Consider the following 71,500-nt stretch of genomic DNA (forward strand, 5'->3'; position numbering starts at 1 on the left):
AGTTCTTCAATTACATAGAAGAAAACATTCTGGAGAGAAACCCTATGAACGTAATCAATGTGGTAAAGCCTTTGCACGATTCAGTCATCTTCAAGTACATAAAAGAACACATACTGGAGAGAAACCCTATGAATGTAATCAGTGTGGTAAAACCTTTGCGCAGCCTCGTTCTTTTCAAGTACATAAAAGAACCCATACTGGAGAGAAACCCTATGAATGTAATCAATGTGGTAAAGACTTTGCACAATTCAGTCATCTTCAAGTACATAAAAGAACACATACTGGAGAGAAACCCTATGAATGTAATCAGTGTAGTAAAGCCTTTGCTTGTCATAGTGGACTTCAAAGGCATGAAAGAACACATACAGGAGAGAAACCCTATGAATGTAAGCAATGTGGTAAAGCCTTTGCACAGCGTGGTTCTCTTCAAGTACATAAAAGAACACATACAGGAGAGAAACCCTATGAATGTAAGCAATGTGGTAAAGCCTTTGCACAGTCTGGTTCTCTTCAAGTCCATAAAAGAACACATACTGGAGAGAAATCCTATGACTGTAATTAATGTGGTAAAGCCTTTGCACGATTCAGTCATCTTCAAGTACATAAAAGAACACATACAGGAGAGAAACCCTATGAATGTAATCAATGTGGTAAAGCCTTTGCACAATTCAGTCATCTTCAAGTACATAAAAGAACACATACTGGAGAGTAACCCTATAAATGTAATCAGTGTGGTAAAGCCTTTGCTTGACAGAGTGCTCTTCAACTGCATGAAAGAACACATACGGGGAAGAAACCTTATGAATGCAAACAATGTATTTTAAATGAGTTACATAAACATAATACCTCAAACAAGAATAGAAATATATATATATATATACAGTATAAAAAATTAGCTTCAAGTTTCTACCAATAAACTAAAATTTATATCAATGTAAAAAAAAAAAAAAAAAAAAAAAAAAAAAAAATAATATATATAATCACCATGATATAATACATGAATATAATCACTAGGACCATTATTTGATATGAATATAGACACCTTTTTATGTGTGATATGAATATAATGTAGCCAATCCTTATGGTATTTAAAAATTAGTGTGTGTGTGTGTGTGTGTGTGTGTGTGTGTGTATGTGTGCGCATGCCTGAATTGGAGGTCAGAGGAAAACTTTCAAGAGTCAGTCTTCTCCTTCCACCATGGATAATCTGGAGTTCATTTCCTGATTGAATTCAGGGAGTCAAACTTGTGTAATCAGGCTTGGCAGCAGATGCCTTTACCTGCTAAGGCATCTCTCTGCCTCTTTAGGTTAGTCTTTGGAACAAAGTCTCTCCCTTTAGTATGTGCTGATTTAGAACACACCAATGTAGATCTGCTGCAGCTCCCAAGTGCTGAGAATATGTACATAAGCCACCGTATTGTACTCGTGCACTTGTGTTTGTGGGACCTACCTCCTCGTGATGAGAGACATGTTAGGTCAGTCAGAGCATGACTGTACAGTGTGGAGGGTAGCCCAAGAAACACAGGCAGTGTAAGAAGGGAGCTGTGCATCTGTTGTGCTTTCCCATACATGTTGAAGTCCCAGGCCCCAGTACCTATGACTGTAGTCCTGTTTAGAAGCGGAATCTTGCAGATAATCAAGTGCGGATATCATTAGAGTCATTTCTAATTCAATATAACTGACACCCTTAGAAAGTGTGGACTTTTTCTTGAAGGATCCATGTAGTTCACTCGAGCTGCTCTCTACCTTACTATACAGCTAAGGATGACTTTGAACTTTGGATCCTCTCACCTCTGCTTTCTATGTCGTGAGATTATGATGTGCAAAACAATGACACTCCATTTTAACAGTGGAAACTTGAAACTGGGCAAATGCCCATGATTCAAGCCCTTGGGAGCTGTATGCAGGGATATCTGGAGTTCAGGGTTATCCTTGGCTTTATAGTCTGAGGCCACTCTGAGGTATATGCAATCTCATCTCAAAACCATTTTTTAAAGTGGAAATTTATACAGAGACAAGTAAAGTGGAGAGTACCATATGTAGATTTTTTTCCATTTGTTTGTTCGAGAACTTTTAAAAATTTTAGTAAGTGATTGTGTGTGTGTGTGAGAGAGAGAGAGAGAGAGAAAGAGAGAGAGAGAGAGAGAGAGAGAGAGAGAGAGAGAGAGAGAGAGAGAGAGAGAGAGAGAGAGTCCCAGTGTGGAGGCTGGTGACACACAAGAAAGTATCGAGGAAGAAGGTAAGTGGTGCTTGCCAGGGACCATCCACCCCGACACTGAGACAGACGCAGAGTGGATTGACTGGGGCTGCTGGCCGGGCCTGTAATTCCATGCTCCAGAGCTGCAGGTGGGAGAATCAGAAATGCGTATCATCCTTGCACACTCGCCAAGCTCAAGGCTAGCCTGGGCCACAGGAGACCTTGCCTTACTACACAGAGAAGTTGTTGAATTTATCTTGGTACTGAAGGCAGCAAAAGGGGGTGGGAAAAGCAGAGGGGCGGGATTAGATGAAAGATGAAAAGAAAAAAGAAATGGCATGGTAAGTCCTGGACTCAAGAGGTGTTGGGAGATGCTCACAGGCCGGCTGCATTCCCCAGGCACCTGTCTCAGCCTGTAATAGAACTAAAGTGTTCATAGCTCTGCTGCACAGCTGTGCCTCCACCCTTTTCCATGTTGGAGTGACATTATCACAGGAACAGCTGGAATCATTTGTGTGTGTGTGTGTGTGTGAATATATATGTATATATATGTGTGTGTGAATATATATGTATATATATGTGTGTGTATGTATACAACATATACCAAAATATATAGAACTAAAATACTAAATCAAATTTTAAAGTAATGATATATAATACACATATATGATATATATGTATACATATATATCATTGTTTAAAAATGTTAGATCATTTTGATTAGAAAAATTAATGCAGAAACAATTTACTATAACCATGTGACATAAATATTCCTCCACATTGTTTTTCTTTTGATATGTGCTAAATCTATGAAACATTTAATGGCTGTATCCCCAGGATGGCTCAGGAACCAAGGGAATCAAAGAACAAAGTGGAGAAAACTGCAATTGCAGTTTCTGTTGGAACAGCAGGTTAGGTGCTCTCCAGGAAAAAACCGACAGGCTCGGTGGATAAATCACCTGCCTCTGGACCCGAGGACCTAGGTTCAATCACAGGTCCCACATAGTAGATGGAGAGAAATAACCTCTGCAAGTTATTGTCCTACTTCCACAGGATCAACGTGTACACACACACACACACACACACACACACACACACACACAAAATAAATACATGTAACAAAGCAAAATGAAGAACCTATGAATTAGGTATGGTGGTATGTGCCTAAAATCCCAACACTTGGGAGATGAAGGAAGAGGAACAGGAGCTTACAGTCACCCCCTGCTCTAAGTGATTAAAGCCACTCTGAGTTACAAATCGCCCTGCCTCAAAGAGAGAAAAAGAAAGAGAAATGCAAAGTCCTTCCTCTGAACAAGTATTGAATATTAGGAGGTTTCACTACAGTGTATAGGGGCCTGGTCCACAGTAAACATGTAACCAGTGCTAAATGCTCAAAAATGTTGGTTGACTCATTAGATGACTAACTCCTGGGCATAATTGCATAATTCTACATTTTAAAAGGTGGTAATTATGGATAAGTAACATCGGAAAACACCGTGCACTGCACTCAAGTTTCTCTTACTCATGATTGACAATGAGTTCCTTAAAAATCAGATAACTATAAGGTTTGACTATTGAGTCGTGGAAACTTTGTTTTTTGAGACACGGTCTCATGTAGCACAGGTTATCCTCAAACTTGCTGTGTAGCTGAGACTTTAAACCCTGATCCTCCTTCCTCTGCCTCCCAAGTGCTGGAATTACGAGTGTGCACTGTCAGGCCCAGCTAGTAAGGGGAATATTTCATAAGGTGTAATAATACCTTGGAACATTTTTATTTCCTTCATATTCTGCCATTCTTCAAGTCCCCAGGTCTGATTCTCAGCCAGTTGTGGGGTTGCAAGGCTGGTTGGTGGCATGATATATATTGAACAATCCTCCTTCCCCAGGATAGATGTGCCAGGTGATTAGAAAGGCCCCCTTCCTCTGGCAGAGGCATCCCACGCCAACCCAGCAGCCCGCTTTGCTCCATCAGCTCGGCATGGCTGCACAGTGTAGAAATGTACAGCCAGGTGCCGTGTTCCCGGTGCCAGAGAGACTTGTCTTTCCTAACACAGTGCTGGGCATTTGGCCACATACAAGCAGTAAAAGGAAGAAAGAGACAGTCTGCCTTTGGCAGCTGGAGAAGAGGCCTGTGTAAACAGATCACGGTGAAGGCAGGTAAAGTGCCCCAGAACGTGCACGATGGTTATGATCACAGGTGAAGGCATGACTCACTTTTCTAGGTCCTGGCTATGGCCCAGGAAAATTCAGAGAGGAAGAGGCATTGGAATAGGTAAAAGATGAATCAAATTCATGAGGTGGTAAAAGAACAAGAAGGCTTTTGGTGACCAGGACAAACTCAGGCTCTCCTGGACCCACAAACCTCAGACCCTAACTTTGGCGCTTTCATCTAAGTCTTGGGTCACATCACTTCTGTTGGAAATGTCCTGCTATGGTTTTATTTCTTCCATCTGTCCTTCCCTCCCTCCCTCTCTCCCTCCCCCTCCCTTCCTTCTTCCCTCCCTCTCTCCCTCCTTCCTTCTCCCTCCCTCTCTTTCTCCCTCCTTTTCTCCTCCCTTCCTTCCTTCTTCCCTCCCTCTCTCCCTCCTTCCTTCCTTTCTTCCCTCCCTTCTCCTTCCTCTCTTTCTCCCTTCCTCTCTCCCTCCTTTCTTTATTCCTCCCTCTCTCCCTCCCTCCCTCCCTTCATTCCCTTTGACATGATTCAGATAAACCCTTCAGCAAGGTTTATAAACAACAGAGGAATGGACAGCATTCACTGGTCAGGGCTGTCCCCTATGGAGCTCCTCTGGGAATTCGTAGTGCCCCCGGTGGCCGGTCAAAGGCTGGGGTTTGGATCTCCGAAAGGTCTCCTTGAAAACACAGCACACACGATGTTCCAGGAAGAAGGAACAGCAAAATACCACAACATTTTCTTGGCCAGATGTAACATCCTTGGTGATAAACAGGTGTAACCTCTGCTTATGAAACAGCACTGAAGATCAGCTAAAGTAGAATTTTGAAACTCCCAGACTGCTTATTGCCCAAAAAAATACTAGTTGTTTTGCCCCAGAGGCGGTTTCGGGACCACAGATTCCATCTCCAATTCCCACGATCCCTTCCTTGTCTGGGAGCAGTGTTACTGCTTGCCAGAAAAATCCAGAGAGTGCTTGTGTGTAGAACAGTCACACAAGCATCCCTCACTCTCGGAAAAACAACTCGTGAGTGTCCTTTGGCAGGAAGTCGGGGGTACTTCTGAGTCATTAAGAGAGTACGGTTATACCGCCATCAATCAGACCGATCATATTAGGGGTGGGGGATGGGAATGAGAGACAATGATCCTCACAACATTTTTACTGCCTTCATTTGTGTGTATGTGTGTGAGTGTGTGTGTGTGTGAGAGAGAGTGAGAGAGTGTGTGTGTGTGAGAGAGTGAGAGAGAGCGTGTGTGAGAGAGTGTGTGTGTGTGAGAGAGTGTGTGCTCGTGCATGTGTGTGTGTGAGAGAGTGTGTGTATTCGTGCATGTGTGTGTGTGTGTGTGTGTATGCGCGCGCGCGCGCGTGAGTTCATGCATGTATGCACAATGCCCATGTGGAGATCAGAGGACAACTATTGGAGGTTTATTCTCTGCTCCCCATCAGGGACTGTCAATCTTGCAGATAGCACCTTTTCTCTGCTGGGCCATCTCACCAGCCCAAGACAGTAATCTTCATCTCTTCCTCTCTAGTAGGCATTCTGACACTGCTTTGCTGTTCCGAAATGGCAGTGCCCTCTGAACCTGTTTATGGAGCTAACAGCAGACTAACAGCTTCAGTGGGCACTGTCCTGCTAAGTCACCAGGTCAGCAACAGCAGAGACGTCTGAAACGTCACTGGCTCTGTTTTTCCTAATTGGCTCCAAACCGGCAGTTGCGGGCATCACCCTCCCAAGCCAGGTTCTCCCCTGATGGCTCCGTGAATGAAAGGTGGATGTGAGTTAACAGGAGTCAACTTCAGTCAGTTTGCAGTGATGCCCTGCCATGCCCACGGTCCTCCAGAGCCACAGCTGTCACTTGAAGGGCCAAACTGACTAGGGACAAAAACCCAGCCCACCTTCATATCCAGGAAGCAATCGCCAGAGAACAAGAGGCAAAGTCAAGAACACTGTGTAAACACTGTGAAAGAACATTCCTACCAAGTCGGAAGGCGTGTTAGAACAGGGCAGGTTAAGGAATAAAGATCCAGGGTGGTGGCAGAGAGGCCAGGGATGTGTCCAGTTGTCTCTCATGGTCCTGCTATGGGTGATCACATGCCAATGAATACTGTCTAGAAAGTGTGTGCCAAATTGTCCCCAAGCATCCCTTAAAACTCCACATTGCTGCCATCTCAGTCAGGCCACAGTGAGCTCTTATTTGGACAACCTTGTCCCCAGCTACTGGCGTGTCCAGAGGGGATCCCCTCCACTTCTGTTTTCTACCTTAGAGGATTTCTCTGTTTATATGTGGGTGTGTGTCGGTGTGCGCGTGTCCTTCCTCAAGGGTTGGAAGGGAGAGTTACATTCCCTAGAGTTCAGGATGGTTGGGAGCCCACGTGGCTGCTGAAAAGCAAACCCAGATCCTCTGTAAGAACGAGTATGTGTGTTTTTAACCTCTGGGCCATCTCTCCAACCGTGGCTCTGCCCAGTCCTCAGAATGTAGAAGATCTAAAACTTCTACCCACAATTTTGAGAGCACAGAATTTACTTCATAAGAGATTTGGCAATGTCAGATATACTAAAGATTTGCCATTATAAGGTAGTAATCGTGGATCTAGGTGAGGATTCAACTATAAACTATGTCAATGAAATAAGGCGTTTGATTCTATGTCAGGTTCTAGAAAGAGAATTTCTGCAGTACCTGTGAGTCATGAGCTACAGAACATCTTAGTCATAGGTTTGTTGTATTGGTCTTAGACTCTTGTTCCTGACACAGAGCTCCTCAACCTTTTAAATGTCACAGATCGTAGGATATCTTCTGTTCTAATGAGATGACTCTCGCTGGCTCTCTGGGTAGCTTCTGTTTAGGGTCTGGTCAGAGGAGGCTCAGTTAGACGTTTGGAACTTCCAGTTTCGCCCTGCCCCCCAGCAGCTAGCCATTGAGTTAATGATCAACCATGCCTGCATAAACTCCATAAACTCCTCTGCTTTAAAGGTCTTCTAGAGATCTTGATTAGTAAACATATTACGGTGCTGGGGGAACAGTGTGCCGAGAGATTGCAGGGAAACTCCATGGCCTCCCCACAGACCTTACCCAGTGTAAGTCTTCATCTGGGTGTTCATCTCTGTCCTTTACTATACCCATTACCGATTCCAGAGCTATGCGAGCTGCTGCCTCTAATTACTGTGCCTGCGGAAGAGAGTCGGGATCTTTGATTTATAGCTGTGTTAAACACGTAGGTGGGGACCCACTTCTTGTTACTGTCTCTGAAATGGAGTCAGTCTTGAGAGACTAAGCCCTCTTAATCTGTGGAATCTGTGCTAACTTTCAGTAGTTTATGTTATAATAATTTCATATGAAATACTCTCAACTGGTGTTAGATGTATTGTGTGAGTATAGAAAAATGTAATTGTTTTTCCTTTTTTTTTTTTTTTTTTTTTGGTTTTCGAGACAGGGTTTCTCTGCGTAGCTTTGCGCCTTTCCTGGAACTCACTTGGTAGCCCAGGCTGGCCTTGAACTCACAGAGATCCACCTGCCTCTGCCTCTGCCTCCCGAGTGCTGGGATTAAAGGCGTGCGCCGCCGCCGCCGCCGCCGCCGCCGCCGCCGCCGCCACCACCCGGCTGTTTTTCCTTTTAATAATGAGGATTGAATTATAGAATAATTAAAGCATTACATATGCCAATGACATTAACTATGTTGTTATTAAATGTTTACAAAGTTAAATTTTTAAAAAAGATTTATTTATTTATTATGTATACAGTGTTCTGCCTGCAGGCCAGAAGAGGGCACCAGATCTCATTCTAGATGGTTGTAAGCCACCATGTGGTTGCTGGGAATTGAACTCAGGACCTCTGGAAGAACAGTCAGTGCTCTTAACCTCTCAGCCATCTCTCCAGCCCTTAAAGTTAAATATTTTATTTGTTTATTTTGAGACATTGCCTGACTATATAGCTCTGGCTAGCCTGGAACTCACAGAGATCCACCCATCTCTGCCTCCCAAGTACTAAAGATTAATGATGTGCACCACCACATCAGCCTAAGTCTCAATGTTTTAAGAAGTTGTGTTAGGTGTGAATTTAACACAATTCTAACACAAATGCCTTTAAAAATGACTGCAAAAACTGATCCTAAAAGTCAAGTAGGGATGTTCTCAGAGGTAGAGCATTCCCTAGCACGTGAGAGGCCCTGGGTTCAATGGCTGGACTGGCAAACACAAACAAAACAAGGCCAGTCACGTGGATAAATAAAGAAGAAGGACAGGAAAACTGCAGGACAAGAAAGGAACAGTGGGGCCTGGCTAGCTGGCTGTGTGTGAGGAACCACCGCAGGGCCTCAGCCACCGAGTGTGTGGGAGCAGTGTGGGGCAGTGGTCACTTTAAAAACGCTTTCTGTGTTCACAAAATTGTCACCTTTAAATAATTCTCCTTACACTGCAGTTGGCAGTTCTGGAGTCGTTTGAAGCTCAGAGACCACATCTCACAACCAGTGGCCGCTGATAATGGCATTGCAACAATAAGTACTTCTCTGTCACGCGACAGAGGTTTCTGTTTATACAGAAGGAGTCTTGAGAACCATTCAATAAGCTTGTCACGAAAAGGAGTGAGGGACAGAACATCAGCAGACAAGTGCAGTACTGTGAACACAAAATGTACATGTGAAAAGGGAAACGTCTGAGGTGAAGGAGGAGAAATAGGCTACTGAATTTGAAAGCGAGCAAGGAAAGGGGTTCATGGGAAGGTTTGGAGAGAGGAAAGAGAAGGGGGAAATAATATGATCTCAAAAAATTATTATTATTTTTTTAAAGATTTATTTATTTATTATGTACACAGTATTCTGCCTGCATATATGGCTGCAGGCCAGAAGAGGGCACCAGATCTCATTACAGATGGTTGTAAGCCACCATGTGGTTGCTGGGAATTGAACTCAGGACCTTTGGAAGAGCAGTCAGTACTCTTAACCGCTGAGCCATCTCTCCAGCCCCTCAAAAAATTATTTTAAAAGGGAACCCAGCCCAGCATGGTGGCTCACATCTGGAATCGCACCCTAAAGAGGATGAGGAAAGGCAACTGCTGTGAGTTTGAGGCCAGCCTGAGCTACAATAATGAGTCCAGGTTAGCTTTAATTACAGAATAAGTCAGTCCTTGTCTTAAGAGAAAAACAACAAAAACAAACCAAAAATCAAACAGAAACAAAACTAAATCCCTTTCTAAAGACAACACAAAGCACAAATTCTCAAACTGAAAGTTACAGCAGTAAACAGTGCCGGGCTGGGCATGGTGGTGCTCACCTTTAACCCAGCATTCAGGACACAGGCGCAGGTGGACTGCTAAGTTCCACCCCAGTCAAGGCTACATAGTGAGACCTTGTGTTAGGAAGGGGAGTGGGTGGGAGGGTTTGAAGGAGGGAGGGAGGGAGGAGAAGGGGGGAGATATTATAGAGGTAAGTGATTCTATAAATGTGTATTGTGTATAACAAGTTCCTGGATGAGAAAGATGCCATACGAAAAGACAGAAACCAAACGAAATGAAAAAAAAAATCAGTTATTTTTATCCTAGACAAGGACTGTAGCCCCTCCCAAGTCAGAGCATCTGACTTCCCACATACTACACAGACTAGATTCTGAGGGCCTGGAGGCAGTGTGCGTGCGTGCGTGCGTGCGTGCGTGCGTGCGTGCGTGCGTGCGTGCGTGTGTGTGTGTGTGTGTGTGTGTGTTCAGTGATAGGGATTGAACCAGGGCCTCATGTATGCTGGTCAAATACTACTATTGGAGGTATACCATCAGCCTTTAAATTAGTTGTTTAAAAAACATAATTTGTTTATTTATTCTGTGTGTGAGGGATGGTGGGGGTAGAGTCCATCTCTCCTTTACCATGTGGGTTCTGGAGACTGAACAAAGGCTTGTGAGTGGTACCTGCTGATCCATCTCATCAGCCCCTTTCAGTTTTCTGTTAAAGCGCTTTGGAAGTAGTTCCTATGTGCTGTCTTATATTTCTGCTTCCTTTATTAGTGGAGTGACTTCCTCAGAAGCTCACAGTAGACTTCTTTAGTTCTCGTGGAGCAGATCGGAGATACACAGACTCCAAGGCCCCAGCCACTGGTGATGAGGAACGCCATCCCTGGACTGAGGATGACCTGAATCCTTTGGAAGAAGAGGATGGCTTCTGCGTGAGAAAGCGGCTGGGATCGGTTCCTAGCTCTCCTGTGCATCAGCGAGTTCTGAAATGCACCCCCCCACACACTCCGTTTTCCTCATCTCCACATCTGCACCCACCCCAGTCATCAGTGAGTCTAGTTTGGTTCAATAAGCTTCCGACTGGTCTCCCTGCTTTTGAGCTAATCCCCCAACAAAAACCAGAGTTGTCTTTTTCCAGTCGAAGACGAATTATATCAAGCGCCTGTTTTAACTTCTCGGGCGGTTCCCTAACACACTGTATATAAAGATCCCCAAATCTCAACTTTCCCTAGAAAGCACCACCCAGCATTGGATCCCTGGTGACCTCTCTTCCCACTCGGGGTGCATCCACTCTGCTTTGTGAGTGCTGGTTACAGGGCCACCACTCTTCAGAATGGGAACTGGATCCTGAACTAAGGTCCTTTGCACACACAGCGCCCTCGTGTGGAACAGTCTTTCCACTCCGTCTTTGCCTGGAGGTAAAAATAAAGATGGAGATTGTTGAGACACTGTACAAGGTACAAGTTTATCTCCACCTTTATTACCAGATGAATAATTTGAGTAAGTTACTTAACCTTTCTACATCTCATTTTTCCTTCCTATAGAGTGTGGATGAGGTGGGCCTGGGAGGCTGAGGCAGGAAGACCCTGAGTTTGAGGCCTGTCTGGAGTCCAAGGCCAGCCTTCACAGTGAGACCTGTCTCAAAATACAACAAACAAATAAGTTAATGGAGATGGAATTAGTGGTCATTCCCTTGTCGGACGGAAAGCCCTGGCTTCAATGCCCAGGACCACAGTCAATTAAAAGAAAACAATCTAAACGCCAGGCATGGTGGTGTACAATTATAACCTCAGTGTTTCTGAGGTTGGGGCCAGAGGATTGTTTTAAGTTTGGGGCTGCCTAGCCTACTCGGGGAGCACCAAAAAGGGGCAGTGTAGCAAGACCCCACCTTAAAAGAACAATAAATAAGCAAATTTTAACCCCAGGGCGCTAGCCCCAGCTGGGGATGCATCAGTCACTCTTCTCCCCGCTGGGGACAGTCTAGAGAGGACAGGCTTGTTCCGGGTCATGGCCTCAGACAGAGGAACCCGTCATGGCGGGAAGGCCTGGCAGAGGATCATGCAGTGATAGCATCTCACATGCCATGGACCAGAAAACGGAGTGCGGGCCCAAAGTGGGAACAAAGCCCTTAGTGAGCTACTTCTCCAGCTAAGTCCCTACTGTTTAAGGATCCCAGAGTTCCCCAGAATGGAAACCAATAGCTAAGGAGCAACATACAACACAGGAACCCATTCTCTCCGCCTGCCAGCCCCGCCTATCCTTTCTCCTGTCTCGCTATTGGCCGTTCAGCTCTTTATTAGAGCAATCAGGTGTTTTAGATTCAGCTTCACAGAGTTAAACAAATGCAACATAAAAGAATACGACACATCTTTCTATCATTAAACAAATGTTCCAGAGCATAAGCCAATGTAACACATCTTCAACTAATAGTCCACATTATCTCCCCCTTTTTGTCTAAATAAAAATGAAAGAAAGTAAGGGGGGAGGGAGGGAGGAAAGGAGGGAAGGAAAGGAATATAGGTAATCTACTCAAACAGGAGAGAAAAGGAAAGTGACTAGAACAAGGTTAACTCTCCCACAGCAGGAGTTCGGGTGTGAGCAATCCAAGGCCATGACAGTCCTGTAAGAATGTAGGTGTTGACATTAGACTAGTCTAGTAACATTGCACAGGCAATATGTAAAAACCAAACAAAGTCTATGCATAAAAGAGGGAAACAGCGAAACACGTATGACATTTTTAGTATGATATTTTTATGCATTTGCCTGTGTTTTTCTTTTCTTTTTGGGGGGCGGGGCAGGGTAAGGAGAGAGGTGAGACAGGGTCTTGTGCAGCCTATGCAGGCCTCTAACTCAATGCACAGATGAGAATGACCTTGAACTCCTGACCCCTATTTCTACACCACAGTGTTGTGATTACAAATGGCAACCACTGCAGCTTCCTTAGTGAGGAAGTCTGTTTTGCTGGGCTTTTATAGATGATCTGGTATATATGAATAATAAAACATGCCAAACAAAATGAAGCTTGAGGGATGGCCCGGCGCTCGAGAGCACTTGCAGCCTTTCTAGAGGATTCCTCTATTTGCTGCACCCACACTGGGTGGTTGACCACCTGTACCTCCAGCTCCAGGAGATTTAATGCCCTCTTCTGGCCTCCATGGGCACTGATCCCCCAAGCAGATGTCATATAATCATATAATCAGGAAAAATAAAAATAAGTCTTTAAAGGGGGTAGATGTTTTCAAGATGACTCAGTATGCAAAGGCCCTTGTTATCAAGCCTAAAAATCTGAGTTCTAGTCATGTTACCCACATGGTGGAAAGACACACACACACACACACACACACACACACACACACACACACACACACTGTTTTTTGTTTTTTGCTAAAAAGAGGGTCCTCTGATGTGAAACCCAACATCAGAACACAGAAAGTTCTGGCATGCTGATCTCAGAACCATAAGAAAATAAATTTCTAGCCAGGCAGTGGTGGCGCACACCTTTAATCCCAGCTCTCGGGAGGCAGAGGCAGACGGATCTCTGTGAGTTCGAGGCCTGCTTGATCCTGAGTGCGTTCCAGGAAAGGCGCAAAGCTACACAGAGAAACCCAGTCTCAGAAAAAAAAAATTTCTGTTGACATTAAAAAACTAAACAAATACAGACTGGAGCTCTGGTGACGTTAGCTTGACTCTTGGCATGAGGAATGAGGAGCTTTTGACAAAGGCTGTGGAAAAATCAGAGGTGGAAAAATCTGGAACAAGACATAACTCTTTACAATGTAGTTATTAATCAACCAAAGAACGATGGAAATTAGGCTATATTTGGGGAGATATGCCACTATGTATTGTACACAACAAAGATCAGTTACTGCCATTACTGTAGAGTGATAACTAACTCTGCCATGCTGGACAACCAGTTTGGCATAAGGCCTAGTTAATAAACTGTGCTTCTGTGGTCATTGACATTTCTCTTGCACAAGCAATGAGCTTCTGTTTTGATTACATTCTGAATGAAAGTGTACATTTTTTGATATCAGAGAATTAGACTAAAAATGTATTTTCATATTCATGTAGTCACAATTCCTCCTTTCTTTCTCTCTTTCTTTTTTCCTTGACAGGCCTCCAAACTCACCATGTAGCCAAGGATGACTTTGAATTCTTTTTTTTTTCTTAATTAAAAAGTTCTAACTATGTGTTTGTGTGGATGTCCTCTGAAGCCAGTGGCTTTGGAGCCCTGCCTGGAGCTGGAGTTTCAGGTGGTTGTGAACCACCTGATGTGGACACTGGGTCCTGGAAAAGTAACAAGTGCACTTTTTTTTTTTAAATTGAAAATAGTTTTTTTCACACAGTATATTCTGGTTATGGTTTCCCCTTATCTACCTCCTTTCAGATCACCCCCACTTCCTCACCCACCTTCTCTGTCTCTCTTTTAGTAGAATACAAATAAGTGTTCTTACCCAGTGAGTCATCTCTCCAGCTGGACATTGAGTTATTGACCCTTTCGTCCTTACCTCTCAAATGCTGGTATTATATGTCTGTGCCACATACCTGTTGAATGTTCAATTAATAATAGTTAGTAACAACAATTATTTGTAGTATAATTTCATTTTATTGTATTTTAAACACCTTATTAGCATATATTAATTATTAGCATATATTAATTATACATTAATAACGGGTATATTATGGCATGTACATAATGCATTTCAATCATATTTGCTTCCTGTTACCCTCTTTTGTCTCCTGCTCCCCTGAACCATCTCTCCGTCTCATCAGGTGCTTATCTTATAGAGTATCCAGGGTCCAGGAGCTCAGCTAAGTCCAGCGTGGGATCTGAGGGGGGGGGGAAATCTATGTACACTATGTTCTTATGTCTGTTAACTTTATTCCTCTAGGACAAAATTCTATCAGTTCAGCTATAGCTCCACCAGGCATTCAGGGCAGGAACAACTCTAGACATACCAAGCTCTATATCCGTCTACTTTATTTCTCTGGGATGAAATCCTCTTTCCATAGCTTTAGTTCCATCCAGTTCCCTAGCTCATAGTCCTGCTAACAACTAAACTCCTATGCTTCCAGCCTCATCTTCGTCCTCTGTATCCTCTTCCTCCATCTCTGCTGCTCTCTACTCCTGGCACTCAGAATACTCTACCCGAGATCCGCTTACCCTCTACAGAACCTCTGTCATCCTCTCTTCTCTCTCACCATGCTGTTCTGTCCTTGTCTAGAGAAAATGCCTGCCCTTTCTTTCCCTAGGCACGTGGTTCCCTGCCTCCTCAGGAATGTTGTTTTATCTCTCACCTTGATATGTAAAAACCTCTTTTGTTCTCAGTCAATTGCTCAGGAGAACCACTAGGCCTTCTCAAGGAGAAGGGATGGTCTTAGCTTCATGGGCACAAGAAACAAAGCTATGGTCTCCCGCCAGCTTGTCTCCTAAGCTCAGCAGGGCAGTTAGTAACTTAGTAGGTTCAGCAGGTCTGGGGAGCTGAACTGTTTACACACAAGGATTTCATAGCAGAAGACAGCTGGAATATTAAAGGCTGGGTAACACCAAATGTTCATAATAAATGGCTTTGCCTTTTGACAGATCCTTGGCCGGTCAAAGTTCTGCTTTAATACACAGCTGAATCTCAATGATATATTCTTGCGCCCGCAAGATTATCTTGCATAGCAAGCATTCTTACCCACTGACCCATCTCTCCAGCCTCCTGTTGGAATTCTAAATTCTCCACAGGCTAAAGGGTTTGATTCCTGGCCGAGAGGCTACTTTCCTTTTTCAGGCTCACACTTTTCTCCTTCTGTCTTGCTTCAGCCTCACAGTGTAGCGTAGGATGGGTTTGAACACGCGACCCTCCTGTCGCAGCCTCCTTAGTGCTGGCATTACCGATGTGTACTTCTGGGCTTTGACCTTACCTTCCTATGAACAGAGGCAAGTCAGCTTCTACAATGGTCAAGGGACTGGCAATGGGGATGAAGCAGGAAACAAAATAATGACTCCGCTCTCTTGGGCTTTTAGAGTGTTGTGAGAGACAACCGACATCAAGTGGGCTACATACAGGCTGGTGCTTTGGTGGTTAATAATGGCGCCATACCTGTTGCGTTTTTCTCTTGGAGCTACAGGGCTCCCCAGTGGTACCCACTCAGGGCATCACTGGGAGGCCTCTGGGAATGTATGTGGGTGAATCCGTACGGCGGGCTTCTGGCAGTGCGATTACAAGCTAAGTGCCAAGCGTGCTCCTGTTGAGGACCAAAGGAGGGCGGTGTCTCTGGGATGGTGGGATGTAACGCAGCCGCTCCTGCGAGAAGCAGGCACCCACCACTTTTGGAGCTCTGGAGTCCCGTGAGGATGGATGCTAGAGAGGACAGCCCAACAGCCGATGTGTGAGACCACAGCGACACCTGGCTCTGGTCCGAGAGGCATCCATCCTTCCTCTGCAGAGAGGCAGGGACCTGCTGGGGGCGTGGCCGCCGCCGGGGGCGTGGCCGCCTCCCGGGGCGTGGCCTCGGGGTCGCAGGGCACGTGACGCGGGTGTCATGGCGACTTCCATGCTTGGCCCTGTCCGCAGCCCAAGGCCGCTGGGCTTGGCCGGCCTGTTCCGTCGCCGGCCGCCTCGGGATGTGTGGGAACGTGTGCGGCGGCTCCCGGGGCCCTCGGCAGTCCGGCGCAGCGTGGCGGCGGCCAGCGGGCCCGGCATCCCGGGGTCCGACCACTACTGCCTGGAGCTGCTGAGGTGAGCGGCGGCGCTGCCCCGGGGACGTCCCCGGGAGCCGGAGCCCCGACTGGGCTGCGTCCTCCTGGCCTGCGTTCTGTGGGGCTCCGTGCGGGTGCCTGAGAGGGAGGCAGCAGGCCTGCCTGTTCGCGTGGCCACGGAATCCCCTGCTCAATACGTCACCCTGCCTGAACCTGACTTTAAGGGACGCTGCAACTTTTGCATGCTTAGTATTTTTTATTCATAGACAGCCAGCGATTTTAACACTGTTAAAGGTTCTGTGTGCTCTGCACGGTTAAAAGTATCCATCTATCTTACAGAGGCTGCGGATTTAGCTCGGTGGGTAGAGTACTTGCCTAGCATGCACGAGGGTTAGCTAGATCAACAGCTTCTCCCAAAACCTGGCACACGCTCCTGTGACTCATCTTAGGAGAGAGAAAACGGAGGTTGAAGGTTAGTTTTGGCCACACATCAGCCTCGTGAGACTGTATTAAAAATTATTTACAAAAATAAAGTCCAAAGCAGCTTATTTAACGGTCCTTACGAATTGCTATTCCCATCAAGGGTTGTAAGAATTAGTATTTAGGAGCTGGAAAGATGGGTCAGTGTTTAAGAGCACAGGCTGATCCGGAGGACCTAGGTTCGATTCCCACCACCCACATGGCAGTTCACAACTGCTTGTAAGTCCAGTTCCAGGAGAGCCAATCCCCTCTGGCGTTCCTGGGCACTAGGTAGGCACATGGTGTATTGACGTGTAGGCAAAACACTCATATACATAAAAATAAACACGAATTTAAAAATAAAGTTTACCAGAGCATTTTATATCATTGCCTGGCACATAGTCAGGTTATTATCTATTTAATAGATGATCTCACTTCACGTCAGATCAAGGGAACAAGGAATTTCCCTGAGATTTACTAGAACAGTCTCAGGACTTGTGCTTTGTTCACACGGTACCGGAAAGACATCTGGGCGTTCCTCCATAGACACACGTGGGGTGTGGGGGTGGGTGGGGCCTGCCTTGGAATAGAGGCCTGTGAACATTTATGGTTTAACAACACCCACCCTCACTTCCTTGCTAACACTGGTGTCTTATTTGAGACAGGATCTTTTTTTTTTTTTAAGTTTTCATGACAGGGTTTCTCTGTGTAGCCCTGGCTGTCCTGGAACTCACAATGTAGACCAGGCTGGCCTTGAACTCACAGAGATCTGTCTGCCTCCCTCCCAAGTGCTAGGACTCAATTAGGTCTGTGCCACCAGTTTTTTGTTGGTTTGTTTTTTGTTTTTAAAGATGTGTTTATTTTTATTTTATGTGTTTGTGTTTTGCCTGTATGTATGTATGTGTGTACACTGTGTGCATGCCTGGTGCCACAGACCAGAAGAGGACATCAGACTTCCTGGAACAGTGGTGATGTTGGGAATCAAATCAGGGTCCTCTGGAGGAGCGCCTAGCTTAGCTTCTGAGCTCTCTCCCCATCCCCAGTATCTGATTTTAAAGCCTGGTTTCAAGAGCCTCTGAGCCAGTGGTTCTCAACCTTCCTAATGCTGCAACCCTTTAATACAGTTGCTCCTGTTGTGGTGACCCCCAACCATAAAATTATTTTCATTGCTACTTCGTAACTGCAATTTTGCTACTGTTATGAATCGTAATGTAAATATCTGTGTTTTCCATTGGTCTTAGGGGACCCCTGTGAAAGGGTCGTTCAGCCCCAAGGAGTCGTGACCTGCAGCTTGAGAACCACTGTCTAAGCGTTACTAAAATAACTAAACCACCCTGGATTTCATTAGGGAAGTAAATCCAAAAGTGCATTTGCTCCCGTGTTTGGCAGGTGTTTTGGGTTTCCCGCTCTCCTCCCTTCTCCCAAGTGTGAGGTCGTAGGCTTCGGTGGTCACAGTGTCACGTCTGTTTGCTGGGTTTTCTTTATGGTGCTGGAGACTGAACTCAGGCCTGGGGATGCAAGGCAAGCTCCGTCCCACGGAGCTGCACACTAGCCATTAGATTTCTAGACAGCTTCTTGCTGTTTCGAAAGCTGGCCTTGAAATCGTGGACGTAAGAGTTTCTTGCTGAGCCCCTGGGTATATACCATACCCAGACTATCATTCTCTGGATACTCAAGTTTCTGCAGGCTCTTGTCAAGCATATTTCTGGTGTTCTTTTGACAAGTAAGTCTCTTCCATTCTTTGAATCTTTGCTGTATGCTCAAGATGTCTTTGGCTTGTTTTATATTTTCCCCGCCCCAACTTGGACATCATTCTTTCGAGAATGTCTGGAGGTGGTAGGAACTGATGTCTGTGTGCAGGTAATTGGCATCATTCATTGATGGAGATCATTTGTGCTTCTAGGCTCCTTTAGCGAGCACAGAAATACATACACACATTGGTTTATATATCTTATTTCTGTGCCTTTCTATGTACGTGTAATAAAAACTCGCCTAAACCATTTTCTTTATACCTGCCCCCACTGCCTTTGTTGGTGGTTGTTTTGAGAGAGTGTCATTGTAGCCTAGGCTAGCCTCAAGCTCCTGAATCTCCTCCTACCTGCACTTCTGAAATGCTGGGATCACAAGCGTGTGTCAACATATCCAGCTTTGTTTTTCTTTTGTAGCTCATTTCAGTACTTACTGAAAGCGAAATATTCTGAAACAATTGCAAGCGCTTTGTAAATAAAAATAAAATAAAATAAAGATCCCCCCCCCCCTTGGAGCTGAGGACCGAACCGAGGGCCTTGCACTTGCTAGGCAAGCGCTCTACCACTGAGCTAACCCCCCAACCCAATGATTAAGTCTAACTTTCAATTTTTTTATAATTTATTTTACTTCATGTGCATTGGTGTAAAGATGTCAGATCCCCTGGAACTGGAGTTACAGACAGGTGTGAGCTGCCATGTGGGTGCTAGGAATTGAACCCAGGTTCTCTGAAAGGGCAGCCAGTGCTCTTAACCACTGAGCCATCTCCAGCCCTAGATTTCTTTTTTAACATTTGGAATGAGAAGCAGACACATTGTTTAAGTAGTTGTAGAGAGAGTTATATAATTTAAGAACCAAGGCCACTGTGAGCCCAAGCGCCATTGTTTTCAGTTGATGGTTGATGGTTTTTTTTATCAGTGTTTTGTGTGCAGTCCAGAAGGTGGAGACTAACACTTGTTTTCTTTCGCTCTGTTTGTTGTAGGAAGCGGGATTATGAAAGTTACTTGTGTTCCCTGCTGGTGCCCACAGAATGCCGAAGCTCTGTTTCTGCACTGAGGGCCTTCAATGTGGAACTGGCTCAGGCTGGTATTAAAATACTATGACAAGATGGTTGGAGGATATGAACAATAAAGAAATAGAGTAATTCATGTTAGATGTACTTAAAGTTTCTGCCAGTGGTTTTTTTCTCCTGGTGACTACTTAGGCTTAATTCGGTACCAAAAAATAAAGCTAGCTGGTGAATTTAATATTTCTGGAAATGATTCTGCATTTTTGAGTTTTTCTGAGTGTATTGCAAATTTGCGGTTAGCATTGTCTGTTAACTGAATAAACTAATGAGAATCTTACTGCTTTCTCTAATAGTTCCATACTTTGTGTGTACAGAGAATATTGGAAAAAGTTGAAAATTTAATGTGAAGTGAGACTGGACAATATTTTGGCAGATCTACATGGTAGAACACTAGAGAGTCTGGCAGACCCTGACGGATGTCTGTCTCAGAATTACAGGGAAGCCTGGGGCCTTCTTCCTTGAGCAGACAGAACATGGGCAGATTCAAAGCATGTGAACTGGTGTGGAGTGAAGGGCCTCTAGTAGAATGGTCTTGGTCTTCTTAGGACAGCAGGCGGAGAGGTCAGATATTGGAAATGAGGAGTCGGGAAGTGTGGCACATGTACGCATATTACAACACGTTATTAAACACGAGTGCCTTAATTAATGTATAGAACAGACTATTGCCATGGCTGGTGCCAAGGCGTATGCACCTCCTGGCAGCTTTCCTTCCCGCTGGAGCCTTGGCCACTGTCCTCTGTCCCAGTGAGTCTGTCCCCCTCCTCAGCCAAACCTCCCCCTCCTTCCTGGAGAATCTGAAGCCCCCAGCAGTTCCCCAGGGACACGGAGGCATCTGCACCATACAGTTACTCTGCTTTTGTTTGTTTTGAGATAGGGTCTCGCTGTGTAGACCAGGCTGTCCTCCAACTCAGAGATCCACTTGCCGTTGCCTCTCAAGTGCTGGGAATAAAGGTGTGCACCATGCCAAGCCCCCTGCAATTACTCTTATATATAGTAAAGTAAGATATGACAGGAAAATCTTGGTTTAGATTTATTTAAAAAATTTGAGGTGTATCAGTTTTTGCCAGCATGTATGTATGTATGCCTGGTGTCCATGGAGGCCAGAAGTGGGTGTTGGATCCTCTGGAACTGGAGTTACAGATGGTTGTGAGCCACCATATGGGTGCTGGGAACTGAACCCCTCTGCCAGAGTAGCAAGTGACCTCAACTGCTGAGCCATCGGTCCAGCCCTGCTGAGTCATCAGTTTTGAGGGGAAAATGTATGGCTAGTTGTCCTCATACAGTTGATGTTGAATAATTGAAGTTAGTCATCAAAAAAAAAAAAAATCAAGTTGCAGATTTGGGATCCACAGTACAGGAGCAGCTCAGAGCTGATGCATGGAGCTCCTGCAGCTGGCTGCACTTAGAAAAAGTACTTCTGACCATGTGAGCAAGGAATATTTACACTTACCATATGCAAAGAATCAAAGCAACCCAAACACTGTAATGGTTCTCAAAAAGCAGATTTGGAGACACAGAGCGACTGTAGAAGAAGCCTGTTTGCTGAAGACAATGACTGGTTTTGAGTTTTTGGGACAGGCTCTTGTGTAGCCCGGGGTGGCTTTAAACTTGTTATGTAGCTGGGAAAGGGGATCCTCTCACCTCCACCAGGTCACAGTTAGTGCTCCTACCCCAGCTCAAGAAGAAACCATTCTTTATTATTATTATTATTATTTTATTATTGAATGTGTGTAAGTTTTCCTGTGTGTGTCTGTATACCGTGTGCACACCTGGGCCCTGTAAAGCTAGAAGAGGGCATTGGGTCTCCTGGAACGGTGGCCACAGATGCCTGTGAGCCACCGTGTGGGGGCTGGGAATTGAACCTGAGGAAGAGCAGCCAGTGCTCCTAACTGCTGAGCGATCTCTCCATCCCCAAGAAACAACTCTTAAACCAGTGAAATGTCTCAGCGAGCTGAAGTACTTACCTCACAAGCCTGGCAACCCTAGTTCGACCCCCAGAACCTACATTCCAGTGGGAGAGAGCTGACTCACAGTTGTCTGTCCTCTGCTCTCCACATGAATTTATACACAGTCAGTTTAGACATGGTCTCCTTCTGTAGCCCAGGCTGGCCTGGAACTTACTACATAGCCCAGGTTGGCCTCAAGCTAGTGGCCGTTATTTAACCCCTGAATACTGGGGTTATAGGCATGAGCCGCCACACCTGGCTTATGCATTATGTTATAAGAGATTAATTAGTAGCATGGAGGGGAATGTGCATTGTCAGTTTTACACTTTGTGTTGGCTCTGAAAAATGTAGTCATGTATTGACCGCCATAGCAGTGGTGCAGGACAGTTTGATTAGCTCACAAGTCCCCTCATAATACTTAGTTTTCAGACACTAAGTTGTCTTCATTTGTTTGTTTCTATTCGGGGTTTTAACCAAAGGCTTCCACACATAGACAGACAAGCACTCTATCACTGATCTATGTTTCTAGCCTAGAGTTTCTGAACTCTGTTTACAGGTGAAGGACTCAGTCTCGGAGAAAACGATTGGACTGATGCGAATGCAGTTCTGGAAAAAAGCTGTGGAAGACATGTACCGTGACAACCCACCACATCAGCCTGTGGCCGTTGAACTCTGGAAGGTAAAAAAAACCTTACATATATACACATATGTAGTACATATATATTCTCCTATGAGCGTGTATATACCACTTTTAATATAGAGGAGTCATGTTTGGGCCTGCTCGTGGGTGGCTGTAATTCCGGTAGTGGTAGTGAGGTGGGGTCTGTCCTCAGCAGTCCTGGGCTCTTCAGTGGTCTGAGCTGCTTTGGCAGGGGTGGTGGTTACTTGTCTTGCTGCAGCAAAAGCACCTTCAGGAAGGAGAGGCTTCTCATCTCCAGTCCAGGGTTCCAGTCCATCATGGTGGGTCAGTGCAGCTTCATCGGGAATGTCAGTCACGTTGCAGCTAGGAGTCAGGAAGCAGGGAGCAATAAATACTTGTGTTCAGATTGCTCCCCATTTTAACACTAGTTTATTATGTGCGGGTCAGAGTACAACCTGTGGAGTGAGCTCTGCCCTTCACCAGCCGGTCTGGTGAACTCGGGTTACCAGGCGTGGTGGTAAGTCCCTTTACTGCCCAGTCATCTCAGTAGCCTGGCTTCCTCCCTCTCTTCATTCAGTCTGCCACCCTAGCCCGTGGATGGTATTGCTCACACTGACTGTGGGTCTTTCCACTTCAATTAGCCTAATCTAGATAACTATTTATTGTGTGTGTGAATGAGTGAGCACACGTGATGTGCTGTTAGGGTGTGTGTGTAGAGATTAGAGGTTGACTCATGACACCCCCAAGTGACATAGACTTTCTTGTTTTTTGTGGTACTGAAGACTGAACTCACTTTGCACTCACCAATGGAGTTATACCACCTCGTCAACATTTCTTTTTCTTTCTTTCTCTTCTTTTCTTTTTTTTTTTTTCCCAAGACAGGGTTTCTCTGTGTAGCCCTGGCTGTCCTGGAACTCATTCTGAACTTAAGGACTTGCCTGCTTCTGCCTCGCAAGTGCTGGGATTAAAGGCGTGTGCCACCACCATCCAGCCATCTTCTTAGATGTATAGTCGGTCTTAACTTGTTTTTTTCCTCTCAGGACATTCATTCTGGGTTTGTCTTAATATTTTCTCATTAGATGCAGGGTATAGATTCTTGGCTGGAGTGCTTAGTAGGAAATGCATCCTTCTCCAGGTGTCACTTCTGGGGAGACACTTGTCCACCCTGTCTTCATTGGCACTGCTGTTTGTTGATTGATTGATTGAGTGAGTGATTGAAACAAGGCCTTACTCTAGCTGAGACTCAAACTTACAATGATTCTCCTTCCTCGGATTCCCAAGTACTGGGAGTACAGATGTGTAGAGCCATGCCCTGTGTTCTCGGGGTTTTAGATGCTCTTCATGCGGGGGAAGTGGCTATTTTTGCTAGGGAAACTCCATGTGCTGTAAGAAAAAGACTGAATGTTCTGTGTAAGCGATGAAGGTAGGTGTGGCAGCAAGCAGCTCAATCCTGAGTTCTTGGTTTCATTTAAAAGTGTAAAGGGCATATGGGAGTTTAGAGGGAGGGAAGGTGTGGGGCGTTTACCCACCACCCCCACAGCTTCCCAGAGTTTTCTTGAGTGCGAGCAGCAGGAAATATTAGATAGAAGGATTTATAGTGGAGAATCTTGCGGAGATAAACAGATAGAAAATAAAGGATAGCCTCGAGAGGGCCTGGAACCTATTCCAACGGGCCCGGACTGTCTCTGGTCCAGGGTTTTTATAGAGACGCCAAGGGGTGGAGCAAAAGACCTCCTCCCCCAGCACAGCCAAGTGCAGGCCATCTCAGACACCTGCACTCAGGCCCGTGGTCCTGATCATCCTCTATTCGGACCTGCTGGGTAAAGCCACGAGGAACCCCAGAACGGGCTCCCACAGGAAGGGAAGGGGAAAGTGGTGTCATTATATTTTAATATCAAAAATAAAATAAAAAATGAAGGCATCTAACATGACAAGAAATGAAAAAGAGAGAGACAGAGAGAGAGAGACAGAGAGAGAGAGAAAGAATCATTAAATGTGCTCCAGTACAGCAGGCTGAGAGGCCATGGGAGCCATACAGAGTCCGTCTGCTTGGAAATGGCCTGACATGCTTTTCCGGATAACTGCTCTTCTCCTGATGTCTTTTTAGCATAGCTGCCTGTCTGATGAGTTGTAATAAGTGTTCTCGAACCTACCTTTGCATTGCCTAGTGCATTTTGTTCATCTCTAGAAAAGTCTAAAAATTTACAACACTTGTTTTTTTTTAGGCTGTCAAGAGACATAATCTAACAAAAAGATGGCTTATGAGAATCATTGATGAAAGAGTAAGTTGGAATTGTCCAAGTCTTAAATGTTTTTCCCTTTTTGATCCTTAGGTTAATTATTTATGGAGGAAAACATTTTATATGCATATTAATCTTTTGGAGGAAGAAAACTCAGAGAGCAAAGGTATTTTATCTGTAGCCCATCCTTACATGCCATACCTGTCACCCCACTTCCTATCGTGACTCAGATAGAGACCAGCACCTAGACAGAAAGCCAGCACCTAGACAGAAGGTGCATGGGTGAGTGCATGCATGCGTGCGTGCATGCCCGCCTGCCCGCCCTAAGGTCTGTGATCACAGCATGGGCTGCCATGCCCAGATAGCTGCCTTTGCTTCATGTATCTTCTCTCTTCATTAACTCCATTGGATGTTTTAAAAAAGGAAACTAGGGATTGACTAGGAGTTGCATCATTTGATCAGTAAATGCATATGTATCTTAAAAAGAAGTGTCTCAGTGGTAAAGCTTTTCAATGCTAGGTTTAATTCCTAGCATTACAAATGATAGACCAGTGGATAAGAAAGTAAATAGAAGAGCCTTTTGAAGACCATAACCACAGGTGATTACTGTGCCTTAAAAATGACTCCTTAATACAAATGTATACAATTAAATAAGTTCATATACTTCACTTGAATGTAAATGGATTATATGGTGATATATCTTGTAAACAAATGAATGTATGTTAGTTTTCTGTATGTGAATATATGATTAATGTGTTTATGGTGGAATGAATTAAAATTCTTTCTAGAATAAGAAAAAAAATGACTCCTTAAAAATGACTTGTTGGCCGGGCGGTGGTGGCGCACGCCTTTAATCCCAGCACTCGGGAGGCAGAGTCAGGTGGATCTCTGTGAGTTCGAGGCCAGCCTGGACTACCAAGTGAGCTCCAGGAAAGGCGCAAAGCTACGCAGAGAAACCCTGTCTCGAAAAACCAAAAAAAAAAAAAAAAAAAAAAAATGACTTGTTACTTGATACCGTGAGCTGCTGGAGTAGCCTTTGGTAAGGCTGGTCATAAATCTGCCCTGGTGCTAGATGTGCCCAAGAAGTAAACACAGTAAAGTCTGATAGTCCCAGAGTGGAGATTGCTGTTAACTGCCCAGAGATCAATTCTGACCCAGCCCAGCTGCTACTGCCCTAGGCCATGGAATCATTTTTGTAGTCTTTTTGATGTATCTTGGGTCAGTGTCCTCCTCGGCCCGATATTTAATCACACACCATTGTCAGGAAGGTGTACATTTACTTTATTTACTTATTCTTTAATTGTTTTTTTCCAGACAGGGTCTCATGTAGCGCACACTGGCTTTGAACTTACTTGTGCAGGATGACCTTGTACTTCTGACCCTCTTGTAATGATTACAGGTCTGTGCCACTGTGCCTAGTTTTCAGCTGTACTGGGTTTATGGATGCTACCCACTGGACTACATCCCTAGCCTTTAAGTTATTATTACTTTTTTTTTAAGAGTTTTAAATTTTATATGTACAGATGTTTTGTCTGCAAGTATACCCGAGCACCGTGCATTGCCCAAGGAATCCGGAAGAAGTTTTGGATCTTCCGGAACTAGGGTTAGATGGTTGCTGTGCTGGGAACTGAACCTGGGTCATCTGAGAGAGCAGCACATGCCCTTAACCGCCGAGGCAGCCCTGATATTTGAGACAGGATACCCCTGACTGACCTGGGACTCACTAGCAGTCCACTTAGCCCTGAACTTGCAGCGCCGTCTCCTGAGGCTGGGGTTACGGGAGTTTGAGAGCAGGTCTCGGGTGGCCAGGCTGTTCTGGACTTCCCCTCTGGAGTGCAGGCTTACGGGTGTGCTCCATCGTGTCCAGCTGGCTGGACGCTGCACTCGGATGCAGTCCCCGTCTGCGTTCACCTCCGTTGTCGTTGTCTCCCACTCCTTCAGTTAATACGCTGTGAATAGGAAAACATGGCTGCAAAGCTGTAGTAATCCAACTGAGGCGTTGGCAAAGGATGGACATACAGAGCAGTGGTGTAGACACACAGTCCACGGGCAGGCAAGATGGCTCAGCAGGGAAAATACCTGCTGCACAAACCTCGTGACCTGAGTTTGACCCCGTGATCCCACAAGGTGACTTCCCAAAGTTGTCCTCTGACCTCTGTGTCCATGTGAACAGCTACACCTGCCGTCATAAGTTCATTATCAAAAGCAGTCAGCGAGTATGGTCAGCTGAGTGATGAGAGCATCTGGACTGTTGGGTGGGAAAGTACTGTTTTCAACAGATGGTGCTGGACCACGGGGATACACCTGCAAAGAAGGACTCAAGCTAGGTGGTGTGGTGCAGGTCAATACCCCAGCACTGGGCATGTGCGGGGAGGGTTCAAGGCCGTTCTTAGGCACAGTCATAGCTGGGGACAGCTTGGGATACACGAGACCCTTTCTAAACAATAGTCAAGCTCAATACATAAATAGACTGAGTCAGGACCCTGCCTCACAGTGTGCATGAAAGTCAGCAATTTAGTCTGATGGCCTCTCAAAGACCCCAAAAACAAAACAAAACTTTGGAGAAAACATTGATGTGAAAAACAAAACATTAATGTAAACTGTAAATCTTTGTGACTTTAAATTAGGTGATGGTTTCTGAAATATGATATCAAAGGCACAGATAAGAAAAAGAAAAGAGATAAATTAAAATTCATTAAAATTAAAAGCTTCAAAAAGTTGAAAACCCAGAGATAATGGGAAATACATTGTCAGTTACTTATCTCATAAGTGCTTAATATCTAACATACATCAGGACTCTTTCAACTCAGCAATAAACATGCAGAGAAGACACATGAGTGGCCAATAAGAACTGAAGAAGGGAAGCCCTGTGCCTGCGAGGCTGTGCGTTCTTGCTGTTCTTGAGCCTTGTTCTGTGAGGCGATTTGTGAGCACTGACATATAAGACTTGGATGGGGGGGGATTATTTTTGTGTTTTGAGACAGGGTCTCATGTAGCCCTGGCGGGCCTCGCATTTATATAGAATTTTAAAAAGATGATATAGAATGAAAAATGTATTTAAAATATTTTATTTAAATGTATAAATATTTTGCCTGCATGAATGTTTCATATAGATATCATGTGCAGGTGTTTCTGAGGAGGTCAGGGGCATTGGATCCCCAGACATGCTAAGCACAGAACCTGGGGTCTCTGCAGGAGCAGCAAGGACTCTTAGCCACTGAGCCATCACTCCAGCCCCATGCCTAGCTATTTTTTAATCTTTACTGTGCACTAAACAAATCTGTTAAGTTAAATTCTTATTTATTTCAGGTAAAAAAAAATCACTTTTCATTATAAAATAATAATTCGGTGGACTCACTTGCGTTTTCTCTGACTTCAGGAAAGAAATCTGGATGACAAAGCCTATCGCAGCGTCCGGGAGCTTGAGGACTACGCCGAGGGCACGCAGAGCTGTCTGCTGTACTTGACACTGGAGGTGCTGGGTGAGTCGCTCTCTCCTTCCCACCTCAGACTCACTTCCAAGTTTGCTTTGTATTGTCCATAAAGTAACAAGTTTTCCCCTTCTGAGACAGGGTTGCATTGTGTAGCCTAGACTGGTCTCAAACTAGACAGTCCTCCTGCCTCAGCTTCCCCAAGTGCTTTGATTACAGTATACACTATCATGCCTAGCTACAACTTTTATTTATTTATTTTTGAGACAGAGTCTCACGATGTAATCCTGGCTAGCCTGGAACTCAGTATGTAGACCGGGCTGTCCTTGAACTCATTGAAATCCTCCTGTCTCTGCTTCCCGAGTGCTGGGATTAAAAGTATGCTCCACCAGCCAACTTTTATTTTCAGTAGAAGAAAGAGAACATCTGTATTATCTGTGCATTTATAGTCCTTTCGGAGTGCAGACTCGTCCAAGTGCTCAGACTCTCACAGAAGCAGCAGGCACTCATGGGAAGGCTCTGGGTTAATAATCTGTAGTGCCAACGGCTTTACCTTTCCCTACAGCACGTCCTATGACTTCGAGTTTCTGTACTTCAATTCTTCCCTATGGGGTGGAAAACAGAATAAAACCACACTTAAATAATATTTTATGAGATTCTCTTTCTCCTCTACTTTAACAATATTTGAAATGGCACTTTTCTTTTGACCTTGCTCCAAGTTGTTCTCATCTTATTATAAGGAGGAGATCATTGGGGCCCAGGATGATAGTATCTCATTTGAAGAGAGTGATCTGTCTGTGTCAAACCCCAGAATACAGTCCTGTTGAGTGTCCTAGGCCTGTCCTGTTGTACTCTAAAAGAAGGTTGTTAGGAAATTACTTCAAGGGAAGAAATAAAACTCTTAAGTTTCCCATGAAGTCTGATTAAATTCTCAGTGTGTTCTTGGTGTGCTAAAAAGTTGGAGAACTAATGAGTGGAGATTTGGATTCCTGCTGGTAGGAAGATGGTTGGCTTATCCCTGACACCCACTTTCCCTTGTAAATCCTATTTTCCAGATATCTGACAGGATAAATACTTTTTCTGGGTTCAGGTGATGTCTTGTGCTGTTTCCTTGATTTGCTGTGCTTCAAGGACAGGAGAGCAACCCCTTTTGGTGTCTGTAATTCTAGGTGTGAAGGATCTTCATGCAGACCATGCTGCGAGCCACATTGGAAAGGCACAAGGCATTGTCACGTGCTTGAGAGCAGCACCCTATCATGGTAGCAGGAGAAAAGTGTTCCTGCCCATGGATGTCTGTGTGCAGGTGAGGCTGTGACCTGCTAATGATTCTCCGGGGACACCAGGAGAGGAGTTGCTCTTTGTTTTGTTTAGTTGGTTCCATTGCTGTTTGAGAGGTCTGCACATCACTTGCTTTTGCCCTGCTCACTGAGGTAGTCCAGCCTGAGGTGTCTGGAGGTAGTGCAGTAAGAAGGCCTGGTCAGCCTGCACCTCCTGGCCAATGACTAACTCCCTCCAAGTAGTCATAGTAACCTCACCTGAGCCTGGTTGTTATTTTATTTTACTGGAGGGAATAATTTTTATTGATTTTGTTTTTGAAGGGGTCAAGGTCTCTGATAGCTTAGGCTGAACTTGAACTCTTGAATCTTTATGTAGCTGAGGATGGCCTTACATTTCTGATCCTTCTGTCTTCACCCTCCAGTGCTGGGGTTACAGGCATTGGCCATCTCACCCAGTTGGAATAGTCTTTTAAAAATGTTTATTAGAGGCTGGAGAGATGGCTCAGTGGTTAAAAATGTTTATCAGAACTTTGGGTTTTGAATGAGGTTCTTTATTGTCCATCTTTTGAACTTTTAGAAAGGTTCAATTTTATTTATGTGTATATATGTATATGTGAATGTGTATCTTCACATGGATGCCTGTGAAGGCCACAGAGAGTCTGAGATCCTCTGGAACAGGAAGTTCTGAGCCACCAGATGTGGGAGCTGAGACTGGAACCTGGTCCTCTGCAAGAGCAACAAGTGCTCTTAACTGTTGAGCTATCTCTCCAGCCCTCCTTTTAATCCTCTTGTATTTTGTTATACTTTCTCTCTCTCTGAACATCATACACACTGTATTAGTTGGGGTTTGCTAGAGAAACAGAACTAGTAGAATGAATATATATCCTAAATGGGTTATGACATTGACTTCTTCATGGACACGGAATAATCCAACAGTGGCTGCCTGCACACTGGAGAAGCTGAGAACCTGGTCAGTCCCTGTGGCTACATGCCTCAGCAATCCTAGCCTGATATTGAAGGTCTGGGGGATTTCTGGAGAGCTGCAGGTCTCTAGTGCACATTGAAGGCCCGAGAGGCTGGACTCCAGTGTCAATGAAGGCCGACAGCAGTGGCAGCAAATGGCAGATGCACTCATCAGCAAGGAGCAAAGGTGGCAGGCAAAAGAGTGCTGCCCTTCATTCCATCATCTTATACCTGCCCATCTGGGAGGACGCCTCCCCTAGTTAATCCTCCAGACCCACCTGCACGCATGCTTCCTAGTTGATTATGTAGTCAATCAGGTTGATAAAGAAGATTGACCATTACACACTTATTTTTTTCACAGCATGGTGTTTCACAAGAGGACTTTCTGCGGAGGAAACAAGATAAAAATGTGCGAGATGTAATATATAACATTGCCAGCCAGGCACACTTGCACCTAAAGCATGTAAGTAGCTCCTTTGCCCAGTTATTTAGAAAGTTATCCCCACAAGACAGGGCCGTTTCTATGGCATACTATGTGTGGTGGTTTGAATAGGCATTGTACCAGGCTTTTTCTTTTGGGCCACCAGCCAGCTCCCAAATCATGACATGGAGACTTATTAGTTATGAATGCTTGCCCTTAGCTTAGGCTTGTTTCTTGCTAGCTCTTGTAATTTATCCTGTTTCTCTTCATCTATGTTTTGCCTCAGGGCTTTTTACCTTTCCTTCTTTCTGTATGTCCTGCTTTTCCTGCTTCTTGTGTCTGGCTGGCGGCTGCCTGGCTTCTGGCCTCAGGTGTGTCCCTCTCTCCCTCATTCTCTTCTCCTTCTCTTCTCTAGAGCCTAGATTTCTCCTCCTACTTATTCTCTCTGCCCACTAGCCCTGCCTTTCTCTCTTCTGCCTACCTATTGGCCGTTCAGCTCTTTATTACATCAATCAGGTGCCTTAGGCAGGCAAGGTAAACAAATACAACACATCTTTACATAATGAAACAAATGCAGCATAAATAAACGTAACACATCTTTACATATCTAAATATTCTACAACAAGGCATGGCTCCCGTGGACTCATAGCCCATAGCAAGTGGCACTATTAGGTGTGGCTTTGTTGGAATAGGTGTAGCTTTGTTGGAGGAAGTGTTTTACTGTGAGGCAGGCTTTAAGGTCTCATAAACTGAGGTCTGGCCAGTGGGACACAGACTCCTTCTGCTGCCTGCAGATCAAAATGTAGAACTCTGAGCGCCTTCTCCAGTACCACGTCACACCATGATGGTAATGGACTAAACCTCTGAAACAGTGAGCCAGCCCTAATTAAATGTTTTTCTTTATGAGAGTTGCCGTGGTCATGGTGTCTCTTCACAGCAATAGAAACCCTAATAAGACACTATGGATTTATATACATGATAGCATTTCTACAGCATACTATGGGTTCTGACCTGGGCAGTCTTTGTTCCATTGTCCATTGGATCCCCAGGATTTATCTTGGGAACTGTTGGAAACTTTTCTTTCTCTAGAAAACCTTTTCCCATTCCCAGCTGATGGACGCACCCTTTTGTGAGTGAAAAGCCTGAGCTTCCTCACGTGGGCACCCCTGCTCATCCACAGAATATCCTGTCTCTCCTCACCTCACGGAACCCCAGCCACAGCCGCCATTCTCGGGTCTTCCCTCTATGTTCTGGCTCGGTGCTGCTGCCCGCTGGAGTTAGAGCTGGAGCCCAGCCTCCTGGTTCTCACCGTTGAGTGAGTACTCAGCGCTCAGTGTTCCCTGGAGGGAGTGTTCATCACCCTGGCCCGTCCCCTGTGCTAATGCCTTCTAGCCACTCCAATGAGACCATCACGGGAAGGAGTCTTTGAATTTCCCAGTCGAAGAGTCACTTTGCTCTTGATTTTATGCCTTTTTGACACTTTTTTACCTTGAAATTTACTTTATTTCCATTTGGCTGTGATGGCTCCTAACTGGTCCTGAGTTCACCTGAATTGTTTTAGTTCTCTAAGAGTTTGTTCCGGGGAAGGGTTTGGTGGGAGGAGGAGGGGGTAGAGAAAATAATGGGGGAGGAAGAGTATGATGTGTGTGTGTGTGTGTGTGTGTGTGTGTGTGTGTGTGTGTGTGTGTGAAAATGTGAAAGAATGAATCTTTCTTAAACACTTCCATTGGATAGCCCAGGATAGTCTGGAACTCACTGTGTAGACCAGGCTAGCCTCAAACTCACAGAAATCTGTCTACCTCTTCCAAGTTCTAGGCCTCTCTTCCTGGAGATTGGTAGAATGACCTAAACGGAGAATTGCAGTTTCCAAAGTGTTTTGTTAATTTGTTTGTTGTGGCTGGACATAGTGGCACATGCCTTTAATCCCAGGGGTAGGCAGGTCTCTGAGTTTAAGGCTACTCTGGTCTACAGAGGGATTTCCAGGACAGCCAAGCTATACAGAGACACCTTGTCTCAAACAAACAAACAATAACAAAATTATTAAATTAAACAATTGAGAAAGGGTTATTTGTTGTGTAGTACTGGGGAGTGGAGTCTCCCACATGCTAGGAAAACCACCAGTGAGCTAGCATCCTTGATCTCTAAGGGATTTTAACAGCCAAGACTGAAGCACTTTATTGGTTGCATGCAATCCACTCCTGGAAAATAGGCTTGGAGTGGTGAACTGAAGAACCGTTGATGCTTTTGGGAGGCTCTTGAGAAGCACAAGAACACGGAGATGCCAGTGTACACTCAGAAGCAGAAGCCTGACTGTTTGTTATTCTGCATTTGTTAATTGTATTGTAATTTTACCATGCCCCAGCTTCCACATAGATAAGAGGACCATGTTACTTCCTACCCAAAGTGTTGTTTAGATAAATGAGTTAACATACGAAGAGTTAATAATAGCACCTGCCATATAGTAAGTGCGATCTAAGTTAGTTTGTGCCCCATCAAGTAAAGCTGGGACATTAGTCCACAGTAGAAACCTGGCAGAGGTTTTGTTTGTTTCTGTTGCTTTTGGTTTTTTTGAGACAGGGTTTTGCTATTTCTGCCTTGGTAGGACTTCCATTGTAGTCTACACTGGCCTTGGATTTGTGATCCTGTTTCTTCGGCCTCCCATGTATTGAGAAGATAGGTATGTGCTATCATGCCTGGCTCTAGCAGTGTTTGAGACAAGAAAGATTGGGAGCTGAGGGGCTGGAGAGATGGCTCAGTGGTTAAGAGAGCAGATTGTTCTCACTAAAGGACCTGAGTTCAGTTCCCAGCACCCACATCAGACAGCTTAGAACCATCTGTACTCCAGCTCAGGGGCAGGGGAGATCTGATGCCTCTAGCCTCCATGGGCACCTGCGCTCATGAGCACACAGACACACAAATATACACATAGCTTTTAGGGAAAAATTGGGAGCTGGGAGATGAGTTGGTGTCTCATCACATCTGACCCCACCCAGCTTGGTCTTGGTCCTGACTGGAGCGTCTCGAGAATGAAGAAATGACAGACTGAAGAAATAGCAGTGACATGTAGGGAAAGGCTGGAGCTGGGTGTCTGTGCTCACTCTGAGAGCAATTCCTCCTCACCTGGAAACTCAGTGTGTAGTCTGTCAGCACCCGGAGGAAGGTGTAGGTTCAGTGGGAGGTTCTGTAGGAGAGCCGTCTCAGGCCATGGACTTCCACATACTCTGTCATCATTCACACACAGACCAGGGGAGGCTTGGCCGTTGCCATGGGTCTGAGGTGGTGGTGGGGCTTGCCATGGCTGTGCTTCCCACAGTCGGATTACTTAGGAGAAGGAAGGAGTGTCTTTCAGAGAGAGATGCATGTGTGTATATATGCCCACACCCACGTAGACCACACAGTGCCAGTCAGATGCAGACAGTGGTGTGCTCGGTGCTGATCTTCATTCTGGCTATCCTGACATAGGGAGATGGGCTACTGGAGAATGCAGGATTGTGACTTGGGAAGGTCAGAACTGGAGTCAAAGCTGTAAGTCCAGATGCTATTGCTCAAGGAGAGTGGTCCCCTAGAAGAGGATGAGGGACAGAACCCTGCGGCCACATCCATTCATCAGGTAGAAGGAAGCAGGGCCACTTACTAGGAAGAAGGCGAAGGGCAGAACAGGAGTGCTGGAGTCTGTATCGGAGAGCAGGGAAGAAAGGACCCCATGTCCTGTGCTGCAGAGAGGCTGAGAGAAAGGTGACCGCGGTGGAGCATAAAACCGTAGTGTGTAGTGGGGAAGTGAGGCAGGATGTGCTCTTCCTCCTGAGACCTGGAAATAAAGGTCGGTCTGGCCAGTGCAGGGTGATGCTTCGGCCTGAGTGGACCAGGTGTTCATAGCCTACAGGAAGAGTCAGGTTGAATTGAGACTAGGGTTAAATACAGAGACGTTTGAATTCCAGGAAGAACAGCCGATGACTTGATCAAGGTGAAGTAATGATGTAAAGACATGAACTAGACAGAGGTGGGAACACCACCTGAGAAGGTCATCTGTGCTGGATCTAAACAGGAGTTGTCTAACCTAGGAAGGGTTACTGAGAGCTGAGGGTAGAGCTAGTGTGAGATGTAAGGGAGTTGGAAAGTTCCCCAGCGGAGCCAGAAAAGGAAGAGGCTTTAACATGACAGGCAGCTTTGCTAAGTCCATGGGGCTTTGAAGCTAAGCTGGCGGCAGGAGACGGTTTCTTGTTTTGTGAGAGGCCCTTGTCGTGTCTAAACTGCCGCTGCTGCCTTGTGCTCACCTCAGAGGGCGACTGCTACTTCAGAAGCATTCCAACCAGTTTCTTTCCCTCTTCCTTTAAGGCGAGGTCCTTGCACAGAAGCGTTCCTGCGAAAGCATTTCCTGCTTTTCTTCAGACGGTGAGTGCTTCAGTGGAGAGGGCTGGGTAACAGGTGCACAGACTAGACCAGGCCCCACTGTCCTGCTTACGGTCGTTTTCCTGCCTTGATTGTGTGATGGTCACACTGTTGATGTAACCAACCGTCTTATTAAATAAGAAACACAGAAACAATGTAAAAGAGAAAGCTGAGAGGTCAGAGCTCAGAGCTAAAATCTCACCCTTCCTCCTGCTGTCCCAGCTTCGCGAAAAAAGACCTACTTCCTCTCGGTTCGTATTTTTAAAGTATGTTGTTCTGCCTTCTCATTGGTTGTAAACCCAAACACATGACTGCCTCGTCACTGTCTGAATGTACAGCCCCCTAGGTCTTAAAGGCATATGTCTCCAATGCTGGCTGTATCCCTGAACACACAGAGATCTTATGGGATTAAAGGCGTGTGCCACCACCGCCACACTCTTGCTATGGCTCTAATAGCTCTGACCCTGAACACACAGATATCTATGGGATTAAAGGCGTGTGCCACCACCGCCACACTCTTGCTATGGCTCTAATAGCTCTGACCCCCAGACAACTTTATTTATTAACATACAATCAAATTAATATTTCAGTACAAATCAAAATAATATTTCAATACAATTAGATTACCACCACATTTCCCCTTTTCTATTTTAATAAAAAGAAAAAAAGCAAAAGGTTATGACTAACAAAAGAAAAACTATATACAAAAGTACAATAACTATATACAATATATACAAGTAATAAATACCTAAACAGGTATTTGACGAATCAGAGAAAATAATTCCATTATCTATCCTATTTTGATAATTCCAAGATGTATCTAATGTACTTTCTATCCTAATTAATTTTCAACTATAACTAACTAATCTTCAACCATAACTAACTAATCTTCAACTCCCTCAGAGACCCAAGAAGGGAATAATATTAGCTAACAAAAATAAAAACAGGAAGTGCATGCAAGCAACTTCCAAAAAAATTTTGTGAGTTGACAGAAACAGCCAGCTGCCTGGGCAGTCACCTGAGGTTTCTCCGCAGTGTTGGGGCATCATCTTCAGCCTATAGGCTTAGTGTATCTGACAGACTCATTTGTGAAGTAGGATGTACACAAGGTCAACAGTTCAACCTCACATTGGGTGAGAGCAGTCCACGTACCAGAAACACCTGAATTCCACTAGTGTCCTGTCATGATTCAGGATTTTAAATTCTGGAAATTGTTGACAGTTTTTTAATTCAGCTGTCCATTCTTCTTGGCTGTGTATATATGGCTTCATCTCAGCATCCCCTTCTTCTCCACATCCCTCTATTAAATGCCAGTCTACTTTTGAGAGGCATGAGCTTTCAGCTGCTGTTCCATTGTACAACAGAATCCATCGGCCCTCTGCCTGTTAAGCTGCCTTCGAAGAAAAGGGCACCGTACCTTTTCCGGATGCGAAGGCCACTTCAGGGATGGGGCCATATTGTCCTGGCCTCAGAAGATGCCTTTTGATAAAGCCATAACCACACTTGTTTTGGCAAGAATCAGTAGTCCCTTGTTTCGTGATCTGTCTGTCCATTTTGTCCTGTTGATTCGAGGATACTTTGTTGTCCAGTGGCTAACTTTTGCCAGAATGAAAGTTGACTCCATATGCAGTTTCTTCAATGCCCATATTTTCTCTAAAGTAGATTGGTACTGCCAGGAGCCGACATGTCTCAAAAAAGAAAAATTTTCTAAGTTATTAAAACATTTTAAATGCCATATTCTGTAGATCTCTGAAGGGTTTGAAGATGACCTGTCTAAAACATCTCTGCTCAATTTTTAAAACATATCCAATGACTACAAGTTCTATGATAATGTCTAACTACTAGCTTTCATTTCTTTATATCCTAATAGTTGATAATAATAACATTCAAGGATCAGAAATTTGAATTACATTGTTAAATGGATGGAATAAATACAATTAGAAATATACATATAGCATTTTCTAACAATATCAGTTTCAAATTTGTGTACAATATAAAACAATTCAATCCAATGTAAAGTATTTAAAACTAGTAATTGTCTTTCTCTTTTCTTTCTTTTTTTTCTTTCTTTTTTTTCTTTCTTTCTTTCTTTCTTTCTTTCTTTCTTTCTTTCTTTCTTTCTTTCTTTCTTTCTTTCTTTCTTTCTTTCTTTCTTTCTTTCTTTTTTTTTAAACAAGAACCTTAAATCTAATCTCCTTTGCTTAGCCTTTTTCCTAACCCTTGACAATAACTTGTAACCAACCCCCCTAAATACTGAAAATTATCCCAGACCCAGAACCCATTAAAAAGACCAAAAAACCACCTGCCCCACACCACCTCTTTGGGAATGTGGGCGTCGTATTCTTAAAATTGCTTCCTGCTGGGTATGGGCGAAGTTTTCTTTATCCTGAAAGAAAAATTTTAGGTTAATTGTCAAATTCTAAGAGAGGTAACTATATCCTTCACTATCCAGTCTGTGTATAATGCCAAAGTTCAGGGTTTATCTCAAGTCCTTATTCAAGTAGTCTTTGAGACTGGATCATCTCAGCTAGTCATCTCAAAATTGCTCTGAGCACCTTGTAGTTCAAAGCTGATCTGTGGATGATGTTTGTCAGCTTAATGATATTATTATTGTCCACGTGGAATTGTTGTTGTTGTGGGGCCCCATCTTCTTTCTGGAGACTTCAGTTGATATTAGGCCTGGCCGTGATTTCCTGCAGAAAACTAATAAGAGACTCGAACACAAAAACATATATATGCAGCTAGCCTTTTTTCTAGAATTAGTTAGTACTCTATGTGACCATTCATATCTTAACAAAGTTTAAAATGTATATATATATATTAATCTTGTAAATTTTGATATAAAATTTATACTTTGAGAAAAGTTTAAAGAATCAGAATAGAATCAAAGAGTTGAGATTAGTAATAGAATAGTCCCTTAATTAATTTTGCTTTTGTCCTGTACCATAGCAGAAGATGGCTCTTATTCTGGCATGATACAGGGAGTTTGCATTTTCCTTTTAACAACATGCTTGATTTTAAAGAAGGAGAGAGCCATTCTCCAACTCCAAAGTCAGCTTTAAATTTTAATTGAACTGGGACTGTTAGAAGACCAATAGTGTTAAATCTTTAGAGAAAAGCAGAAACAAACATTTAGGAAGACATAAAATTTTTTTTTTTTTTTTTAGATAATATATACCCATACACCGTTTCACTCTGTTTCTTGGGATAGATGATTTGTCCCTTTTCTTCAGTTGTCTCATTTGTCCAGTGTTCTTCAGATTTCTTAACCTTCATTCTCCTAAAAGACAAAAACAAAAACCTTTCCCCAAGACTAATTTTGGGGATGTTCCTTTTTGGCAAGTTATTATCTGATGAAATGAAAAGGCATGTTTAATTGATACAAGTTAGTTTAAATTGGATGTTCATGCTGGTTGATGAACTATCACCTCCTCTAATTAAGAGGTCTCTCTTGTTCAAATCGAACCTTTATCAATTTTGATGGTACCCACAGCTTATCTTCTCCTGTAGAAACAAAAGCAAAACCACGTCCCCAGTGTAATACATACCCTGGTTTCCATTCTGAGGTCAGCACATCCTTAAAGTATATAGGCTGATTTAATTCTGTAGTTTTTTCTATTATCCAATGTCTCTCTGCAGCTGTTGTTCCTTTCTCATTGGCATTCAGAAAATTCAAAGTTAGAAGAGCATTATGCAGTCTATTTCTGGGGGTTTTTGTTACCCATTTCTGTTTATTTAGCATATCCTTTAGAGTTCTGTTTGATCTTTCTATAACTGCTTGACCTGTAGGATTATGTGGTATGCCTGTAATATGCTTTATATTGTAATAAGCAAAAAACTGTTTCATTTTAACAGAGACATATGATGGAGCATTGTCAGTTTTGATTTGTGCAGGTATACCCATGATGGCCATAACTTCTAGCAAATGAGTGATTACAGAATCAGCTTTTTCAGAACTCAAAGCAGTTGCCCATTGAAATCCTGAATAAGTATCGATAGTGTGGTGTACATATTTCAATTTTCCAAATTCTGCAAAGTGAAACACGTCCATCTGCCAGATTTCATTTCTCTGAGTACCCTTTGGGTTACATCCTGCTGGTAATGGCGTCTGATTGTAGAAGGAACAAGTAGGACATTTCTTTATTATTTCTTTGGCTTGTTGCCAGGTTATGGAAAAATCCTTTTTTAAACCTTTACTATTAACGTGATGTTTTTTATGAAATTCTGAGGCCTCCAGCACATTTCCTATCAATAATTTATCAATCTCTTCATTGCCTTGTGCTAGAGGGCCTGGCAGACCAGTATGGGATCGAATGTGAGTTATATATAAAGGATGATTCCTTTTCCTGATTGTATCTTGTAATTGAATAAATAGTGAAGTTAATTCTGAAGCATCAGGGATAAATTCTGCAGTCTCAATATGTAACACCACTCTTTCAGCATACTGAGAGTCAGTTACTATGTTGAGAGGTTCTGAAAAATCCATTAATACCAACAGAATAGCATACAATTCTGATTTTTGCACTGAATTATACGGACTTTGAACCACTTTACTTAAATTTTCTGATTTGTAACCTGCCTTTCCTTCTTTGTTGGCATCTGTATAAAATGTACGAACTCCAGATATGGGTTTTTGCCGTACAATTCGAGGCAAGATCCATTCAGCTCTCTTTATAAGATCAATTCTATTGCTTTTGGGATATTTGCTGTTAATTTCTCCCAAAAAATTACTGCAAGCTCTTTGCCAAGGTTCACTTTCTGTCCATAATTTTTCAATGTCCTCCTTAGTTAATGGTACGACAATTTCTGCTGGGTCTATGCCTGCTAATTGACGAAGTCTCAATTTTCCTTTGTAAATCAAGTCAGAGATTTTTTCCACATAAGTTTTTAATTTTTTATTTGGTTTATTTGGTAAAAATATCCATTCCAATATAATATCTTCCCTCTGCATTAATATTCCAGTAGGAGAACGCCTAGAAGGTAAGATAACCAAAATGCAATCCAGCTTTGGATCAATACGATTCACGTGTCCTTCATGCACTTTCTTTTCTACCAATGCTAATTCTTTCTCAGCTTCAGGTGATAATTCTCTTGGACTATTTAAGTCCTTGTCACCTTCTAAGGTTTTGAACAAATTAGTCAGTTCATCATTTTTTACCCCAACAATAGTTCGTAGATGAGAAATATCTCCAAATAATCTTTGAAAGTCATTAAGAGTCTGTAGTCTATCTCTCCGAATTTGCACCTTTTGGGGTCTAATTTTTTGTAGCTCTATTTTATATCCTAAATAATTAATAGAATCTCCTCTTTGTATCTTTTCAGGAGCAATTTGTAATCCCCAGCGAGGCAAAATTTTCTTTACTTCTTCAAACATTATTTCTAAAGTATCTGCATTTGAGTCAGCTAGTAAAATATCGTCCATATAATGATAAATTATAGATTTAGGAAATTTTTTACGTATCACTTCCAATGGCTGTTGTACAAAATATTGGCACAGAGTTGGGCTATTCAACATTCCCTGTGGGAGGACCCTCCATTGAAATCTTTTAACCGGTTGAGAATTATTATAAGTAGGCACTGTAAAAGCAAATCTTTCTCTGTCTTTTTCTTGTAAGGGTATTGAAAAGAAACAGTCTTTTAAATCAATAACTATGAGAGGCCATCCTTTTGGTAACAGAGTAGGCAAAGGCATCCCAGATTGTAGAGAACCCATTGGCTGAATTACTTTGTTAATTGCCCTAAGGTCTGTTACCATTCTCCATTTACCAGATTTCTTTTTAATAACAAATACAGGAGAATTCCAAGGGCTGGTTGATTCTTCAATATGCTGAGCATTTAACTGTTCTTCTACCAGCTCTTCTAAAGCCTGGAGTTTCTCTGTTGTTAAAGGCCATTGCTGGACCCATACAGGCTTGTCTGTTAACCATTTTAAAGGTAGAGCTGTTGGTGTCTTTGGAAGATCATCAGTTATTGTGCCCTGTTCTTGTATAATATGGATGGCTGGTGACCACTTATTAGAACAATATCTTCTAATATTTCTCTCAGTAACATGTGCTAGTTTATGATTTGTTTCTGAGATTGGAGGGATGTTAATCTGAGTATTCCATTGTTGCAACAAGTCTCGACCCCACAGGTTCATAGTTATGTTAGCCACATATGGTTTTAATTTTCCTCTCTGTCCTTCTGGACCTATACATTCGAGCCATCTTGCACTCTGTTTCACCTGAGATAATGTCCCAATTCCTAACAGTTGAACGTTTACCTCCTGAAGAGGCCAAGTTGGATGCCAAAATTCTGGTGCAATTATGGTAACGTCCGCACCTGTGTCTACCAGACCAGACAACAAAACACCATTTATTTTTATCGTTAATTTTGGTCTTTGTTCATTAATAGAAGTTTGCCAAAAAATTTTCTTTATGTTTTCTCCTGAATTTTCTATTCTCTCTGTTTCATCATTCTGACCAGCATGATTTATTCCAATAGGCATTTGGTTATTTAATCGCTCTCCAGAGCAGGCATTTCCTCTATGGCTGCCGGAAAGGTTTGAACTGGATTTGCACTGGGGGCCTGCCTGAGGCCCCTCTGGGAGTTTCCCGAAGACTGAGGCAAAGGATTACCCTGTCTGTCCTTTGTTGATCTACATTCGTTGGTCCAGTGTTTTCCCTTACCACACCTTCTGCATACTCCAGAAGGAAGGGGCATTCTGTTGCCATTGTTCCTTGAAGAAACATTGTTTCTGGAAATGACCTGTCTACAGTCCCTTTTCAAATGTCCTTGCTTTCCACATCCAAAACATCTAACACTCCTCAAACCTTTTGAAATTACTTCTCCTACCCATGTATCATCATGCTCATCAGCTTCAACATTAATTGTTTCTCTAATCCAATCTTCCATAGGTGCAGATCTTGCCCTTAATGGCCTGATTATTCTTTTGCATGCTGCATTCGCATTCTCAAAGGCCAAAGATTCAATTATTGCCTTACCAGCTTCTGAATCCGAGACCGTTCTCTTTACTGCTGAAGCCAGTCTTTGTAAAAAATCTGTAAAAGACTCTTTTGGGCCTTGCTTCACCTTTGTAAATGACTCAGATTTTTTTCCTGGTTCCTCAACTTTGTCCCATGCATTCAAGGCTGCCGTTCGACATAAAATTAGGGTTTGGACATCATATAAACATTGTGCTTGTGCTGAAGCATATTGGCCTTCGCCCATAAGCTGATCCTGGCAAACTTGTACTCCTTTATCCCTCCATTGTTTTTCTATGTTTTTAGCCTCCTCCTTAAACCAAGTCAGAAATTGAAGTCTCTGGCTGGGTTCCAGAACACCTTGTGCGAGGTCCCGCCAGTCCTGTGGTACTATCCTATTATATGTTGACCAAGTGTTTAACATTTGCTTTACATATGGGGAATGCATGCCATAAGATACTATTGCCTCCTTAAACCTTTTTAAATCCAACATTTCAATTGGAGCCCAAGTATTTTGTGTAGCCATTTGATCAGGCATCTGCTGTACTGTTACAGGATAAATTAAGGGTGACTGTGTGAAAACAGGCTTTCTTTCTGCAACCTTATGATCCCGACTTGAAACAACTTCACTGTTAATTTCTTCTGTCTGAATTTTTACAGGTTTAACAAGTTCTTCTAACGCTGTTATCCTGGCACTTAAATTGACTATCTTTTTAAATATTAAAATGTGGATTATTATAGTGATGAGGTGCATAATTCCACCAATACTAATATTATATAGTTGTTCCATTGCCAGACTGCCTAAAATTTCGAACAAAAACCAATTTTCTTCCAATGTACACATAAAACCCATTTGTTTTTTAATGTGGAAAAAATTCTCTTTTAGATAGTTTCCTTTAAAATATCTGATATATTATGACTTACCAAATCTGCGTAGAACAGTAGAAATCCGAGGGGATTTTCAAAGCAGCCACCTAGTGTCCCAGGTGTAAATCCAGAGAGAGAGAGAGAGAGAGAGAGAGAGAGAGAGAGAGAGAGAGAGAGAGAGGAAAGAGAGAACGCACAAGAAAGCGTAGCCGGCTAAAGCTTAAATGCAGCCACGTGTTCCCTCTTGTGCCGAGTCAAGGCTTGGGTCTGGCTTCCTTAAGCTCCGACCACGTGCGTTGGCTTTACAGGCAGGGCCCTGTTCGGCAGGGCAGGTCTGAGTTGTTTGTAGCACCGGCTTTAGGCAAGCTGCTCACAGACCTAGGCCCGGGCTAGAAGTTGCTACCCGGACTAGGACGCCAGCAGCTCGGACTAACAAGCCGATCGCCGCCGGCCGCCGTGTGCCGCCGCCGCCGCCGCCGCCGCCGCCGCGGGCCGCCTGCCGCCCTTGCGGGAAAGCGGACCTGCCGCCAAGCCAAGCAGTTTTTAATGGATTCTTGTCACGTTGGGCGCCAGATGTTGATGTAACCAACCGTCTTATTAAATAAGAAACACAGAAACAATGTAAAAGAGAAAGCTGAGAGGTCAGAGCTCAGAGCTAAAATCTCACCCTTCCTCCTGCTGTCCCAGCTTCGCGAAAAAAGACCTACTTCCTCTCGGTTCGTATTTTTAAAGTATGTTGTTCTGCCTTCTCATTGGTTGTAAACCCAAACACATGACTGCCTCGTCACTGTCTGAATGTACAGCCCCCTAGGTCTTAAAGGCATATGTCTCCAATGCTGGCTGTATCCCTGAACACACAGAGATCTTATGGGATTAAAGGCGTGTGCCACCACCGCCACACTCTTGCTATGGCTCTAATAGCTCTGACCCTGAACACACAGATATCTATGGGATTAAAGGCGTGTGCCACCACCGCCACACTCTTGCTATGGCTCTAATAGCTCTGACCCCCAGACAACTTTATTTATTAACATACAATCAAATTAATATTTCAGTACAAATCAAAATAATATTTCAATACAATTAGATTACCACCACATCACACCGTATTTCTGAGATGTCGTACATAGCACAGGCTCTGCAGCCAGGCTACCTTGTGTTTGCTCTCTCTCCCTGTAGCCATGGGGCCTTAATTTACTCATCAGTAAAATGGGAATGATGGAAAACACCACCTTGTGGGAGTGTGTGTCTCCATGGTGACCTGAACATGTAGTGGTGCCGGCCCACAGGTCATTGCTGAGCTGGCTGCATCGGAATAACCTGGAAAACTTATTTAAAAGGTACTTTCCTGAGCTCAAATTCCCTGATGCAGTCTGGTGAGATGGCTTTTTGAGACAGGATTTCACTGTGTTGTGGAGTCCTGGCTGTCCTGGAACTTGCTCTGTAGACCAGGCTGGCCTGAAACTCATAGAGCTCCGCCTGCTTCTGCCTCCTGAGTGCTGGAATTAAAGGCGTGCACCACCACCGCCCACTAGAGGTCTTCTTATCACTGAGTTCAATCCCCAGAAGGCACACAGAGGTAGGAGGAGAGAGCTAACTCCACAAGTTCTCAGGTGTGGGGCCAGGGAGGTGCTGGCGAGTGGAAGTGTTTGTGGTGTAAACTTAGGACCTGATCTGGGGTTCATGGAGAAGAGAACCGATCCTTCTGACCTCCACATACGCCATACACAATAATAAAAAATAAAGTCTAGAATAAAATAAAGACTGGCTGCCTAATTAATCCTTGTTTGATCCACACACCCCCAACCGGTTCTATACTGCAGAATTCCAGGGGGTGCTGTGGATGTTGTCTAAGCAGGACTCGGGGCCTCTTAGAATTATGGAGTGAGTGGCTATGAGGGCGGGCATGTAGCCCAGTGCCTGACTAACTAAGGGACTTCAGGGACTGCGTGTGGTCCTGCACACTTATAAGTAATGCCAGCCCTTGGCGGTAGAGGTGGGAGGGTCAGGAGTTCAAGGCCATCGTTGGCTACCCAGTTCAAAGCCTGCCTGGGCTACATGAAACTTTGTTTTAGAAATAAAGTTAGTAAAATTTTACAAATTAATAAAATCGGCAGACAACCACAAATGGAAGAATACTGTGTATTTCCATCTTCCTTTATCCCATGAACACTGCCCAGCTTTAATGTGATTGGTGAAGAGTCAGCTGACTTTTATAGGGACCTCTGATTATTCTCTTTGGCTGAAAATCTTGTATTCTAGCAAAAACAAAGAGACTCATTAAACTTCAAAACATAACTTTTTAAAAGTCCAACTTGAGGGTCTGGAGAGACGCTCAGTGGTAAGGAGCACCTGCTGCTCTTGCAGAGGACCAGGGCTCAATTCCAGCACCCGTGTGAGCTGGCTCCAGGGGCTCGACACCCCTCTTCCCTCTGCAGGTGCTGTGAGAGTCGGATCTCACAAATGAACAGCCACCTTGAGCTTCCTGACATAGTTGGAGGTGTTTCGTTTTCCTTGATCATCTTCTGTCTGTGCAGTCCCACGACTCCAGAGCCTAGGGCAAGAGGGTTGTTTAGTTAGGCCAGCCGGGTACCTGCTGATCCTCAGTAAGAGTATTACGAAAGGAAGAACAATCACCTTTCTTGGTCTTTGGCGTCAAACTCAAGCTGTTCCATTTGCTGGTCATTCCCACTGCCAAGCTGCTCCCAACCTGACATCTTTTTTTAATTCCTCAGAAGATGAGCCCAGCTCCTCTGATGCTTAGACCTTGAGCAAAACATTATATATGTGATCAAAAGAGGCCCAATGGTTGCAGCACTAGTTTTACTCTGCTATATTCTTCCTAGTTATACCCTTATGTTCTAGAAGTTTCTGGGAAGAGGTCTTTATTTTCTCTCTCTTTGAAAATTCTCGTGTCAGGGCTAGAGTGAAGGTTCAGTGGTTAAGAGCACACACCGCTCTCTAGAGGACCTGAGTTCAGTTCCCAGCACGCAGGTCAGGCAGCTCGAAGCGACTGGACACTTGTGTTTGTACACAGACACACGTAGATAATAGACCTGTAAAAGTGTTCAGGTTGGTCAGATATGGTGGCACACAGCTGTGTGGCTTGAACAAAAATGGCCCCATAGGCCCGTAGGGAGAGGCACTATTAGAGGTGTGGCCTTGTTGGAGTAGGTGTGGCTTTATCGGGGAGATGTGTCACTAGGGGGTGGGCTTAAGGTCTCAGCAGCACAAGCCTGGCCAGTGTGTCACTGTCACTTCCTGCTGCCTGGGGACCCAGATGTAGAGCTCTCAGCTACCTCTCCATCACCATGTCTGCCTGTGTGCCACCATGCTTCCCACCACGATGATGATGATGATGGACTAAACCTCTGAACTACTGTAAGTCACAGTAATGAAAACCCTAACTAAGACAACAGATTTAATCCCAGCACTCACAGGGCAGAGGCAGGAGGATCTCTGAGTTCAAGGCCAGCCTGGTCTATATAATGAGTTCTCGGCTCCCTGGGGCTACATAAAGAGACCTGTCTAGGGGAAGAGAAGTGTTTTTCTCACTGTGTGACATCACCTCAGGAAACTGACGTGGCTTTAGTACTTGTACCTTCCCTTTCTTTGTAGCTCAGACTGGAGTTGTTTGCATCCTTCTGCCTCAGTCTCCTCAGAACTCAGATCACAGGTATGAACTGTCACATCTGCCTTTTTTTTTTTCTTGAGACAGAGTCTTACTATTTAGCCCAGGTTGGCCTTGGTTTTACCATGTAGCACAGGCTGACCTCAGACTGTGGCAGCCCACCTGCTTCAGTTTTCTGAGTGTTGGGACTGCAGCTGTGGCCGCCACACCACGCTGTGCTTTTCTTTCCTTTGTTTGGGAAACCTGATCACTCTATGATCTAGTGACCACTGTTCTCTTTTTCTAGGTTACTCTAGAGGACTATTTAAAGAAGATCCAGCGAGTGGATTTTGATATATTCCATCCATCTTTACAGAAGAAGAATACATTACTTCCGTTATCTTTGTATATTCAATCATGGAGAAAAAGATACTAAAATAGTTACTGACTTACTTTTAGTTTATTGGTTTAAAAAAATGTGTGCTTTGAGTTCTTGTTTAGAAATGGTAAGAGCTAATGTATGCACACGTGTGTGTGTGTGTGTGTGTGTGTGTGTGTGTGTGTGTGTGAAACCTGAAGCTAACTGATTCTGCTAGAATGGCTAGCCAGACAATCTCTTGAGATCCTCCAGTCTCTGCCTCCAAGCCCTGGGGTTACAGGGACACACAGCCTCTTCCCCAGCCTCTTCTGGATACTAGGAGCCTGAACTCAAGCCCTCATGCTTTATAAACCTTGAGTCTGTTGAGCTACCTGCCAAGCACCAGAGCTTGAAGTATTTGCATGTATGTATGCATGTGTGCATGTGTGCAGCACTGTGTATCTGCTTGTCAGTTTATATGCAAGTACCCACAGAGGCCAGAGGGTGTCAGATCCCCTGGACCTGGAGTCACAGGTGGTTGTGAGCTACCTGATGTGGATACGGGAACCTCTGTAAGAGCTCTTAACATCTGAGCCAGCTCCCCAGCACTCAGAGCTAACTTTTTACTTAAGGAGAAAAGGAATTGTTGCTGTGGTTCAAGTAGCTCACAGGACAGCTGCAGAGCTTCGGTGGACTGGGTGCTGGGACCCTGCTGAGACCCTACTGAAAGGTGTCTGGGCACCATATTAAGTCTCTCCATCAATGCTGTAAGTCAGATCAGGCCGAATTAATAAGACCAGGTTTAATCCGAGCAAAGCAACTCCTGGGTGACTGGGGAAAGGAAGTGGGAGAGGAATCCCATGGCTGCTCTGGGGGCGGAGCTTAAGTATTCTTAGGTGAGGTCTTTAGCAGCTGGGAGTGGGGACCACTTGGTGGTTTTCTGAGGGCAGGGTTTGGAATAGGAGGATTGGGTTGAGTCCCACTGAACATCTGGGGCGGGGGGCACGAGCTGGAGAATCCCAACACCTACCATCCGACCCTCCCCATATGGGGCTGCTGTACCCTCACTGGGAAGTTGGGATCCTGGGAGGAGCCAGGTGAGAGGGGAAGTCATCACTTTCCCTCTCTGTCTCACCCCTGGGGTCCAAAGGGGAAAGGATTTAGATTCACAGTGTGTATCATGCTGTTAGCCAAGGCTCAGATGCTCCCTGTAGCTGCAAAATGTGTTCATTTAGGGCAGTGGTTCTCAACCTCTTTGGCAAGTCTCTAGCTCCAAAAATACTTAGATAGTAGTAGCAAAATTGTAGTTATGAAATAGCAACAAAAAAGGTTTTTATGGTTGTGGGTCATCACAACATGAAGAACGGTTTTAGAGGGTCAGAGCATTAGGGAGGCTGAGAACCACTGATTTAGGGCATGAAAAATGAACGTAAATCTGAGTACTAGTCTTGTGTTGAGGTTTGTGTAAACCTAATGCTAGTCTTTCTAACTAAAATTTTATCCATGGTGATGAAAAAAACCTGAGTTTAAGATTAAGCAGTGATCCACAGCCTGCCTGCTAGCCACCCACCCTTGAGGGCCCAGGCTGGTGGGAAGACATCTACAGCCTGCCTGGTGCCTCGTGGCACTGGGCAGGTGGGTCCCATTATGATGAGCGAGTATATGGTGGAGAAATGGGAGAGAAAGAGAAGCATACTACTACCAGTGCATGGTGACGTCCGGGCCAAGGCTGCAAGGATGGCCATGGCTCCTGTTGCTCTTGAGGGCCTTGCAGATAGCCAGGGTCTGGGCCACCATCTGGGACTGTGTCAGTGTCCGAGAGGCACACTGCTTCTGGGGCCATTCTGATCTGGGTGACCTGTGCTGCCATTCAGGGCCACAGTGTTGTCTGGGCCCAGGCTGCTGCCAAGGGCTGGCTGTGTCTGGTCCATGGCCCTATAGCAGCCAGGGTCTAGACTGTTGTCCATGGCTCCTGTTGCCACCGAGGGCCGTGTGGATGACCAGGATCAGGTCAGCCACTGCGTCCATATTGGTGTCTGAGGGCCATGCTGCAGCTGGGGCCATATAGATCTGAGTGGCCTGCACTGCTGCTCAGTGCCGTGGTGATGTCTGGGCCAGAGCTGCAGCCGAGGGCCATGTCTGGATCCGTGGCCCTACTGCAGCCAGGGCCTGTGTCGATGTCCGAGGCTCCTGACCGTTGAAGGCCACTCGGAACGCTGAGGTCGTGGGCCATGTTAGTATCTGATGGCCACGCTGCTGCCGGGGCTGTGCCAATCTGAGTGGCCTGCACTGCTGCCTGGGGCCATGGTGACATCCAGACCCAGCTGCTGCCAAAGACAGTCCACCCCGACCTGAGTGACCAGTGCTCACTGCTCTCCCACCCCCCCACCCCACCCCCCGAGTCAGGATGTATGGTCCAAGCTGCTGCTGCGGGCCATGTCGGAGTCTGTGTTGATGTCTGTGGCCTACGTCACCTCAGGGGGTCATAGGAACCATGCGTGATGGAATCAGAGGGCCATACTGAGCTGACCCTGTCCTTTGCTGGCCCTGGGAAAGCTGGCCTGGTCTCTTGTTGGACACTGCATCAAGAGAGCTGCCCACCCCTCACCACAGGCAGGGGAGAACTGACCCTGAGGGCATGGGTGTAGGGAGCTGGCTCCCTGCTCCTTTGCCTGCGGTGAGCAGCCCCAGTGGCCCAAACTGACTGGCCAGCTACCGCCCAGGTTCACAGCAGGGCCTTGCATTGCCCTCCCTAACATCTGCCCCATTTAGGACCTGCTGGAGCTTTTAGTGAAGGGACTGGTCTCCATGACTCAGGTGGCCATGGGATATCCCAGAGGAATTCCAGTGAGGATCCAGTGATGACGGTGTCCCAGAAACCAGAGGCCTTGAACCAGACCAGTGACTCTTTGCAATGGGCATTTGCTAGTAAAGCTGATTGGACAAAAGAGTGGACTGAGTGACACACCACGGATCCCAGTGCCACCAGGGTGAATGAAGAGATGTTGGGGAGATGGGAAAAGTGGAGGACCGAAGAGGGTTTTTTTGTTTTGTTTTATTTTTGTCTTTATTTGTTTGCTTGCTTTATTTTGGTTTGATTATTTAAAAATTTTTCTTTTGGGGGATGCTGCAGACATGAGGGGTGGATATGGGGAGACTAGGAGGTGAGAGAAATTAGGGTGTATGATGTGAAATTCCCAAAGAATCAATAAAGAAATTATGTTTAAAAAGAAAGATTAAGCAGCTGCTTATCACAGTTGGAGCCTTATTTAACTGCAGTTCTGGTTGGTCTGGAAGCTTTGACTTACTTATTAATCCCAGCTATCCAAAGTCACAGCTTCAATCATTCAGCCTTACCATGATCATAAATGAAATTTTGGCAGAAGTCTGTATTAGTATAAATTATGCGAACAGTATTGCATTGAACAGCCATCAAGGGGTTGTGCATTTTGTTTTTTATTGTTTGTTTTGCTTTTTGAGACAGGGTCTTACTTTCTAGACCAGGCTGGCCTTGAACTTCTAGAGATGAGAACTTGCTAGGTAGACCAGGCTGGCCTTGAACTTCTAGAGATGTACCTACCTCTGCCTCCTAAGTGCTTGGATTAAAAATATATACCACCATACCCAGCATGGTATATGTATTTTTTTAGAAGTTGTTTTCACTGAGCTTCCAAATGCTGAGCGTGGCTGTATGTGAGGTGTGTTTCTATGCATCTGTGTAATTCCCTCTTGATCTTAAAAACTGAAATGAATCTCTTTTGCTAATTACATTTTTATTATTTGTTTATTTTTGTTGTTATTTTGAGACAGGGTCTTACTTTGTTGCTCTGGCTGGCCTGGAACTCTCTAATGTAGACCAAGCTGGCCTAGAACTTGCCTCTGCCTCCAGAGTTCTAGGATTAAAACAGCTAAATTTTAAATTATAAAAACTTAGTGTTTGCAATGAACTATGAACCAAAGGCTGAGGGGCCCCCAGCTGGATCAGGCCCTCTGAATAGGTGAGACAGTTGATTGGCTTGATCAGTTTGGGAGGCATCTAGGCAGTGGGACCAAGTCCTGTGCTCATTCCATGAGTTGGCTGTTTGAAACCAGGAACTTATGCAGGGACACTTGGCTCAGTCTGGGAGGAAGGGACTGGACCTGCCTGGACTGAGTCTACCAGGTTGATCGCAGTCCTCGGGGGAGGACTTGTCCTGGAGGAGGTGGGAATAGAGGGTGGGCTGGGGGTAAGGGGAGGGCGTGGGAGGGGGGAGAATAGGGGAACCCATGGCTGATATGTAGAACTGAATGGTATTGTAAAATAAAAAATATATATCACAAAAAAAAAAAAATAAGCAAAAAAAAAAAAAAAAAACAAAACTTAGTGTTTGCAAAGATTAAAAGTATTTACATGGCCGCTAGTTAGCAGATTTGGAATATGAGTGGGACTCTGAGTTCTGTGACCAGGATGTGGCAGGTCCTTTCTCCATCTTTTCAGGGCTCTTCTTCTTGTCCTCTCATCCACCACCACCACCATCCTGCCCCCACCTCCCCCAACCCCCCACCCCCATCTCTGTGGTACTGGGCAGGTGAGTCTAGTTTTTGCTTTAGCTATGAATTGGTGTCTGGTTCAATTGTGAGTTAGTAATGGCTTAAAATAACACATTTTTTTTTTTTCAAATAAAATCCAAGCAGAACTTTGCAAGGGCAAGACTACACTGTTTGCCTCATCTTGGCCTTCCCAGTACCGAGAATGCCTTCTGATTGACAGCCGTGAGGAGAGACTGTACACTGGAGTGAGTCCAGTGTGCTGTGTCGGGGTATTCGGTTGATATTGGTGCTGCAAGAATCGTCTTCAGGCTGACCCTCGGAGGCATGCACAGAGTCAGGACACGGTTCTTGGCATTCCAAAGGAGCCTGGGTTGAAGAGTTCCGGGATCTTTGGTAGTGCTGTGGCTAGTCTTCCAAGTTAGATTTGGCAGCAATCAACTGCTGAACATCTTGGTTCTGCCTAAGGGTTTGAAAAAGAGGAGCTGAGACCCTCGGCTGGATTACCGGGCCTCAGTGCTCAGCAAACACTTGGACACTTTCTGAGATTCTCTCTCTCTCTCTCTCTCTCTCTCTCTCTCTCTCTCTCTCTCTCTCTCTCTCCTCCCTTCTTTTATGTCCCCACAGCCTACTATCCTTCCTCTCCCCCCACTCCCCCCTGCTCCCCCCATCCACCCCTCCTCTGTATTTGCTGAGATGATCTTAATTTGATGCTTACAGATTTGATGAACTAAAGTTACCTCAGGGTTAGAATGTGGGCCTCATTTATTATCATTTACAGTATTGTTAATTTCCTGGCATAAAATCTTCCTTAGTCCTAAGGAAGAGAGGGAAGGAGGGAGGTAGTGAAGCAAGGGAGGGAAGTGAGGGGGGGGGGAAGAACACCTGTAACCCTAGCACTCAGGAGATGGAGGCCGAGGACCAGGGTCATCCCCTAGTGAGTTTGAGGCCAGCTTGGCCTAGATGAGACTCTGTCGCAGAAATCCAAAAATAAAAGGTGAGCCAACTTTTGTAGGAAAGTTTGTGAATAGAAATGTCCATCTCTTCTGGCCCAGTGAAACATCTTGAATTAAGATGAGAGAATTGGGAGTTTATTTTTCCCATTTCAGCAAATCTCCAGGTGCCCTTGGTTTTGAGCTGTTTTATTTGGTACAAATTTAATTTCTCTAAAGACACTAGCCCAATTGATGGCTTGACCGAGACAACCCAGAGTTGTGGACACTGTGCACCTATTAAAAATAAAACAAAGCACTAGCCTACTGTTGTTTCCATAACAAGACTTAGCAAGAAGTCACACAGAGATTGGAAATGGAAACCGAAATGGTCAGAAGGAGGGCAGATGGTCTGTTTTTACCTGCTTTTTCTTATGGTGAAAATTACTGTGTAATGAAAATTATTTCTAAAAAAATTAGGATCCTTGGTCTGGAGAGCTGACTGCTCTTGCAGAGGACCTGTGCTCAATTTCCAGCCCCACATGGCTCACAACCCCCCAAACCAGTTACCGGTGATCTGATGGCCTCTTCTGACCTCGGAGGGCACCAGCCACTGTGGTGCACATGCGTACGCACAGGCAAAGCAGTCATACACATAAAATGAAGTAAATAAGTTTTTTAAAGGGTCCCTTCAAGTAGTAAACATGGTAGTAGGCAGAGTAGGTGATTGCATTTGCAGAGTAGTAGACAGGGGGGCATGAAAATCCACGTTGTACATTAAAATATTATTTGTCACTTAAAATAATTTATCCAGGGCCAGCGAGATGCTCATTGGGTAAATGGGCTTGCAGTTCAAGCCTAACCACCCGGGGTCAATCTCAGGAGCCATGATGGGAGGAGAGGTGACTCTTCTCAGCTGTCCTCTGACCTCCACACACATACAGTCCCACACAGGCACACATATGTGTACACATGTATTATACACAGTCAACAGAAAAATCTTGGTGGTGGTGGCCTCTTGGGAAATGTCAGTTGGGTTGAGACCGGTGAAGGATGACCTGGAAGTGTGTCCAGAAGTGACAGCTGAGTGCAGCATGTGGTATTGGAAGAACTGGATTATGGGATAAAGCTGGAAATGAGAGAGGGAGGGAGGAGACGAGAGGCTGACCCAGTAAGGTGTTCAGCTCTAACACTGGCATTTGATTAGTATTTTGTTACAAATGGTCCTTAACATGCATCTTGTGTGTGTACTCATAAGGATTGTTTACAGTGCTTCCGGAGTAACGGCTCCTTGGAAAAACAATGCCTTTTGACCCAGCTAGAGCGTCCTTGTTACTTGCTGAGCCTTCCGGCTGCCCTTTCCCATTTCCTTTCAGTCACCTTTTTCTCATTAACCAGCCCTGCCTGGCTTCGTTGTGTTTTCTATTGTAGTTGTAATGCTGATCACTCTCCCAGCTGCTCAGTTATATAATAATGTCCTGTGTGTTTCAGCACAGGCCAACGACATGGATTTCTCAAGGAGCAAATCCAATGGCTTTTTAACCCTCAAGTCCCTTTTGTGGGCAGGGCAGGATTCTTCCGGAACTCCACAATAATGTTCAGGAAGCTGTTTCAATAGATTCCACCTTTGCTTGCTGCATTGTCCGTGGGATGCTAATTTCCAGATGTACTACATTCTCCTCAGGAGGGGATGCCACCCCCTCTCCCCTGCAAACTGTGTGTGGCTGGAAATAGATCCATCTGAATCCTTCTCTCCCAGGTTATTCCGAAACAGTGAACACATACATGTTTCTACACAGCCGACTTGTACATTGCAGAAATATTGGGCCTTATAAACACAGAAGTAGAGGGTAATTATTTTTAAGTCACTCATTTCATTAGGTAAGAAATAACCATATTAAATCTACTAAGTCCTTCTGCTGGAGTCCAGCTTCAGTGGGATTCAGGTCCCAGCGTGGAGGTGTGGTGTCGTCGAGGGGAAGAGGAGACTGACAGGATCTGAGGGTCGATCAGGTTGGCTACCACTTATTGAAAAAGGCTACATCTTCCATACTCTATAATTGTACGAAGGACTAAATGGGAGAAGGGGGCATGTGAGCTGGGGTGTGTGAGCTGGGGCGCGTGAGCTGGGGCGCGGCTTGTCATCAGGGTTGAGGAAGCTAGCACTGACTTGGCAAGTTAATAGGGACCACAGTCATATGTTAATGAAAGGCCACAGGTTCCTCTTGCCAGAGATAAGAATGTCCCCCTTTTTTAGCAAGGAGAAACTTTCTTCAGCCCCTGAGAGGATGGGGACTTTTGTCTAAATGCCTGACCTTGGGAAAAGGACTTTCTTGGGGGGCCAGACACTCCATTATAGAATATTGCAGTTTTTTATATAGCTAAGTTTATCCAAATAGCTAAAGCTTAAAAGTAAGCAAAATGAGGCTAGATAATATTACTGTAAACCTGAGTAAACCTTAGGAATTTATAACTCTTGATTATCAAATATACCTCATTTATCAAGCATATGTTACTTATCTACATTTTCTAGCAACTTGGTGTTAACTTGTGTGGGAGTAGGCAGAGTTATCACGCTAACTGGTCCCTCGGTGGTGATTTTTTCCAAGGAATTATTTTGTTTAAAAAGGCTGCCATTTTATACATTTTCGTTCTTCAAACCCATACAAAATTTCCCAAAGGTAAAGGCATAAGGGAACTCCCATAACACATAGTGAGAATCATTAAAAATGAAAGTAAACGGTGCTGGAGAATTGTGGTCTGCAAAGTCAAAATGCAGGAACTTCGTCAAGCAGCAATGGTCGCCATGCGGTCCATGCCATCCTTCCAATTTCCCCTCAGATACACATAACATTAAAATATGGTATTCAGCTAGGCACTGTGGCAAATGCCTGTGATCCTAGCACTAGGGAGGTAGAGGCAGGACACCAAGTCTCAAAAAACAACTAACTAACCAACAAAAGACAATGAATGAGGAGAGCCGGGCATGGCGGCGCACGCCTTTAATCCCAGCACTCTAAAGACAGAGGCAGGTGGATCTCTGTGAGTTCAAGGCCAGTCTGGCCTATGTAGTTCCAGGACAGCCAGAGCTATATAGTGAGACGCTCTCTTGAAAAAAAGAAAGAAAAAAAAATACCCCAGTGCAATGGAAATTCCCAGGAATCTATGAGGGTGACCCTAGATAAGACTCCTGGTAATGGGGGATACGGAGCCAGAACGGGTCATCTCCTGTAACCCGGCAAGACCTCCAGTGAAGGGAATGAAACACTAACTCAGCCACATAACCTTCAACCTACAATTTGCCCTTCCTACCAGATGTGCCGGGGCACAGGTGGGGCAGAAACTGTGGGAGTGGCCAACTAATGACTGGTCTGGCTGGAGACCCATACCATGAGGGGGTCCAGGAACCAGAGGTTGAATAGTCTAGAGACCCAGGATAGAACCAAACAGGACCAGCAATTAAAAAAAAAAAAGGAAAAAATAAATGAAATCATCCCTAATGATAGTCTGCTATACTTGTAGACAGGAGCCTAGAATAATCATCATCAGAGAGGCTTCATCCAGCAACTGATAGAAACAGATGTGGCGACCCATGGCCAAACATCAGGCTGAGTTCGGAGGATCCTGCTGAAGAAGGGGAGGAAGGATTGTAGGAGACAGAGGGGTCAAGGACACCAAAGAAAGCCCACAAAATCAAATCACCTGGGCTTGTAGGGGCTCACAGAGACTGAACTGACAACCAGGGACCTGCATGGGTCTGACGTACGCTCTGTGTGTATATTTTGTTGTGTAGTTTGGTCTTCTTGTGAGACTCCTAATAGTGAGAGCAGTGACTTCTAACAGTGACTCTTTTGACTGCTTTGGGACCTTTTTCCTCTACTGGGTTGCCTCATCCAGCTTTAATATGAGAGGTGGTGCATAGTCTTCCTGCAACTTGATAGACCAGTTTGGTGGATATCCATGGGAGGCTTGCTCTTTTCTGAAGAGAAGTGGAGGGATGTGGATTGGGTGGGGAGGCTGGGGGTAGAAGAGAGAGGGGAACCTGCATTTGGGATGTAATATATGAGAGAAAAAAAGATGAGGAGAGAAGTTGCTGGAGAGAAGGAAGGCCTAGAAGTTAAAAGCAGGACTGCTCTTGCAGAGGACCAGAGTACTGTGTAGAGCAGCTCAAAACCACCCGTAACTCCAGCTCCAGGGGCTCCAACAGTCCCCAGGGGCACCTGCACTCATGTTCACAGATATACACATAATCAAAAATAAATACTAAAAAGTGGGTGAGGGGAATGTGTTAATACAGGTGAACAAAAGCTTTAAAGGTTTCAATTGTAGTTTAACGTCTTTAAGTCTGCATTGTAGTCTACAGTGTGGAAAAGATCATATCAGAAATATTCTTGGGTTGTGAGCTGCTCAGCACTTGCAAAGTGCTTGTCATGCAAGTGTGATGACCAGAATCCTGTTTCCCAAGCCCCAGGTAAAGAGAGAACTGACTGACTCCATCCATATGTGTGCCATGCTTCACGTCCCCAACATCATGCACACACACACAAAGAGTAAAGTATAAACATTTTAAAGAGAGAATTTGTATTCCTCAGGGTTCTCTAGATTAACAGAACTTATAGAATGAGTCTTTTTATATATGTATAGAAAAGGGATTTACTAGATTGACCTGCAGGCTGTCGTCCCCCTAATCCAACAATGGCTGGCTGTGAATGTCCAAGACTCCAGTAGTCGCTCAGTCCATGAGGCTGGATATCTCAGCTGGTCTTCAGTGTATGCTGGAGTCCCACTGGATCTAATGGCAGTGAAGGGATGGACTTGCTAACAAGGTAAGAACAAGCAGGCAAAAAGAAAAAGCGTTCTTCCAAGTCCTTATCAAGTAATGGTTCTCAACCTTCCTAATGCTGTGACTCTTTAATACAGTTCCTCACATTGTGGTGATCCCCAACCATAAAATAATTTCATTGCTACTTCATAACTGTAATTTTGCTATGAGTTGTGTTGCTGGTCATGGTGGTACACACGTTTAATCCCAGCACTCAGGAGGCAGAGGCAGGCGGATCTCTGTGAGTTCAAGGCCAGCCTGGTTCACAGAGTGAGTTCCAGGACAGCCAGGGCTACACAGAACCCCCTCCCCCCACACACACACCACACACACACCACACACACACCCACACACACACACACACACACACACACACCACACACCACACACACACACACACACATCTGTGTTTTCTCCAATGGTCTTAGGTGACACCCTGAAAGGTTCTCTCTAACCCCAAAGCATTCTTGACCCACAGGTTGAGAACCACTGTTATAAAGGCTTCCAACAGAAAATGTGGCCCAGATTAGATTGGACTAAAGATCTGGATTAAAGGTGTGTCTTCCTACATCAAAGATGTGAATTAGAAATGGATCTTCCCATTTCAAATTAGGCAGAAATTCCTCAGAGGTGTGCCCTCTATTTGGGGGTTTTAGTTAATTCCAGATGTAGTCAAGTTGACAACCAAGAATAGCCATCACAATCCACCCCTTGTCAACTTGATACACAATCATATCTCCTTATGTTGTGATTAATTTCCAAATGAAAACACTAACCGGGTCACAATAATAGCTAAACATAATATAACTATCCCACATACACTCACAAACACACTATATATATTTAACCAGGTCATGATTACACATAACATGATATAATAACTATCCCTCATACAACCACAAACCCATTATAAATTTATAATAGGCGGCACTGTCCCTTGGGGGACATTCTTTCAGTATCTCCTCACACTTAAATATGATAACTACTGATGTTCTCTTAATTGATGTTATATCATATGATAGAGAAATTGAAAGAAAATACAAATATCTGTACAAACCCACTCTTAACAAAATATGACAAATACTCCTGTCAGTTATAATCTTCATTCCTGTAACTGGTCACGTGGCCTTAGCTATACTTGTAACTACCTTCCTCCACTACCCAGTCTGATTTCCTCTCCCTCAGCAAGCACCTCAGCAGGTCTTGGCTCTTTCCCTGCAGGAGTGACCGGCACCTTCGTTCCTGGTGGCTCTGTGTCCTTTGTCATCCTGCCTGGATGAGGCCATTATAGTTTCCCATTAACTTCAATCACAGGGCGTGGCAGTACCAAGAGACGCCCTAGAAGATCTCCTGCATTCCAGACCTAATCCTTCTTACCCCTGTTGTGGAGAGGCAGTCCAACTTTCCCTGGTAATCTGGACCAATCACCCCTCCTGACACTGCAATTCCTTCCTTAGGCTGTTGGTTTAAGGGCACTAGAAGGGCAAAGTGACCAGGGGAAGGCTGAGCTACAGTTCAAAGCTCCCCCAACCCCAAATCAAAACTAGGCCAGCAGAATTTAGGGTCATGGGAACAGGAAGCAAAGCATTTCCTGCTGGGTCACTAGGGGTGATAGTGAGTGGAACTCTTCCTTTTCCACCCCTGGGTTCCTGGACCTATGCGTAGATCCCGCACCACATACTGGACACTGATTCAAAGCATGTACCCTGCCCCAGCCCTCCAGGCTGCTGCCACCTTGCCGGTGCTGTGACTGTGTCTTCAAAAGGCCACTTCTATCAGGCTGGCTGCTTCAGGATGATGGGAACATGGTGAGACCAGTGGATTCCATGATTTTGGACCCACTGTCGTACTTCTCCGGCTGTGAAATGAGTCCTGGGTCAGAACAACTCTGTGTGGAACACCATGCTGAGTGGATAAAGCATTCTTAAGTCTAAGGATGGTGGTTTTGGCAGGAAAGGCAAATCCATAACCAGAATAAGTATCCCCTCCAGTAAGGACAGAATTGTCCTTTCCATGGAGGAAGTGGTCTGATGTAGTCAACCTGCCACCAGGTTGCTGGCTGGTCACCCTGGGGAATGGTGTCATATCTGGGGCTCAGTGTTGGTCTCTGCTGTTGGCAGATCTGACACTGTAGCCAGGTCAGCCTTGGTGAGTGGAAGTCCATGTTGTTGAGCCCATGCATAACCCCATCTCTGCCACCATGCCACTTTGTTCATGGTCCCATTGGACAATGACAGGAGTGACTGGGGAAAGAGGCTGACTGTCCACAGAAGGGGTCATCCTCTCCACTTGATCATTGAACTCCTCCTCAGCTGAAGTTGTCTTTTGATGGACATTTACAGGGGACGCAGGTATCTTTACATCCTTTGCCCATTTGGAGAGATCTATCTACAAACTTCTTCCCAGATGTCTTTCTCACCAATTTTCTTGTCATGCTCTTTCCAAGTCCCTGGCCATCCAGCCAATCCATTGGCTACATACAGCCTATGAAACAGTGAACAATCACCCAGCTGGCCATTTCTCCTTCCAAACAAATGTATGATCATGTGTACTGCCTGAAGTTCTGCCCACTGCAAAGGTTTTCCTTTGCCAGTGTCTTTTAGGGTTGTCACAGGAAAGGGTTAATGCTGCAGTTGTCCACTTCCAAGTGGTTGTTGCATCATGTGTAGAACCATCAGTAAACCAGAGACACTAGTCTTCTCTTCCTCAGTCCATTGGTCATAGGGTATACACCATGAGTCTATAGGTGCATGCTTGGCAGCAGATGCCATTGTAACAGGAGTAGAAACCATAGGCATTTGGGCATTTTTTTCATGCAATTTGCTTGTACATTCAGGACCTACTCAAGCACACACACACACACACACACACACACACACACACACACACACACATATATATATATATATATATATATATATATATATATATATCAGCCCCATTTGATAATAAATTGCTGCTGTGCATGTCCTACTTTATGACTTTGTGGGTCAGATAACACCCAGCTCATGATGGACAGCTCAGGTTGCATGGTAACTTCGTGGCCCATTGTCAAATGTTCAGTTTCCACTAAAGGCCAATAGCAGGCCAAGAGCTGTCTTTCAAAGGGAAAATAGTTGTCTGTAGATGATGGCAGAGCCTTGTTCCAAAATCCCAAAGGCCTCTTTTGTGATTCACTTATGAGGCCTGCCAAAGGCTCCAAGCAGCATCCCTATCTGCCACTGACACCTCAAATACCATAGGGTTTGCTGGATCACATGGATCAGGTGGTAGAGCAGCCTGCACATCAGCCTGGACCTGTTGAAGAGCCTCCTCCTGTTCCAGGTCCCACACAAAGCTAGCAGCTTTCCCAGTCACTTGGTATATGGGCAGGAGTAACATAATTACATGAGGAATATGCTGTCTCCAGAATCCAAATAGGTCCACTAAACATTGTGTTTCTTTCTTGGTGGTAGGAGGGGCCAAATGTACTAACTTGTCCTTCACCTTGGAAGGAATATCTCTGCATGCTCCACACCACTGGACTCCTAAGAATTTCACTGAGGTAGAAGGTCCTTGAATTTTGGTTGTATTTCCCATTCTCTGATATGCACCAGCACCGGCTAGGTGGCAGCAGCCTGGAGTCAAAAGTGGTTGCTACCTCCTCCTCATATGGTCCAATCAGTATAATGTCATTAATATATTGCACCAATGGGATACTTTGTGGAAGAGGCAGACAATCAAGATCCCTTCTAACTAAGTTATGACATTGCTGGAGAGTTAATATACCCCTGAGGTAAAACTGTAAAGGTATACTTCTGGCCTTGCCAACTGAAAGCAAATTGCTTTCAATTTGATCGTCCTTATGGACAGGTATTGAGAAAAAGGCATTTGCTAGATCAATGGCTGTATACCACGTACCAGAAGACATATCAATCTGCTCAAATAAGGACACCGTATCTGGTACAGCAGCTGCAATCAGAGTTACTACCTGACTTGAGTTTTTAGTTGTTAACTGTCATTCTCTACAATCCATCTGTCTTCTGCAATGGCCAGATAGGAGTGTTATTGTGAGAACTACCACCTCTGCATCTGTCAGGTCGTGGATGAGAGCACTGATTTCTCCCATTTCTCCTGGAATGTGATGCTGGTGTTGGTTCACTATTTTCTTTGGCAGAGGCAACTCTAAAGTTTTCCATTTAGCTTTTTCAACCATAATAGCTCTCATTCCACAGGTCAGGGAACCAATGTGAGATTTCTGCCAGTTCTGAGTATATCAGTTATACATCCTGGGACTGGAGAAATAACCATAGGATGAGTCCGGAGCTCCGCTGGCCCTCCTGTGAGTCAGACTGCAGCCAGAGCTCCGTTAGTCACCTGACCTCTGTGAGCCCCTACTTTAACTGGAGGGCCACGATGTTTCTTGGGATCTCCTGAATCAGCATCAGTTCAGAACTAGCATCCAACAGACCCCAGAAAGTCTGCTTGTCTTTCCCTTAGTGTGCAGTTACCCTTGTAAAAAGGTCATGGGTCTCTCTGGGGGAAGGGCTGGAGGAAGGCTAACAGTATTCTATCAAGGTTTTTTTTTCAGGGGAACCTTGCTGTGGATATAGCTCTGTATGCTGTGAATGTGTTGGTCTGATTGGTTAATAAATAGAGTGCTGATTGGCTGTAGCCAGGCAGGAAGTATAGGGACAAAAAGAGAGGAGAATTCGGGGAACAGGAAGGCTGAGTCAGGAGTCGCCAGCCAGACACAGAGGAAGCAAGATGTAAAAGTACTGGTAAGCCACAAGCTACATGGCAACTTATAGATGAATAGAAATGGGTTAATTTAAGATATAAGAACAGATAGCAAGAAGCCTGCCACAGCCATACAGTTTATAAGTAATATAAATCTCTGTGTGTTTACTTGGGTATGAGCGGCTGTCAGCCCAGGCAGAACTGGAGAAAACTCCAGCTACAGAACCTGGCCATTCCTTCATTCAAAAGAGTTCTGGGTCTGTGACTTGGTTAGGGTTTCTATTGCTGTGAAGAGATATCATGACCATGGCATCTATCTATCTATCTATCTATCTATCTATCTATCTATCTATCTATCTATCTATCTATCTATCATCTATCTTTTATGTGCATTGACATTTTGCCTGCATATATATGTGTGTGCAGGTGTTGGATTCTGGAGTTACAGACAGTTGTGAGCTGCCATGTGGGTTCTGAGAATTGAACCTGAGTACTCCAGAAGAGCAGTCAGTGCTCTTAACTGCTGAGCCATCTCTCTAGCCCCCATGGCAACTCTTATAAAAGAAAACATTTAACTGGGGCTGGTGTGAGCTTCTGAAGTTTAGTCCATTGTCATCAAGGCAGAAATCATGGTAGCAAGCAGGTGGACATGGTGCTGGAGAAGAAGCTGAAAGTTCTACATGTCAGGAAGAGAGAGCGAGCGAGCTGCTGGCCCTGGCATGAGCTTTTGAGATAGCAAAGCCTACCCCCAGTGTCATACTTCCTCCAACAAGGTCACACCTACTCCAACAAGGCCACACATCCTAATCCTTTCAAATAGTACCACTCCCTAAAAAACTTTGGGGGCTATTTTCATTCAAACTATCACAGTCTGCACTGGCTCAAGTCTGGAAATGGATTCATGGGCTGAATCCCCTTTTTGCCACAATCTAATGTACCTTTCTCTTGTTTGTTTGAGAAATTTTCCACTTATACAGATCAAACAAAAATTTCGTAGGCTTCTTATCTGTTTCATGCCTGGAAATACACTTGATAGATTGGCCAGTACCAAAGGTCCATACAAGTCACACTACCATAAAATCCATCTGCTCTGCTGCCCATTATGATTACCATCACTTTGCCTTTGGCAGTTCAGTGAGTGCTGCTACCTGGCCCCTGCTACTTCAGGCCCAGGTAACTTATTGCATTTAATTCATCCAACTGAGCAGCAGCATCTCCAACCCTCCGGTCCGACACAAGGAAGAGGCAACAACAAAGCTCTTCAGATGTGCTGCTGCCCTCTCATCATTTTGTGTCTTACAGGACTAGTGACGGGCTTGTCCTCTGGGCCTTCCCATTGTGGAGGATTAGGTTTTACACAGCACACCCACCATGGCATTGCAAGCTCCTTGAGCATTAAAATCCTTTCATCAACACTAAGCCAAGGGTTATCAGGCATCTCCAACTCCTTTTCTGTAGGCCATCTCTTGACAAATGTTTCAGCCAACCCTTCAAACAAACTTTTGACACCTTTTTTTTTTTTTTTAACCATATGAGCCTAGAGCCTCCTCTCCGAGGGCCCATATGAGTAAACTCAGCCTGATCCAGTTTAACGTTCCTTCCACCATTATCCCACACCCTTAAAATCCACTCCTCACATATTCCCCAGATTTCTGCTTGAGTGAATTAGCAAACTCATTAAGCTCTTTAGTAGTGTAGCACACCTCCTCATGGACTACACGTTCCACCTCCTCTAGGAGCCTGCTTAGCCTTAAGTCTGGGTATAGGTCTAGAAACAACTATTGGTGGGCCCTGAGGGACAACAGTATTGTCTTGCCTGGCATTTTATTCAGAGAAAGTCACTGCTGGTTTAGCAGACAATGAAGGGTTAATTTCCTCAGTCAAAGGTGAAAAGGCAATATTTCAAGGGTAGGGCTGAGGGCACTACTTCCTCAGGTAAGATAAACCCTTGAGAATCTGAGAGTTCAAAGTTCTCAGCTTCAAAAATATCATCCTACACATCCCATCTCAAGTTACAGGATCCCATCCTTTACTAATTAATGCCCTCACTTTAACCATTGCCACCCTCTGAGGCAGAGACTTGAATTTTTGCTGTAACCATCCTCAAAATGAGGGCTTTGGTTTGATTTTCCACAACTCCAACTCTGTGGCTGCTGGAGGGAAGATTCTCTTCCAGGGCAGCCTTAGACACCTACACTGTTTATGCACATCTTGAACTGGTCAGTTTTTATCACTGAGTTCATTGTTGTCCCTCGCTGTATTCTGAGGTGCTAGAAGTTGGTTAATTTTGTCATGAAGCTCATTCTTAACCTTTGTCAACTTATCCAAAGATGCCAAGAGCAACCAACCAGCATCGTTACTTTCCTTAGTTTTTCCACAAACTGTCAAAAGTTTTATATTCTGTTGATGTTCTTCTTCTTTTATGTTAGCTCCACATTGGGTGCCAAAATGTAATTGGTTGTTTTCTTACTTTTTTTGCTCTTTTGGGGGGCCTGCCACCTAGTTCCCAAATAAATCACACACAGAAGCTTATTCTTAATTATAAATGCCTGGCCTTGGCTTAGCTTGTTTCTTGCCAGCTTTTCTTAACTTTAAATTATCCTGTCTACCTTTGCCTCTGGGCTTTTACCTTTCTCTTACTTCTGTATATCTTACTTTCACTCTTACTCTGTGTGGTTGTGTGGCTGTGTGGCTGGCCCCTGACATCCTCCTCTTCTTGTTCTCTTGCTCTTTCTCCCAGATTTCTCCTCCTATTTCTTCTCTCTGCCTGCCAGCCCCACCTATCCTCTTCTCCTGACTTGCTATTGGCCGTTCTGCTCTTTATTAGACAGTCAGGCGTTTTAGACAGCAAAAGTAACACACCTTCACAGAGTTAAACAAATGAAACATAAACAAAAATAACACATCTTAAAATAATATCCCCCAACATTTCCCCCTTTTGTCTAAAAAAAAAAGATTTTAACTTTAACTTAATAAAACAATACACAACAAAGACAGTTATTCAAGCAAGAATTACATTTACAATATTCTGCCCATTTGTAGTTAGCATATTCAGAGAAAATGATGCATTATCTATCCTATCTTAGTGAATCCAAAGCTTTACACCTAATTTACTTTCTATCATAACTAAAGAAAACTATAACTATAACTAGCTAGTCTTCAAATTCATCAAAGACCTGGAATGATGTAATATTATCTAACAACAGAGACATTTGGCTGCCTGGAAAGTCACCCAAAGTTCCTCTGCTGCATCAGGGCATCCATCTTCAGCCTACAGGCCTAGAGTATCTGGCAGACTTTTCAGTGAAGCAGGAAATTTGAAGAGCTGTCCTGCTTTGTATTGGCAAAGTTCATCAGTCAGTTTCCTCTGTGTCCTGAAGAATATCTGGCAGACTCTTCTGTGAAGCAGGGATTTTGAAGGACTGTCCTGCCTTGTTTTGGCAAATTCAACAGTCTTTTTCCTTTGTGTCCTGCATGTGCAGTCTGCACACCACGGTGTCAGCGGTCAAAGGCAAGAGCTTTTAAAGCCCAGTGGCTGACCTTGCCACAATGAAAACAAACTTCATAAGGAGTTTCTTCAATGCTCATCATCTTTGAAGTAGATTGGTGCTGCCAGGAGCAGATGTGTCTCATTGTCATGAAAAACCTTAGGTTAATAAAACATTTTAAATGCCATATTCTTTTTTTTTTTTTTTTTTTGGTTTTCCGAGACAGGGTTTCTCTTGTGTAGCTTTGCGCCTTTCCTGGATCTCACTTGGTAGCCCAGGCTGGCCTCGAACTCACAGAGATCCGCCTGCCTCTGCCTCCCGAGTGCTGGGATTAAAGGCGTGCGCCACCACCGCCCGGCTAAATGCCATATTCTATTGGTCTTTGAAGTGTTTGAAGACCATTTATCTATCTAAAATATACCTATTTAACCTAGAAAACATAACATACCTAATGCAGTTTGATTATTATCAATTAACTACTAACCTCATTTCTTAATTGTTGCATTTTTAAATGAACTGCATAAGCACAATACTCCAAACAAGAGTAGAAACATATATACACTGTAACAAAATTGACTTTAAATTTGTGTCAATATTCTATATTCCCCTAAATGATAATGAACATCCATAACCCACCAAATAACCAAAGACCACCCACCCTCTCTCTTGGGAATGTGAGCATAGGTTTCTCCAAACTGCTTCCTGCTGTTTGTGGATGAAGTATCTTTAGGGTCCCAGAGAGAAAATTTGAGATAATGGCCAAGTCTTGGGAAGACCAGCAGTAACCTTTGTTGATAGATATTACCTATCAAGATTCAGGAGGTCTGCCTTGATCAAACCTGATCCATATTATTCCTGAAGAAATCCACAGCCTCTCATCTCCTATAGAAATAAGACTCCAAAGCATTTTTTATTTCCACTTGACAAATACATTTTTTAAATTCTTTTTAAAGTTAAGACATCCCTAAAGTAGCTAGATTGGTTCAATTTAGCAGTCCAGTTCACAATTCCATATCTCTTAGCAGCTATTGTTTGCTTATCAACAATCAAAAACAAAATCAACACAATAACATACAGAATCCAGACTCCCTGTGTATTTCCCATCTCTATGTGGCTTATTCTTTTTATATTACTTTACATCTCTCTTTAAAGACTTTATTTTTAAACTATTCACTTTTTCCCCCAACAACTATATCCTTTTTCCTACACACATTGTTAAACACACTGTAACCTGTTTAGAGGTTTTTTTTCCATCTGGACCTCTTTAATGTGTGTTTTTCAGTCTTTTTTGATTGCATGAACAAACTTTACTGCTAAGCTACATCTGGGTCCTCTGTGTGCAGTTCTCTCAGCTGGCTCTGCCCGCTTCTCAGCTTGAAAGCCAAGCCTAAAACCTGTGGCCCGGTCAGAGGTGCATGACCAGGAACTGCATTCCACCTTCCTAGAGCTCTAAAATGCCAATGCTTGTTCTGTGGCAGGCGTTTTTACTTAGTGTTTTCTGTTATTACTTAACATACTGGCTGCTCAAGGGCTCATCGGCAGGCAGAAACTCTTAAAGGAGCCATATCCTCTTTTTCCCCCAGCTTTCTCAGGCCCGACATGAAAATCCAGAAGTTTACGGTATGTTGTTGCTTTTCTTTCACTCCAGCCCCACACTGGGCACCAAAATGTTGTAGTTGTTGTTTTTGCTCTTTGGCTCTTCACTCTTGGAGGGGGCCAGCCACCCAGCTAGCCACAGAGCAAGAGTGAAAGTAAAATATACAGAAGTAAGAAAAGGTAAAAGCCCAGAGGCAAAAGGCTGATAGGATAAGTTAAGAAAAGCTGGCTAGCAATAAGCCAAACTAAGGCCAGGCATTTAGAATTAAGAATAAGCCTCTGTGTGTGATTTCTTTGGGAGCTGGGGGGTGGGCCCCCCAAAAGAGCAAAGAGCCAAAGAGCACAAACAAACAACAGCAATAGACAGAGTCAAATCCATTGCCGTTCACAATTGGTAAATCAGGATAATCAAATTCATTTATCTCCTTAGGTTTGTAAACTAGTTCACACCATGGGCTTAGTACTTTCTGAACTCCAGGAGAGGCTTCAGTAACTGGGGAGGCTTTGGGAACTGTAGGTGTTGGCAAATTGGGAAGCCTAGTTCAGGTACTCAAAAGATTCATCTTTTTTTTTTTTTAAGATTTATTTATTTATTATGTATACAGTATGCTGCCTGCATGTTTTGCCTGCAGGCTAGAAAAGGACATCATATTTCATTATAGATGGTTGTGAGCCACCATGTGATTGCTGGGAATTGAACTCAGGACCTTTGGAAGAACAGCCAGTGCTCTTAACTCTCCAGCCCAAGATTCATCTTTATACTTCTGTTGCCTTAGAACTACTTCTGGTACCCAAATCTTTATTAGTCAGGGTTCTCTAGAGTTACAGAACTTATAGAATGAATCTCTCTATATATATAGAAAGGGGATGCATTAGAATGACTTACAGTCTGTAGTCCAGCTAATCCATCAATGACTGACTGTGAATGGAAAATCTAAGCATCCATTTGTTTATCCTTTAGTTTAATTCCTTTGCCCATTTGATATGAAAAATATCTGTCTTCCCACATTTTTATGATATCCTTGTGTTTGGGTTTTCTTGCATTTAAATCTATAAGGAATTAGTTTGAGGCACAGTGTACAATGTGGAGCCACAGATGGTCACCCTGCTGAGGGGATGCATCTGCATGGAAAAGGCATCCTTGGCATCTATTTATTTTTCATGTGAGTTTGAATCAGAAAGGTTTTTAACACGAACTAGAGGAGACTGAATTTTAATGAGATGTTCTCTGTCGCGGTAACGCCCGCATTACCGATACCCGTTTACCATGTCTGAGCGAAGGGCTGCGGATTAATCCCCTTATAGTAATCAGCATACCGACGTCATAGCCGTTCCTGGTGAACTTACTACCGACGTCATTGTTCCTGACCTGGAGAACTTACCAACGTCGTAGCCGTTCCTGGCGAACTTACTACCGACATCACTGTTCCTGAAGAACTTACCGACGTCACTGCTCCGTGTGTTGAGTTCTGAATCCTCTTCGACCCCTCACCTGGTGTCCGAAGTTACCTTCCCGGGTTTCGGCACCAGTTGCGGCGCGCTCCTCGGCCAGCGAGGAAGAACGACCACCACACGAGGATTCTTCTCAGATCACACTTTATTGGAGCACCTCTTGGTTAAGGGAGAGCGGGAGGTGAGGGGCCCCGAGGACTAAACTGCAGCTGCTTATATAGGGAATCAGGCAAATGTGCCGTACTGTGATTGGGTCCCGCCAGAATGCTAGCACGGGGAGCCACGGGATAGGCTGAGGACATAAGGCCAATTACCATACTCGTGCATCATAGCCAAATATGGAGTTGTTTACAGCTAGGCTACCAGGAAGCCAGCGCCATCTTTGAATAGCGGCTCCCTACAGTTCTTCTCAAAATATACTTGAAGTTTTAAAGAGGAGGTAGTCACTCAGTCTGTCCATTGGACATTCTCACCCAGCACGAAGATTTTGGTTTTGTTTTTAGACAGGGTATCACTGAATGTCCCTGGCTGGCCTAGAACCCTCTGTGTGGACCAAGCTGACCTCCAATTCAGAGACCCACCTGCCTCTGTTCCCAAACCATGAGATTAAAGGTGTTAATCACCAGCCAATGTTGTTTTAAGTCTTGTCTGATGTTGGGTAGAACAGGAAGTCTTGGCAGTTTATTTGTCTGTTTGTTTATTTATTTATATACTTATTTATTTATTTATTTATTTATTTATTTATTTATTTATTTATTTATTTATTTATGGGCAGGGTCTCATGTAGCCCAGGCTGACCTCGAATTCACTATGTAGCTGAGGTTGATCTTGAACTCCTGATACTTTTACTGTCTTTGCTTCTTGGTGACTGAGATCACAGCCATGCCGAGTCAGAGCAATTGTCAGTCTGGTCTGTCTTCCACTGTCCAGGGTGCTTCTCACTTTGGTTTCCTCTTTCTCACTCTCGCTCCTTCTCCTTTTCCTTTTCAAATGGGGAAGTGGGCAGAAGGGAGGAAGCGTGTAAAGCAGGAGTGTTTGGAAAGTCACAGAGAATCCATGGGTCTGATCACACCAACACATGAATCAGCTCTCAACCATCTCCACTGTCGTTTTTGTTTTCTGGTCTTTCTAGTTTGTTGATGTGCACAGTTTCTAGATAGATTAGCTGGGAAGTGAGTTACAACAGCCAAGAATAGTGGCAAGTGGAGCCCGGGCTCAACCAAGAAGCCGCAGGTCGACGAGTACTTTAGCTTCCCAAACTAATGTTCACCTAAGTAAAGCCTTGTGGGCTCACTGGAACCACCGCCAGGAAGGGCTGTTTTCCCCACACATGGCCTGTTTCCTAAACCTGCCTGGACCTGATTCTAATCTGTGGAGAGAAAAAGGAACTGAAGTCAACCTCGCCACTCGGCCTCTCTGACACTAGAGTAGAAAGGACCACGGGCTGCTACTGTCCCTGCTGCCGCACCCATTGACAGCACCCTGGCCGGGCACAGCAGGAAGGTGTCCCCATGATCCCAAGGTGGCCTCCATTGATAGCGTCCACTTCCTCTAGTGTCCCCTCTAGGTCTCTTCTGACACCCCTGTGGGCCAAGGGGGTATTTTGTTACTGCTGTGTGTGTGTAAGTTCACACTGAGTGGGCTGCACAGACACCATGAAGACAGGAGCCTGGAGGAAAGTCCTGGCTGTGTGTGGCATTCTCTGACCCACACCAGTGGAGGTGGAGTCCTTTATTATGTGACATGGTGAAGGAAGGAGTCTGTAGAATGGGAGAAGAGGCCACAGGGTTTTTTGTTTGTTTGTTTGTTTTAGCTAGAACCAGTGGCTATTCTCAAAAGTTTTTTGACTTATTAAGATGTCCTTTCTTGGTCCTCTTTTTTTTTTTTTTTGAGACAGAGTTTCTCTGTGTAGTTTTGGTGCCTGTCCTGGAACTCACTCTGTAGACCAGGCTGGCCTTGAACTCACAGAGATCCTCCTGGCTCTGCCTCCCAAGTGCTGGGATTAAAGGTGTGCCTTCTTGGTCCTCTTTTGAGGGTCATAGTCTGTAGATGAATTGCTAAATGGTGTTATTAATAAAAAACCTGGAGCCAGATATTGGGGTTAAAACTGAGAGATCAGAAAAGCAGAAAGAAACCAGCCACATTCTCACCACTTGCAGATCCTCAGCCAAAGAGAGCTACTTCCTGTATTCCCATGCCTATATACCTTTCTGTTCTGTATCTCACTTCCTCTCTCTGCCCAGCTAAATAACTTCCTCTTCCTGCCCAGCTCTGTCACTTCCTGTCTGTCTGTACAGACCTCCAGACCTTTATGGTTAGTGCTGGGATTAAAGGTATGTACCACCATGCCTGACTCTGTTCCCAGTGTGGCCTTGAACTCACAGAGATTCAGATGGATCTCTTTCTTCCAAGTGATAGGATTAAAGGCATGTGCTACCACTGCCTGACTTCTATGTTTACTACAGTGGCTGGCTTTTTCCTCTGATCCTCAGATAAACTTTATTGGGGTACACAGATAAAATATCACCACAACATTCCATTTTGTGTTGCTCTAACACAGTACCTGAGATGGAATAAAGAAAAAAAAAAGTCTATTTGGTTCACAGTTCTAGTGCCTATAAAGTACAAAGAGTATGATGTCAGCATTTGTCAAGGGTTCCATGTGTTGTCACAACATGGAGATGACATCGTATGGCTGCAACACAAGTCAGAGACCTCATGTATGACGAGAAAGGGAGCAGAGACCCTGCTCCACAGACTTGAGAAACACCATTCATCCATCTGCGAGGCTGGAGCTCCAGGACCCGATGACTTTCCAGTAAACCCCCTCATGTAAAGGTCCCATCTCATCAACGCCGCTACACTGAAGACCATGCTCCTAACACACAAACCGTGTGGGGACAAACCATAGCCAAACCACTGGCAGTTAGAAGAACAGGGTCTCACTGTGTAGACCAGGCTGGCCTCAACCTTGTGGTAATCCCCAATCCACTGAGTTCTGTGCCTATGCTCAGCCCATGAATAGTTTTTAGGGGTTGTTTGGGTTAATACTCTTAGCCTTTCTGGGTTTCTAGCTTCTTCACCCCAAGTCTGGGCTATGTGAGACAAACAAGAAACCCCCAAGACACCATTGAATTCAACAATGAGATGTTAACCCTTCTCTAGGATTTAATTTACAGATACCAGAAATACCAAGCTAGCCCCGATGTGCCTGCTGATCTGCTTTCTTCCCCTAGTTCTCAGAGCAGTGCCCGGGGTTCATGGTGTCCCCAGAGTCCGTCCACAGTCTGGACCTTTGTATTCAGGGGGAAACTCATC

General features: G+C 44.5%; 2 protein-coding genes across 5 annotated transcripts in view; both read left to right on the forward strand.

The window, feature by feature from the left end:
- The window catches only part of LOC107400977 (uncharacterized), a 1,137-nt gene extending 427 nt beyond the window's left edge, over nt 1-710 (forward strand). The window contains exon 1 of the mRNA XM_042270657.2: nt 1-710. This exon is cut by the window's left edge and continues 427 nt beyond it. Within this exon, the coding sequence (XP_042126591.2) occupies nt 1-562 (562 nt within the window). The 3' untranslated portion in view covers nt 563-710.
- A 15,354-nt stretch (nt 711-16,064) lies between these two features.
- Nucleotides 16,065-46,740, forward strand: Ndufaf6 (NADH:ubiquinone oxidoreductase complex assembly factor 6). Of its 4 annotated transcripts, XM_042270851.1 has the most exons (10): nt 16,176-16,308; nt 17,969-18,450; nt 19,456-19,559; nt 22,045-22,167; nt 24,354-24,410; nt 27,748-27,850; nt 28,969-29,102; nt 30,401-30,502; nt 34,796-34,852; nt 46,596-46,740. In XM_042270851.1, exons 3-10 carry the CDS (start codon nt 19,539-19,541, stop codon nt 46,722-46,724), a joined length of 726 nt encoding a protein of 241 aa, XP_042126785.1. In that variant the 5' UTR covers nt 16,176-16,308; nt 17,969-18,450; nt 19,456-19,538; the 3' UTR covers nt 46,725-46,740. The 4 variants fall into 4 exon arrangements, with proteins under 4 accessions (XP_006974990.1, XP_042126784.1, XP_042126785.1 ...); XM_006974928.4 differs by lacking the exon at nt 17,969-18,450 and having other exon boundaries at nt 16,065-16,308; nt 19,456-19,555; XM_042270850.2 differs by lacking the exon at nt 17,969-18,450 and having other exon boundaries at nt 16,168-16,308.
- Nucleotides 46,741-71,500: the final 24,760 nt, after the last annotated feature.

Source organism: Peromyscus maniculatus, chromosome 2 (assembly GCF_049852395.1).
Source record: "Peromyscus maniculatus bairdii isolate BWxNUB_F1_BW_parent chromosome 2, HU_Pman_BW_mat_3.1, whole genome shotgun sequence".
NCBI classification, from domain to species: domain Eukaryota; kingdom Metazoa; phylum Chordata; class Mammalia; order Rodentia; family Cricetidae; genus Peromyscus; species Peromyscus maniculatus.

Excerpts from the sequence above, each read along its gene's own strand:
- Ndufaf6 (XM_006974928.4), top strand. The coding sequence starts at position 16,112 with ATGGCGACTTCCATGCTTGGCCCTGTCCGCAGCCCAAGGCCGCTGGGC. Across the intron at positions 24,411-27,747 it reads TGAGAATCATTGATGAAAGA|GAAAGAAATCTGGATGACAA; the intron begins GTAAGTTGGAAT and ends CTCTGACTTCAG. Across the intron at positions 30,503-34,795 it reads CACACTTGCACCTAAAGCAT|GCGAGGTCCTTGCACAGAAG; the intron begins GTAAGTAGCTCC and ends TCTTCCTTTAAG.